The sequence below is a fragment of the Anolis carolinensis genome, chromosome 1 (genome assembly GCF_035594765.1).
Source record: "Anolis carolinensis isolate JA03-04 chromosome 1, rAnoCar3.1.pri, whole genome shotgun sequence".
In the NCBI taxonomy this organism is placed as follows: Eukaryota; Metazoa; Chordata; class Lepidosauria; order Squamata; family Dactyloidae; genus Anolis; species Anolis carolinensis.
In genome coordinates this window covers 83,778,492-83,850,580 of record NC_085841.1, presented here as the reverse complement: position 1 = coordinate 83,850,580, position 72,089 = coordinate 83,778,492, and the positions used below count along the sequence as shown (strand labels likewise).

Here is a 72,089-nt window from a genome sequence, read left to right as displayed (position 1 = left end):
GATAACAACTTTGAACTCTAATATAATATACTGGACAATATATTTCTGGACTATATTTGACCTTTCCTGAAAGGTCTTTCGCTGGACTATATTCTCTGCTTGTTTTTATTCTACTATATTAATTCCTTAATAAAGATATTAGATTGTTATTGGCCTCTGTGTGTTGGTTCTTAGTGCTCCGCTGCCAGGGCGTGACAAAAGTCTGTCACTGCCTCCACATTTTCTCCCTCTATTTGCCAATTATCAATCGGTCTGGTTGCCATGATCTTGGTTTTCTTGATGTTTAACTGCAGTCCGGCTTTTGCACTTTCTTCTTTCTCCTTTGTGAGAAGGCTCCTCAGCTCCTCCTCACTTTCGGCCATCAGAGTGGTATCATCTGCATATCTAAGGTTGTTAATGTTTCTTCCAGCAATTTTAACTCCGGCCTTGGATTCCTCAAGCCCTGCATGTCGCACGATGTGTTCTGCATACAAGTTGAATGGCAAGGTGAAAGTATGCAGCCCTGCCAAACTCCTTTCCCAATCTTGAACCAGTCTGTTGTTCCATGATCTGTTCTTACTGTGGCTACTTGGTCTTTATACAGATTTCTCAGGAGACAGACAAGGTGACTTGGTATCCCCATACCACCAAGAACATGCCACAGTTTATTATGATCCACACAGTCAAAGGCTTTAGAATAGTCAATAAAGCAGAAATAGTGAGTTTTCCTAGCCAAATCCTATCAGCCTGTGTCCTGCTTCATTTTGTTGTCCTAGACCATGCTTGCCTGTGATCCCGGTTGTCATTTGACTGCCCACCTTAGCATTCCAGTCTCCTGTAATGAAAATAATGTCTCTTTTTGGTGTATTATCCAGTAGGTGCTGCAGATCCTCATAGAACTGAACTAATTCTGCTTCTTCAGCAGCTGTGGTTGGGGCATATATTTGGATCACTGTGATGTTAAACGGCTTGCCTTGAACTCAAATTGAGATCATTCTATCTTTTTTTGGGTTGTGTCCAAGCACTGCTTTAGCAACTTTGTTATTAATTATGAAGGCTACTCCATTTCTTCGGTGTTCCTCTTGTCCACAGTAGTAGATCTGGTGGTCACCTGTTGTGAAGTGCCCCATTCCAGTCCATTTCAGTTCACTGACTCCCATAATGTCTATCTGACATTTTATTTCAAGTTAATTTTCCAGGCCGAATTGAAATACTATCATCATATTAATGTTAATACTTGAACAAATAAAAATGGCCAATCCACCACTGAAACGAATGAGAGATGCCATCATACCCTTATGAATGTTCCAGTCATTACACTGGGACTTGTGGAAGGCATCCCCTAGCAAATCATCCCAAAAATAGGATCCTGGAAATAATTTCTGTTTTATGACTCAAGGAAAGTTAGAATAAGGGTCATGATTGCATCCTTGGTTCAGCTTCTTCTTATATTTAATTATTACAGTACTTCATTTTTTTACTTACTTCCAGTTTTAGCTCTGTACTGCCATCTCATGGCCAATTTGAGTGCATAACCTCTCATTTTAAAACTTATTCACTGAATATAAGCAATACATTTAGCCCTAGGATTCATCACCTAAACACCCAGGATTGCTAGATGTTGTCAGATCTTGGAAGCTAAGCATTGTCTGGCCTGATTGGTACTTGGATGGGAATGAATACGAGTTGCAATAGGCTATATGGAAGGAATTGGAAAACCACCTTTGAGTGTTCTTTGCCTATGAAAATCTTATGAAATTGAAGAACTCATTGTATTCCACAGGCAACTTGAAAGCACAAACATTAATTGTAACATTACTATTATTTTTGGTGTTCTTGTGTTGATACTAAGAGACTAGATCCTTATCCTAATGAGATTATAATTTGTAATTTAAACAGATGTTGCTGAGTCATGGAATTGTATCTTTGAAGAAATAAATTTTAAAGTGAAAAATAATGAAATAAACACATTTTCAGGATTATCCACAATCATTTTAGGCAGAAACCATTTCCATACTGCCAGAGTAATTTGTCAGAGTGGCTAAAATGGCTGCATGCAATGAAGTTCAGATGCCAAATAATTTAGAAAGGTGTTAAACCAGAATATTTTCTCTAATACGTCATTTTTTGTGCAATTACATTAGTAACTTTGTTTTGTTTTTTTTAAAGTAATGTAACAACATGTTGTTACCATTCTTACCATATTGAAAAAAATTACCAGTTATTTCCAGAATAATATTTCTGACATCATATTGGGGTGCTGAGCTAGTATGGTCAAGGGATTAGGAGTCTGGAAGACAAGAGTTTGAAATCCCCAGTCCATCATGGAAACCCATTGGCTGACCTTGAGCAAGGTACTCTCGGCCTAAGAGGAAGACAACGGCAAACCTCATCTAAGGAAATCTTGTTGAAAAACCTACCATACAATCACTGTACATTGGAGCCACCTTGAAGGTATATAACAAACAGTTTGGAGCACTAGGTACTAGTGTGATCATCTCAGAAAAATACTGATTTGTTTAAAAAGTTTGTACCCCATTAATACCACATATAACAATGAACAATACCTTTTTTTTTTACAAATAATATTCCAAGCACTATGGTGAACAAATACTATAAACTGAGCTAAAAAATTATCTTTGCTTCCCCATGTATTCTACTCACTTCCTCCAGTCTTCATATGCATGGGTTCATCTACTTTTCTTAAAATGAATCACTTGTAGCCACATTTCTCTTAAAGAGGGGGATCTGTGTTCCTAATAGAGAAAGTACTGTACTTTTGTGGTTATGAGGCTTTGCTAAACAAGTAAATCTGGAGACTGAAAAGTGGAGATTGGAATGGCCCAAGGAAGAGAGAGAGACCAAGCCTATTTTCATACTGGAAGAACTGTGGGGGAAATCGTAGAATTTGCTATTTTGGGGTGGGTGTAGAGCTCCGAAAATGGCTGCCAGCCAATAGACTCTCTAGGAAGTGTAGGCCTCCCCCTCTCACTGGCTTCCTCCCAAACCAAACATGGCAGGCGCGTGCAGGATGCCCATAGAGAGGCGAGGAAGGCTCAAAGGGGAGGTACTGAGCGATCCCTTTCCCTGTGAGCTCACTTCCAGTGGAGGAGGGGGAGGCCTTTCGAGGAGAGAGAAGAGGAGGAAGAGGTGAGGTGTGTGTGTGTGTGTGTGTTGGGACCTCCTTTCCCCCTCCCCCCTCCCTCAGGATCCCAGGCTTTGGCACTGAGGGGTTTCCTTCCTCCTCTGTCTTGGCCCGTGCGGCCCCTCTCCCTCTGCCACCCCCGCCGCAGCGGGGGCGCCTCAACGGCACCCCGGGAACAATGCGCCACAGGCCGCCACTTAATTGGCCTCGGTGGTGGACCGCCTCTGATAATAGGGCAGGAAAAAACTCTTGCCTGAGACTGTTGCAAGTTGGTGCCATTCACTGTAGATACTAGTACAGCTGTTTCTGCACATTTGTAGGTTTAACTTTTGTAGATTTGATTATTCATAGATCCAATTAATGTGCTCTTTATGAATCACTAAATTCTCCAGCACACCTCTATGGTAAACTTCTTCCAGAGATCTATTGGAGGACCTTGAGGTTAGAGAGAGAATTTCTCTAGTCATTTGTAGGTCTTTTGATGCAATTTTATGATCAATTTGCAGCAGAAGTTAATCACAGAGTTGTACTTGAGCACCTATCCTAGAGATTCCTAGAAAAAAAGTTTTCTCAGGTTAAAAAATGACACCTTTTAAGGTGTCATACTTTATAATTTTGAATGTACTTGCCTACTAGGGGGTGGTATTTCCAAGATTGCTTTCTTTTTTTTTACTATTGTTATTATTGCAACCACTAGGCGGTAGCACTTCACCAGCTCAAGTTGACTTAGTCCACAAACACTTACACAGCAGTTTGTGTCTGAAAGAGTCTTACCTATGGCGCTTCCACACAGGGGGAAAACCCCTGATTTTAAAAAACTCATTTTGGCAAGAGTTTTTGTCCCCACACCTTCCCCCAAAACCCGGGCGTTCCCAGGGGGGTGTCTAGATGCCATCCCGGTAACTACAGGGAGGGCACTCAGACACCCAGAAGCCCTACAAAATAGCCTTAATTTTTTTTAAAAAAAACTTACCAGGCTGCCATTAAGCTGTTCCAAAGTCCTCCTGGCACATAGAAATGATGTGCCAGGAGGTGGGGGGAGAGGAACCCCCCCCCCCACCTCCTGGGACATCATTTCTAGGAGCCAGGAGGACTTTGGAACAGCTTAATGGAGGCCCAATAAGGTTTTCTGAAATTTCAAGGCTAGTTTGAAGGGGCTTTGGGGTAGGGGTGGGTTCCATTTTGCACCTTTGGACTCCAGGAGCCCAATAGTGCAAGACGACTGTGAGGACTGGCCCCCGGGTTGTCCCGGGATTACCCTGCAGTCTGTCCCCAAAGACCCAATACCCCTTAAACCCGGGCATTTTCAACCCGGAAGATCCGGATCAAATGGGGTATCTAATTAATTTGGGACAAAGCAGTGTTTACCTGCATTGTCCCAAATTAGTTTGCTTTTATCTGAGGTGTCGTTTTGATATTTCAGGTAAATGCCTGACAGGCCCCACATTTTGGGGCCTGTCTGGAAGTGCCTCTAATCTCTTAAATTTGATCTCATCCACCTTCTTGTATAAGAAAGGTTTTTCCTCTCCCTCATTTATTTATTTAATGTTACATACAGATCATATCCTCTTTAGTACTTAATAGGCATGGGCAGTTCATCGTAAAATGTCGTTAATCATAATAAATTTGTTATTCAAAATAGATCCGAAGGGGTTTCTGAGGTAGTTTGGCACTTCAAATTCAACCTTCCAATTCAAAGCGTTGGCACCCATGCCTCAGAATACCTTTGGATAACCTTCAGATATATGAGAAATATCCCTTCCAAAGGGCTCTTAAAGCAGTTGCTGGAGAAAAATCTCCCTTCTTTTCCTGTTTGCAGAAGCGAGCTTTGCAAACTTGCTCGATAGAAATCTCCAAGTGGGCTTAAAACGGTTGCTCTCCCTTTCCTTCCTGCTTGCAGAAGGGAGCTTTGCAAACTTGCTGGCAAGGGCAGTTCACCCGTTAGGCCAACTAGGTGGTTGCCGAAGGCGCCATGCTCTGGGGGACGCAGTTGAGGTGCCTCTTGAGGTGCCTCCAAGTTGAGCAGCTTCTTGTCTTTTTTCTTTTTTCCCCTCCTTGCTGGGAGGGGGCATGCCCCCCCCCGCATGTGTGCATGCATGCATGTGCACACACCCCGCCTCCTCCTCCCAAATTCGCTGCCGGAGGCGAGCAGGCGAGGAGGGAGGCGTGCCCCGAAGGACAATAAGAGAGACCTTCGCCGGCACAGACAATGGTAAGGTAGGGACGCCTCTGGTGCGAGGAGGAGGAGGAGGAGGAGGAGGAGGAGGAGGAGGGGGTGGGGCCAGCTGGGAGTGGGCAGCTCCAGGCCCCTAGGCCCTACGGTGGCCCTGTCCACTCTCAGCCAGCCCTGCCCTCCTCCTCCTCCCTCCATGGCATCCCTACCTTGCCATTGTCCGCACCAGGCTCCATAGGAGAAGGAGGAGGAGGAGGAGGAGGAGGAGGAGGAGTGGGCGGGGGCCGGCTGGGGAGACACCAAAATTCTGTTCACCTACACATGAAAATTACCTAGCGCCGGTCCTGCTTGCTGGATGGCAATGTTGCTGGAGAGAAAGCGAGCTTTGCAAAGGGCTTAAGATGGAGAGAAATCTTCCTTCTCTACCTGGTTGCAGTAGCAAAGGTTTGCAAAATATATATAATATAGTATCATTCTGGGAAGGGAAAAGGTTGCATTTTAAAACTATGTTTTAGCAGTAATCCTTTTAAAATCCTCTCTATATTTGTGTATGTGTAAGTCCCATAGGAAGAGACCCCTCCTGGTTAGAAGCGGGCTAAGCCCCATCGGAAGAAGAAACTCACTCCTAGATTATCTTCTTATCCCAGATTATCTGGCAGTGTGGGCTCACATAATCCAGTTCAAAGCAGATAATCTAGGATCAGATCCTGGGATATAGGGGCAGTATGGATGGGGCCTCATGATCAATCTACACTGCCCTATATCCCAGGATCTGATCCCAGATTATCTGATTTAAACTGGATTATATGAGTCCCCACTGCCATATAATCTGGGATAAGAAGAAAAGTGGGATCTGGACCAAGCTTGGCACACAGCCCAAATATAGCCAGCTGTGAGTCCTGGGGAGGTTTTGGGAGGGTTGATCAAGACCTTTGGGAATTGTAGTTCACCCACATCCTATACATTTTCTCATGGGAGCAATCATAAAAAACAAAAGACTGAGGAAGAAAACTCATAGGAAGAAACAACAGCCCCTTGTTGGGACAGCAGCCCAATGAAACAGGAAATAAGACTTTCAAACCAGGAACAGATTTCTGCAATTATTAAAAAATAGTTTATTATGGGAGCCCAGTGGTGAAGTGCGTTAAAGCACTGAGCTGGAGACCGAAAGGTCCCAGGTTCAATCCCCGGGAGCGGCGTGAGCAGCTGCTGTTAGCTCCAGCTCCTGCCAACCTAACAGTTCGAAAACATGCCAATGTGAGTAAATCAATAGGTACCGCTCCGGCGGGAAGGTAACGGCGCTCCATGCAGTCATGCCAGCCACATGACCTTGGAGGTGTCTACGGACAATGCCGTCTCTTTGGCTTAGAAATGGAGATGAGCACCAACCCCCAGAGTCAGACATGACTGGACTTAACATCAGGGGAAAACCTTTACCTTTACCTTAGTTTATTATAAAAGCTATTTAAATTTGCCAAAAATCAGAGGATAAGGAAAACATTCTGAAATTTGGTGAGCTAACAGGGGTAAACATGTTCTACCACTGTAGCAAATTTCATTAGGATATCTCAAAAAATGAGGGAGAGAGAGGCCCCTCAATTTCCCCCATTGAAGATAATGTTTTCCTTTATGCACATGCACACCCACCATTAACGAAGTACATACAAAGTTTTGGAAGTTTTTGAAAGTTTTGAATTTTTTTGCTTCAAAATTCAGAAATGACTTTAGAAACTAAGTGCCAGCGCCCTCTACTTTAGAAGTGAGTATTGAACCATTTTTTTCATGGATCACACATGCCTAGTATTTAAGTTAAAATTCTTGTAAAACTAGTTTGGAATTTTTGAATTTAAAATGTGTTTCTCTACTCTCAGCCCCTTTTCTGTTATACTCAGCCTTGTTTAACAGAGTCAGGGAACCTACTCAATCTCTCCTCCATGAACCTCAAAGTCATAGGTGGGTTTTCCATCCAGGTACAACAGCTTTGTTTAGCAGTTGCATGTTTAGTACATCACATGGCATGACAGCAGGCCTGTAGCGAGGGGGCGGTTTTAGGGGTTCAACCCCAACCCCCCCCCCCCAAATTTTTCAGGTTATAAAAAAAAACCTGGTTTACCCATGAATTTTAACTGGTTAACCAAATCCCCATGCTAAGTCTATGAGATGCAAAACATTAAGAGTCCCTCCAGGCACTATTTCAAGCAGATATTGACAGGTTTGTAGCGGTGAGAGGTGTGTGCTAGGGGTTCAACCCCCCCCCCCCCAAATTTCAAAACCCCTCCCGAAATTTTTTTCTGGCTACGTCCCTGCATGACAGTACAAGGTTGCATCTATATTCCTGTGCTAGAGCTTGCAGATACTACTCTTTTGACTAAATTTCCCAGAATTCTCTAGTTTCCAAGACCATTGCTATGGTGGCTGAAGAAATCTTGGAGAAATAATCTAAACCAGAAACATTTTCAAGCTCATAAACAGTAACTAGATTCTTTTTTAACTACCAACATGATGTCATCATAAAGGATCTTGTGACAAGAAAAATGCCAAAGCATTAACCAGTTCTGTCATATGCTGTTCTGTTATCTTTGATGAGGGATAGATTCATATCATCACGTCTCATTGATATTGTTTACTGTTTCTTCCTAGTGGAAGCTACATGACAAAGCAGTTTATTAAGATGTCCTATACACGCTGGGCTCCTCTCTCATAATGTCTATACAATAGGCCCATGTGTTATGTAGGGGATCTCTTCCAAAATCCATCATTTAGTACAATTTTTGCATATCACTGGGAACCCCATTTTCTTTCCCACTAAAGCATACCATAGAATCGTACTGGAAAAGTAGCAATGCCTAGAGAAGTGTTCTCTCTAGGTGTCCGATGTGATTCTATAATCAATTCCCTAGGAATCGGTAGGTTCTCCAGGATAATTCTGTGGACAACTTCTGGAGGAAACCGGAGGTCTGGGCATCTCTAGGTTCTCCAGCATATACTTATATATAAATGAAACTTCATCCAACAAACTTGCATAGTAAAGATACTTCTAGAGCCTCTTCACACGGGGCTAAATAACCCTATTTTGCCACTTTTCTTCGCAGCCTGGATGGGGACTGCATAGTGTCATCAGACAATGTTCAGTAGGCCCCACCCACAGTCCTTCCAAAGTAGAGAGGAAGTGTGGGAAGGTGCTTCCTCTTTCACCACAGGGAGGAAAGTGTGTTTTGGGTAGCTCCAGCAGAGCTACCTGCACTTTCCTCCCCTTTACCCCATATGATGGAGAAAAGGGTTGCAGGGCAATGCGCATTGTCACCCATTTTCACATGTGACGGTGACAGTGTGCCAACGCGCCCTGTCCCATATCCATTATATGATGGAGGAAGGAGGAAGAACACATAGGGCAACACGAAGCACCCCATGAGCCTCCCCTTTTGCTGGTGACTGATGGCGCAATGGCACGGCCACATGAAGAGGTCCCTACTGTGTTTGGGGAATAAGAAGAGAACAGTTAGTTTATTATATGACCTGGTTTAATTTCCCACAATTCTGCAAACCCTCTTAAACAGAACCTGCCAAATATATCAAAGTTTAAGTGCCACTGCATAAGCTGTTTATAAAGTTATTAGAATATAGAACAGCAACAGTGCATTAAGCTTAGCAATGTTCTGTTTTATGAGGTCCTGTTAGTAATTTCTTCTGCCAAGTTTGCTCTTAGTATTTTCATGATAAAATCTTTGTGTAAAGACTCATAAGAAAAGCCAAGCTGGATAAGACCAAATACTCAGTCCATTCATCATTCGGTTTCATCATTAGCTAACCAGATGACAGTGGGAAACCACAAACAGATTATGAACACAGTATCTTTCTCCCTGCAACTAGCATTCAGAGATATGTTGGCAGCTTAAGATACATAAAGGTTTTTTTTAATAAAAAAAACCAACAACATTAAAGTGCATTTGGTGTGGTTTCCATTTCACCTTGAGGAAAAAAAATGTTCTCATAAAGTGTTTCACTACTCCCACCTTACCCTTCCAGACTTAAGAGGACCCAGTAGAGATTGTACTATCTGAGACTTCTAAGGAACCAACAACTGAATGAAAAACTGCTGGTGACTTTCTACCACTGTGCTATAGAGAGTGTCCTAACCTACTGCATCTGTGCATAGTCAGATAACTGCACAGTGACAGATAGGAAGGCACACCAAAGAGTCACCACTACTGCACAGAGAATCATTTCTTGCCCTCTTCTCTCGTTAGAATTTTATAGGTCCCTCAGCCTTAAGAAAGTTCAGAGCATTCTTAAGAATTCATCTTATCCCACATTTTTTTAAAATTATTACCATCTGGCAGACGGCACAGCGTGACAAAGACAAGGACAAACAGACAGAGAGATAGCTTTTATCCTAGAGCTGTACCTATATTGAACTCCATGGTTTCACATTGGTGTGGCATTTGGAGCTGTGTGGTGGTGGTGGTTGAAGTGTGGAGGATTTGATGTATTGTTTTTATGATGTGTGCTGGAGAAAGCATTTAATTTCATTGTACAATTACAATGAAGTTATTCCATTCTATTCTATGGTAAAATCACAGGAGGCAGAAGAAACACCAATGCATGTATTTCCTTCCTTCCATGGGACAATAAACAGTTTGGAAGAGTTTTTTTCTGATTTAGACCATGGAGTTGGGAACAAGGCAGGCTTTCTCTTCCAACATAGCCAAAAAATCAGCAGACCACCTAGCTAAAAAAGAAAGCTAAAAGGGTTAATCATGGCTCTTCTGCAATTTTCATGTCATAGAATGAACTGTGAATGTGTGTCCATTGTATAATGCAGTGTTTAATGTGACGAGCAATCCTGTGATGTTCTGTCTGCACTGAACCTGTTCATGCATGCAAGTCATTACTTGATGAAACAACCTTAAAATAAGCAATGTGCATATACCAGTTAAATCTACATATGTAAATAGATAAGATGTGTTAATGGTGCGAGAACTTGGCATAGACTTGGATTCCCAGTGTGAACAGGGACCATGTATGATTCTAGATCTGGCTAAGCAAACATGCTTATTCTGTATATACTGGTCTATTCCTTTTAAGGTAAGCAAGCATATCCTCGGTTCCGGTATTCATTTCATCTTACACCTGTTGCACCAAAGATCAAAGTACCTGGCTCGCATTTCTCTGTAATAATACGAAATGCAAATGTGTAATGCCAAAACCTTCTGATAGCATCAAAGAACTGTCCATATATTAGTTAATTAGAGACTTGTAGGCATTTGCAGCTTGCATGTACTTTTTCTTCGGTGGGTTTTTGTTTTCCATTCTTCCTTGCCCTAATGTATATTTTCATGGAGGACAATTATACCTTTTGTTCAGCTATATAAAGCACAGGATTGTCATTGCTGTAGCAGCTCATCCAATCTGTACTGGGAATCTATAAAAACAGCCATTCTGGAGATACGAATCTCTACACATTGCCTGTGAGGTGTAGAAGCTGAGTCTCAAAGGGAATTAGACAGATAGTGAACAATGAGAGTTAAGGAAGGGCTGGGTGGACTCTTAGCACACCGTTTACAAGTTAAAACAGAAATAATTGTCTTGCAGTTAGAAGAAAAAATATTTAATAAGGAGAACGGTAGTAACATTATATGGGATTTTTTACAGTATGTGGAAATGCTACATTTTGTGTAACTAGCATGGTGTAGTGGTTTCAGTATTTGACTAGGAGTATATCTATATTGTAGAATTAATGCAGTTTGACACCACTAACTACTGTGGCTCCATGCCATGGAATCCTGGGCATTGTAGTTTTACAAGGTTTTTAGCCTTCTCTGCCAAAGAGTGCTGGCGCCTCACCAAACTGCAATTCCTTCAATTCCATAGCATTGAGCCATGGCAGTTAAAGCTATGTCCAACAGCATTAATTCTACAGGGTAGGTGCACCTTAGGACTCTGGGAGACCAGGATTCGAATCTTTGTTCAGCCATGGAAACCTACTGTTTGACTTCTGGCAAATCACTCTCTCTTTAACCCCAGTTGTGCAATGGGTTAAATCCTTGTGCCAGCAGGACTGCTGACCGACAGGTCGGCAGTTTGAATCAGGAAGAGCAGGTGAGCTCCTTCTGTCAGCTCCAGCTCCCCATGCGGGGACATGAGAGAAGCCTCCCAGAAGGATGGTAAAACATCAAACATCCAGGTGTTGCCTGGACAATGTCCTTGCAGACGGACAATTCTCTCACATCAGAAGTGACTTGCAATTTCTCAATTTGCTCCTGACACAAAAAAGAGAGAAACAAAGGCAAACTCCCCCTGAACAAATCCATCCACCCCCCCCAAAAAAAAAAACCTGTGATAGGTTCATATTAGGTTTGCCATAAGCCAGAAAAGACTTGAAGGCACACAACAGCAAAGCATCATAGTTACAGAGCCATGAAGTGAATCCTGTTGAATCTCTCTAATCCCGATTTACTGGGAAGCAGCCTTGCGTGCTCTAGGTTATACATTTGTAATTGCCATAGAAGATTCTAACTTATATCTCTGCCATGTTGGCATTAGATCTGTCCCATCATCCTCTCAAGCTTGTTTGGTGGGAACAAGGTGTTTGTGCTGGGGGGTGGGGGTGGGGGTGGGGTCTCAGTGGCTGCTCCCAGACTCTGGAACTTACTTCTTAGAAAGACCAGAATAGACCCATCCCTGCTTGCCTTTCATAGGTGAAAATATTCTTCAGCCATTGAGCAATGGTATATATATATATACACACACACATAAACACACACACATTTACCTTGTTTTAATTTGCATTGTGTCATATTTATTGTTAGCTGCCTTGTGTCCTTATACAGAGAGAAGGGCAGGATGAAAATAATGTGTGTGTGTGTGTGCCGGCCCAATACGGAGGCCACTGAAGCGCCCGCCTCGGGCGCACGGTCCCCGGGGGCGCTGTGGAGGCCAGCCGGGACAGGGCGTGTGGGGCGGGAGGCGGGGCCCCGTCTGGGCGGTGCCCCGACTCCCGCACCATGCTCCCTGGCTCCGCCTCCCACACTGTGCGAGAGGTGGGGTCAGGGCAAGCAGCGTGGGAGGCGGGGCCTGGGCGCGGGAGGCAGGGCCAGGTCTGGCCATGCCCCGCTTCCTGCGGTGCATGGCCACGCCTCCGGCGGCGCAGCGGGGGGGCGCAATTTTCCCTCCTTGCTTAACATTTAAATTTTTCTCGGGCCGGCCCTGCACACACACACATATATTATATCTAGCTAGCTAGAGGTCACACTGAGATTGCCTTCCTTTCCATACTGAGTTTGGAAAAGTTATTTTCTGGACTCCAACTACCTAAAAACCCCAGTCAGTGATCATGTTGACTTGGAGGTTCTGAAACTCGGATCCTAAGCTTTCCCAAGCTATCCTCTGGAATAATTAACATACATTTGTAACTGATTTTTGCCTTCAGCCTGCAATCATACTTAAATCCCTTGGAGTCAGTAGGAGTTAAGCAGCTTAGCCAGGTGCAGGACTGCAGCCATTGTAGCTTAATCAGAGCAATTAAAACATCTATGAGCCACATTCCGGATTCATCTGTACCCAAGCTAGACTAATCTGAAGTACAGCTGACTCTTAATTACCACAGAATGTGTAGTCAGTGCACAGCATCTCAGAGCTTTCTATGGAGATGCTGTCAATGAATGGAGGTCATAAATTGAGGAAGACTGGGAAAGGATATGAGGTTGTCTGAGTGCTGCATCTCATGGCCATATCTTTTATTCAGTACACAAAAGCTGCCTTTTAAAAGCAACCCTTGCTATATGTTTAAAGAAACCGTTCTGACCACAAGGCAGACAGATTACATCTTCCTTGCTCTGCAGTCTCAGCTAAGACTGTCTGCTCAGTAAGGTGAGGGATAAATGAGGGCCATCTTGAAGATCAGCCTTTGCGTTTTTTGTAATATGCAATAGGTGTTAGAACTGGGTAGAACCATTTATAAATCATAGGCACTTTAATTACTTTTTGCATTCAAATAAGCCCAGAAAATGAGGAAATATACAATATAATTGTGCTAGGATCATTTGTAAATTTGATATTAAGAATATGTTTTGGGAAGTATTGCTTGATATCCACCTGTAATATATATACTGCAGTTTGCTAGTATTGAATACTATAGATCCAGTGAAACAGTATGAATTCATTGTTATTAGTCCACATAGATGTAAATACCTCCATGCAGGCCTGTAGCGAGGGGGGGGGGGGTTAGGGGTTCAAAGCCCCCCCCTCCCCCCGAAATTGTTCAGGTTAAAAAAAAAACCTGGTTTACTCATGAATTTTAACTGGTTAACCAAATCCCCATGCTAAGTCTATGAGATGTAAAACATTAAGAGTCCCTCCAGGCACTATCTCAAGCAGATATTGACAGGTCTGAACCCGGGGGGTGGGTGAGTCAGGGGTTCAACCCCCCCCCCTCCCGCCGAAATTTTCAAAACCCCTCCCGATATTTTTTTCTGGCTACGGCCCTGCCCCCTTGGCCTATTCAGTCACATGCATACTCTTCAACTGTCCCAATTTGTGGTTTGACTGTTTAAGCTACTTTAAAAAAAATACTTTTTCACAGTTTTTCAATGAATATCTCAGAGAGTCTCAACCAACTCATAGCTTGTGGCAGCCACAAAAACAAAATTTCTGGAGTATAACAACTACTTTCAAAGTAAGTATTGCACAATTAAACAGGAAATAATCCTTTCAAACCAGGAACAGAACTTTTTCCAAATGTTGTTACCTAGTGTAATAGAAGCTCTTCACTTCAGACCTCTTGCTATCCATATCTGGAGAGCAACAGAAAGGACAGAAATTGAGAAGGAAGAAGGCTGATGTACTCCTTCTCTTTGTACACTGAACAATAATAAAATAATAAAACTTTATTTATAGACTGCTATCTCCCCAAAAGAACTCAGGGCGGTTTCCAACACATATAGCAAATATTCAATTCCAGGAAAATGACATAATAACAAATTGCATCAAGACAATGCACATCAAAGAAAATAGAACAGCCATTACTATAAACTTAATACCAAATAGAAATTAACCAAAAATAGAACTTGAGAACCATAGCAAACATAATCACATAATATGAATTTAAACAGGATAAAATTTAAAACAACTAGAACCATGATTGGAGGTAAAATGGTTCTCAACAGTTAACAGGCTGAGATTAATTCCAGTAGCTAGAAAGATTTAATATATCTAAGTGATGTTATATACCGAGGCATACCGGTATTAGTTGTCCTCCTATCCATTTGCCAAACTGCATAGGTGTGTTTTTAGTAGCTTTTTAAAGGCGAGGAGAGAGGGGGAAGTTTTTAGTTCTTTAGGGAGGGAGTTCCAGAAGCGGAGAAAGACCATGGAGAAGGCCCCCTCTCTCATTCCCATCAGCCGTGCTTGAGACGGAGGTGGGACCGAGAGGAGGGCTTCCTTCACGGATCACATCACTTGTGCTGGTTTGTAAACAGAGATGCGATTCTGTAAGTAGTCTGGACCTGAACCATTTAGGGCTTTATAGGTAATGACCAGCACTTTATATTTTGCATGGAAGCAGATTGGCAACCAGTGGAGGTGCTGCAGCATGGTAGTCATCCTCTCACATGTTTGACTAACAACTGAAAAGGGAGCTAAATGTTTGCTGTGGAGTTTTTTTTTATCAGCACTTCATTGTGAGCTTGTTATACACTATAATATTCTCATTACAGCAAGTTCTTCTTTATTTCTGCTTTCAGACACTTTTGTGTTACCTCCTGCCAGAGGGAAGAATACTTAATGTAATAAACAGCTGCCTGTCTGACATCTAAAATGCACATTGTTCACTTTCATACCTTGCCTACAGGAGCCATATAATAACTGCCATAAGATATTGAGTTGAAGGGCTATCAAAGGAGAAGGCAGTCAATATTGATATCACTGCAGGAATGTCAGAAGTCTCAGTATTGCATCTCAAAATGCATGGCCCAAACAAATGTCAACAGTAGAATGTAACTTTTTCTTCTAGAGGGGTGTAGAAGTGCCCTCAGATGCTTTTTGAGAGTCATCTTCTGAACTCAGACAGGAAAAGGTATTTCTTGTCATATGAGTTTCCTTCTGAAATTAAGCATTTTCTACTTTTTGTTCCAGCCATCTTGGGAGTTCCTCAGCCAACACCCAGTGCCTCACCTTTTGTCATTTTGACAGCAAAGACATTGTTGTGCTCACTTACCTCTTCTATATATTGCACGTGACTCTAACTCCCACTCAGGAGCCAATATCAACTGTGTAATGGAGGAATAGTCTCTTTAATCAAACTTATTCATTAGGAGTATTTCCCTCAGCAGGTCATATCTCACAGTCTCAGATTATTCCATAGATTTCTAGAACTGTACAAGGATGATTATTTATTTATTTATTTACAGTATTTATATTCTGCCCTTCTCACCCCGAAGGGGACTCAGGGCGGATCACATTGTACACATATAAGGCAAACATTCAATGCCATATAACATAGAACAGAGACAGAGACAGACGCAACCTGCTCAATAATCTTTGCAGGTTGTCTCCAAGGCTGTGTTAAATATTAATATTAAAGGCATTAAATGTATGCTTGGAATCAAGACAGTCATACTTAGAACAAACACATTTTCAAAAACTGTTTCAAAATAGTACTCTCTAAAAAAAAAAAAAAAGTGGGGGGCGGGGTCTCCTGGAAAACTATCCAGAGGTTATTTCATGCACAAGATCCCAGAGAAGACATTTGCTATATTTTTCAGTCTTCTTCCTACTGAAAAAAGAAAACTCATAAAATATAAGCCCCAATCCCTCCCCATCTTTCTTTCCTGACAATTATAAAGTGATATGATATCTTTCCTGGAGTCCATGTGTCCAAATTGTTTATGACTTCCTGTTCAGTGTCATGGGTGTTGTTCTTTGTCAAGCTAATACATGACTTTGGACTCATTGGCAGTTTCATCTTAGGCAATCAGATGCTTCTCAATAAGATAGGTGTGGTTGTGTCAAGAAAAACATCAGCTTTAGTGATCAAACACCATCATTAACCATTTAATACTGACCTGAATGGGCATCTTCAAAGTTCTTTTGTATAGTCAATTATAGACAGCAACAAATGCTTAATATTTTTAATTTAAAGGTCAGAGGACAGAGAGTTTCCTAATACCCATGCAATGAATCATTGAAGAAGATCAATAGATAACACTAGAGCTAAAAAGCTTTAAGTTCTGCCTTCTGTCTTTCTCTTTGCATTCTCAAACAATACACAGTTTGAATATCAGTTGGGGTATATATGTGGACAGATTTTGCCAGAGTCTCAAAAAGCTACTTTTTGGACTATAAATACCAGAATGATCCAGCCTGCATAGACACTGGCTATCAAAGACCTTGTGATTTGGATTATGTGAGATCTGCAAAAGGCTGAATGAAAGTCTAGAGTCCATGAAAGCACTCCACCACATATTCCAAAGTATTTAGAAATGTCCCTGCTTTTCCTATTTTATGACTATATTGTTGGAAACACAAATATAACATTATGATTGAATTTTTCTCTTCATCTGATCACGTTTTTCCACTTATATTTTGATCAGGTTTAAAACAACTTTAGAGAGAAGCTGACTAGGACTGAAAAACATATTCGTGATGAATTTTATTGTATTGTGACTTCTACAAAAAGTATGTCTCAAGTTACTTGAAGTGTTTAAGTAACACTTAGCCTTGTAATAAACTGTTGGGAAAATGTGCCTGGTGACTGAAAATCACAACAAGAGGGTGGGGGTTTTGACTGCAAATACAAGGCTTCCTAACACATGATCCCAGTTGAGCCATGGGAAAGAGTCTTGTAACTTTTATTTCCATGCTGGAATAGCATCCTGAGTAATTGCCTAAGTGCCTTTCAGCAATTTCAAGTGAACAGCTTTTTGGTATGCAATTTATAGGCGTTGCTTATTGGAAGACTTAGCCAGTAAGGTGTTGCTTCATCCAGCCCTTGCTTAAGGCGAAGACACAAAACAAGTTTCAACAGAAGTCTCAAATGCAGTCATCATCTCTTCAAAGAGCTGCTGATTCAGCTCTATGGAGTGCCATTTTAAACATGCAGGTTTTCCCTGACTATTTTCTCAAAAAAAATGTACAGAAAAACTTGGGTTTTAAAAAAATCTTCAGGCACTTGATCCCTCCCAGTCAATGATCTCCTAGGTTTTTGTTCAGCAGCACCCTCCTTTTCGTTCACTATGGCCAGGTTTTCCACTTATTCCGTTTCTCTGGGCATCACTATTAACACTGTTTAACAACTAAACATGACTTGAGTTTTAGGTTTTATGCCTGAAACTAACAAGATCTGTTGTCACTATGTGGTTCAGTGGAAGCAGCAATAAAGATAGTCATATTTGTCTCTAGAGCCATCTCTAAACGCACACTCTAAAACGTTAGCCAGAAACAAATTGAAGTAGACACAGTTGTTGGAGAGGAATAATGAGAGAGGCAGGAGCTCCCAGCCAGAGGGGAAAGTGTTGTACTCTGGTCTCATTCTACTCTATCCGTATCCCTCATGCACTAGTTTATTTCCTTACCTTTGACACCTATGTTTAGTGTAAATTTTGAGCCCACTAGTACCACAAAACCCGAGGATGTTACAAATCTTGTAACTTTCTTTATACAAGAAGCCAGCTCACCTCACCCTTCCCCCCACCGATGTTTTGCATTTGATCCTTTTCTTCAGAATACAATTCAGTTTCCAACAAAACTGTTCACACACTCCAAGTTCAGAATGTTTCTGTTTCAGTTGGCGTAGGTTTTAGATGATTAAGAGCCACACCTGAGGTGTGTCTATGGGAGAGCTGATATACATGCCTAAGCATATATATCATGTTGCTTTGATTTTCATCTGTTGACATTACAAAAATAACAAAATTCATATTGGCAGATTCCCTTACTTGTTTTAGTTCCACAAATGAAAAAGTTATCCTTTATTCCTTACTTTCTGCCGATTTCATTTTCAGAACATACCTCTTCTGGAATTTGTGACCTGTTAAGACACTTTAAGCTTCTGATTTCTTTATCCATTTTCCAGGCTTTTATGTTTTTGATACCTTATAGGTAAATAACTGTCTTATGCCATGCCTGGTGTTAACAAGGATAAAGTCACTCTATTCCATCAAAATTAATGCAGAGATTATTGGCAGGGTGAAAAAAATAATTATTGTGTACATCTAACATCTATGAAGCATGTTTTTGCAAAAGGACAGTAAGAGTTTCAACAGGGTTATTGTCCCCACACAGCAGGATACCTAATCCCATTATCAGCCATCACCTCCTCCATTGTTCAGAGACCTGCCAGCCCCTCTTTCATCATTGGACAGAAGGAGAATTTGTATCGAAGGCAGGTGGCACTCTCTCATTGGCCAAGGCATGTCAAGCTCCCACCTCTCCAGGGAGCCCCTGCCAATCACAGCAAGGCTGGGTCCAGCCAGGGGCGGTGAGAATTTTGAAGCTGAAAACTGTATAAAAGTGCGTGCTTTGCTATGTTATGTATCTCAGTCTATTTTTGGCGAATTATCACAGGCTGCCATCACTTTCAGCTAAAATTAAATAAAATACCTCAGTAGCTTGTTTCGACTTGGTGAGTTATATTCTGGAAATTATTGGCTTCTTTTCTCACCAGGGCTAACCCACAGCTTGGATCTCACTATCCAATGCTGCTCTAAATGGCTTGATAACAGAGTGAACACAGGTAGGATAATGGGGTCAAGTGAAGCAGTGCAGAAGTTTGATTGTGGGAATGTGCATCACTGAAGTAGCATCATAACACTATTGGATGTAAGGTGTGAAAGTGATTGTTTCCATACTGGTCTGTTTCCGTTTGCTTGAGCAATGTAATGCCGTGAGATAACAGGCTAGTTGATACAGCCCTAGAATAATCACAACAAGACATGAAACAATTACTTTTGGGATTCACAACTCCATCCACTGTGAAATTCTAGTTTTTGAGGTCCAAAAAGTAATATCTCCAAGCTTGGTCTCACAGATAAAGGGAACCACAAGGAGGCATTCATCACAGTTGGTGCAACAGTTGTTCAGCTGGATTGGCCAAATCTTGAAGAAAACGCTTTTTTCCCAAGCACAGCCCAACCTAACCACTACCATTACAACAGACCTTGCAGCACAGATGAGTCAATGTGTGTTAAAATACAAACACAAGGCTGCAGGGTACTTTGTATTGGTCACTTCCCATATCATCAGCTTTGCAAGTTTGCAAGGCCAACTCTAGAGAGCCGAGGCAGAGACTTCTTTTGTTCCACATGAATGGAAATGTAAGCAAGGAGCTCACCTGGAGGCAAAGACATCTTTGAATGATGTTTCTTCACATTTAAACCAAATTAAATCATTTTAAAGTCCTTTACCCTGCTCATAAAAATACGTGTATTACAGAAAGGCATTTCTTTCTCATACTCATTGTTTTTGATACAGAAAGCTGGTTAATATGAAACTGCAGATTCTGAAATGGTCCACGAAGGCTATGTCATTTGGTGAGCCAGACACAAAGTTAAGAGAGTTGAGTGCCAATGAGCTACCAGTGTTAAAAGAATGCTCAATTCCTTCTTAAAGAAGTAGAAATTGTTTTAGATGTTGTTGTTTTGTTTACATAGTTTTCCAAAGGATTTCAATACAGAAGTCAATTTATGAACTTTAAGCCCAACTTGTCCACATGCTTAAATCATTTTAAAATTCTTCACTATTAAGCTTGTTTTAAAATATCTATTGTACATATTTTAACCATTTAGTGACAGACAACAATATTTTATTAACTGGTTTTAATGAAAAAAATGTCTTCTTTAATATGCGGTGAAGAAACTTTCAGAACAATGTAGTTAGTCTGGAGGAGAACCTTTTGCCACAGCTACCAGTAATTAACACCATTTACATAACACAATAATCATGCATTTCCTGCCAGAGGGCTTACAATTTAAGGCCACAGATTTTTACTTGCAAGGACACATAAAATTATTTGGTAAGATGGTCAGAAGAAAGCCTAAAGGAGGGGAAAAGGCAATACAGTAAAAGCCTTGTATTTGCAGTACCCACAACTTCACTTACCCATGTCTAGAAAACTATGTTATCTCTAGGCATTTTCCAGGTCACCCAGCACAATTCTACGGTATGCTTCTACCTAAAGGTGACCACCGAACTGCATTGGACGACCTAAAAATATCAGAGGGGTGTTCTCTCTAGGCCTTTTCTATGTACTTTGGTGTAATTCTATAATATGTACATGTCAGATATTGTTCATTTCAACAGTTTTCTCTATTATTTACAATGTCATGTTTACATAGCAAGTCCACGAACAGTTCCCTTGTGCATATGAGGGTCATACTGCATTGGTCCAGTGGAATGGCTTGCCTTAGTTCATAGCCTGCTTTCCTAATTCTCAAGACACTAGGGTTTAGCAAAGACATTCTGCTGTCAAATGGCAAGATGGCATCCACATTCTCCTGTCAAAAATCCAACTGGTGGTTGAAATTTGCTGTTAATAAGATAATATCTCTTCATCATAACTAAATAAAGTATATTAGCTTAAGGGCCTTGAGGAGCCTATCTTGGGGATGCCATTCTCCCAAAAGCACTACCTGTGTTAGATATCTCACTGAGTCTGGTAATAGGGCTGGCCCTGCTCAATACATATAGAATGCCATTGTGTGCACCCCTCTATGCTTCCAGTTATTTGATGAAGAAGGATGCTGCTGCTTCTCAATCATTATTGTTATTAAGAGAAAGGCACTTATACACATGGTTATATTAGTAGCCTCTCTGAAAAAGTCATTTCTGGAAAAAATGCATTTTCTTATTCAACAATTTCTTCTTTAACCAAATCAGCAAGATCAGACTCATTTATAAAATCACAACTTTGATGTCATCATTTGATGAGTAACATCATGGCTTGTATCTTATTAATTTTTTCTAGGTAGCAAGGGTCTAATGACATTACATTTCAGAAATAAGATAATAACAAAGAGTGAACTTGGTGTACTGGTGTTGTGAAAAACTATTTTTTACTTTTAAAGTTATATGAACAGTATTATGACAGATTTTTAAAAAATTCTGTACAATTCTGTGATAGATCCTACATGTTTATTCTATGACCTCGTCACACAGGGTTAAAATTGGTGGCATGTGCCGATCTAACTCTGGTCAACCACGAGCCTGCTCCCATCAGATGACATTGTGCCGGCTCCATGGGTGAAAGAGGCTGGAACTGGTGTACTGCTGCCACGGCAACACAGGAAGCTTTCCATATGCCATTTACTTTAATGGCAGGAAGCCGCACACTCCACGCGTGCACCACGCTTCCCCCCATGGGATCAACAGCTGCAGAAGCCGGGTGATATGGGGTGAGGGGTGGCAGCTTTGCCACGCCTTGCGACAAAGCAAGGTGAGCCTTTTTCGGCAGCCGTGTGACGAGACCGAAAAAAATAATGGAATGTAATAAGAAAGTTAGCAGCAGTACCAAAAAAAGACATGCAACGAGTTACACTTTTCAACACTGTATCAAGCAACAAAAACTGTTACTTTTCAACCACTATAATGAGTAATAAGAACAAATTATTTTTAAAAATGAACTTTGCAAGCTCTTAGTAAGACATACCTTTTAATTGGTAATCTATCAGTTGTACAAATAAATCAATAAGGTTTTATTTTTCTGTTATGTCTCAAAAAGGCAAATTATACTATGACTTGTTTATTAAAAATAAAGGTAAAGCTTTCACAAGGGATCCAGAAAAATACTAAAACCAAACTAATTGTGTATGCATACGTTTTAAAGCTGCTTTCTACTGCTTCCTAATTATAAAAATCTACAGCTGGGGGCATGGAAATGGGTTGGCAGGTTTTTTTTCTTTTCTGGGTTCTTTGGAGCCCAACCATTTATGGAAATTATAATTTCTTTGCTGATATTCCCAACAGTTATTTTAAATATCTGGATAGTAATAAGGTTTGACATTTCCCAAAATTTGATCTTCATAGAGGGGGAGGCAGCAAAAGAAGAACCCAAGGCCTATTGACATTAGGCACATGGTCCACCCAAAGCCATAGGCCCAGCCAAACTGATTCACAGTACCGACTGGGAAGATGATATATTTGGAGATCATCACAGGGTAGATGACGAGGGCCATTAGTGAGAACACAGCTGCAAAGAGAGAGAGAGAGAAGTTAATTAAAAACAGTTAGAATGAGTGATTTTCTATTTAACTATCATTATTCCTAATTTATATGCCATCTTTCCTCAAAGCTGGAACTCAGTGGTGACTACAATAATAAAATCATTATCATTTCATTTAGTAATGGAACAGAAAGAGATGCTTTAAAATAGCTTTGCCTTATGTAGTGACCATGGATAACTGATCATAAATCAGCTTGAAAGTAATCAGAACTGCCCCATAATAAAGTGGTGATTTTACATGCCATCAGGGCATACTTGTTAATTAGAAATTTCCAGTAAAATATGCCACAATACTATTTCTGGCATTTATTTTCAGAATTTTGAAATGGAATATTTTTGAATGGAAACTCATGCCATCTGGAGGATTCTGGGAGTTATCATCCAAAAAGAAACTTTTCCAAAGTGTAATTTTAATTCTCACCTTTCTGGGAATGACATTTGGCACTGAAGGGCCTACAAATGCCTTGCATAATGTTATCTGTAGGGATCTCTAGGTCCTCCAGCATGATTCTGTCTAAAGTCAACCTCTGCTGAAAATTGATAATCAAGTCATGTTGGAAGATCTAGAAATTCCTACAGATAATGTATTAATCAAATTTGTGAATAAACAAATTTACAAATGTAAAATCTGCAAATGTGGAGATACAACTACATTTTTTCACAACTCTTACCAACATACCAAAATGAAGGCATTTATATGCTTTTAATTTGGATGCACGGTCTTACCAGCAACGAAAAAGATGCCTCCTATTCCTCTCACAAAGTTGAAGCGAAGTGTGTTGATGGCAAATGCGATGATAGACAAGGCAAAACAGATAACCACAAGGACAAATCCAACCATGAAAGTGCCTGCTGCACCTTGACCCCAGGCTGAAAATCAAAATCAAATCCAATTATCTCAGCTCTTATTACATTGAGATATTGTCGTGCACGTTTATTCATTGGCTGAAATGTTATGCTTCTATGTGTGTATAGATTGATAGAACAACTTCTAGCAATCCAGTGACCCCTTCTATCAACTTGTATTTTCTTCCTAATCAGGTTTTTGGTATTCATGGGGGGGGGGGGCAGAAGTAGTGTTGGAGGTGTGAAAAACAGAAAGTGACCATAAGATCTCGGCCCCAGCTGTGCCCCAACTTAATGGTGCAGGGCTTAATAAATGTCTCTAGACTTCTATCTTTGCACATAATAATATTTTAATGGAAACCTGGATTTTATTTAAACTTGAAAGAGGGATTGCTGTTCTTGTTCATCATGCCTTTCATCTTTGAAATAGGTTTTCAATGTTGCTGAAGTGTTTCAACAGCTTGTTTTGACAGAGGTGCTTATAGTACCATGGAATTGTGGGCATGGCGTGGGAAGTAAAGTCTTCCCAAAATTACTTCCAGTTCCCTTAAAATAATTGTGTGTGTTTTTCCCTATATAACTTATTAAGGCTAAATCCACATGAGAGCTATATTCCAACCCCAGGAAGCATTATGACCCTGTTAACTTCACACTCACCCATTTTAATCCAGTTTCAAATTGGTCTAGAACAGTGGTTCTCAACCTGGGGTCCCCAGATATTTTTGGCCTACAACTCCCAGAAATCCCAGCCAGTTTATCAGCTGTTAGGATTTCTGGGAGTTGAAGATCAAAACATCTGGGGACCCACAGGTTGAGAACCACTGGTTTAGTTTCCAATCTCTGAAGTCACCTCAGTACAAAAGGGGTTTTCTGGCATTATATTATTTTACATTATTTACATTACATTATGTTATGAATATGCAGTGGATGTGAAGAATAGATTTCAGGGACTAGATTTAATAAATAGAGTCCCAGAAGAACTATGGACAGAAGTCCACAACATTGTTCAGGAGGCAGCAACAAAGTACGTCCCAAAGAAAAAGAAAACCAAGAAGGCAAGATGGTTGTCTGTTGAGACACTGGAAGTAGCCCAAGAAAGAAGGAAGGCAAAAGGAAACAGTGATAGGGGGAGATATGCCCAATTAAATGCACAATTCCAGAGGTTATCTAGGAGAGACAAGGAACTATTTTTAAATAAGCAATGCATGGCAGTGGAAGACGACAATAGGATAGGTAGGACAAGAGATCTCTTCCAGAAAATCAGAAACATTGGAGGCAAATTTCAGGTAAAAATGGGCATGATCAAAAACAAAGATGGCAGGGACCTAACAGAAGCTGAAGAGATCAAGAATAGGTGGCGAGAATATACAGAAGATCTGTATAGGAAGGATAATAATATAGAGGATAGCTTTGACAGTGTGGTGAGTGAATTAGAACCAGACATCCTGAGGAGTGAGGTTGAATGGGCCTTAAGAAGCATTGCTAACAACAAGGCAGCAGGAGATGATGGGATCCCAGCTGAGCTGTTTAAAATCTTTGAAGGTGATGCTGTCAAGGTGATGCATGCCATATGCCAGCAAATATGGAAAACACAAGATTGGCCATCAGATTGGAAAAAATCAATTTATATCCCCATACCCAAAAAGGGAATGCTAAAGAATGCTCAAACTTCTGTACAGTGGCACTTATTTCCCATGCCAGTAAGACAATGCTCAAGATCTTGCAAGGAAGACTCCAGCAATACATGGAGCAAGAGTTGCCAGAAGTCCAAGCTGGGTTCAGAATAGGCAGAGGAACGAGAGACCAAATTGCCAATATCCGCTGGATAATGGAGGAAGCCAGGGAGTTTCAGAAAAACATCTATGTCTGCTTTATTGACTATTCTAAAGCCTTTGACTGTGTGGATAATAATAAACTATGGCATGTTCTTGGTGGTATGGGGATACCAAGTCACCTTGTCTGTCTCCTGAAAAATCTGTATAAAGACCAAGTAGCCACAGTCAGAACAGATCACGGAACAACAGACTGGTTCAAGATTGGGAAAGGAGTGCGGCAGGGCTGCATACCTTCACCCTTCCTAGTCAACTTGTGCGCAGAACACATCGTGCGACATGCAGGACTTGAGGAATCCAAGGCCGGAGTGAAAATTGCTGAGAGAAATATGAACAACCTTAGGTATGCAGATGATACCACTCTGATGACCGAAAGCGAGGAGGAGCTGAGGAGCCTTATCACCAAGGTGAAAGAAGAAAGTGCAAAAGCTGGGTTGCAGTTAAACATCAAGAAAACCAAGATCATGGCAACTACACCTATTGGTAACTGGCAAATAGAGGGAGAAAATGTGGAGGCAGTGACAGACTTTATATTTCTAGGCGCAAAGATCACTGCAGATGCAGACTGCAGCCAGGAAATCAGAAGACGTTTACTTCTTGGGAGGAGAGCAATGGCCAATCTTGACAAAATAGTGAAGAGCAGAGACATCACACTGGCAACGAAGGTCCACATAGTCAAAGCAATGGTATTCCCCATAGTAACCTATGGATGCGAGAGCTGGACCATAAGGAAGGCTGAGAGAAGGAAGATAGATGCCTTTGAACTGTGGTGTTGGAGGAAAATCCTGAGAGTGCCTTGGACCGCAAGAAGATCCAACCAGTCCATACTCCAGGAAATAATGCCCGGCTGCTCACTGGAGGGAAGGATATTATAGGCAAAGCTGAAGTATTTTGGCCACATCATGAGGAGACAAGAAAGCTTGGAAAAGATCACGATGCTGGGGAAAATGGAAGGAAAAAGGAAGAGAGGTCGACCAAGGGCAAGATGGATGGACAATATCCTTGAAGTGACTGGATTGACCTTGAAGGAACTGGGGGTGTTGATGGCCGACAGGGAGCTCTGGCGTGGACTGGTCTATGAGGTCACAAAGAGTCGGGGACGACTAAATGACTGAGCAGCAGCAGCATATTATTTTAGGTCACATGAACACAGCAGTGTTCCAGCATGTGCAAACCTATCAACCAACAGCCTTTCTGGTTTTCCTGAGAATCTCACCACCCCATTGGGTGGCTTCTCTGTTCCATCCCCTTCAGCCCTCCTGCCTGAATGAATTAGTCAGTGAGTGCAGGAGTTTTAAATGTGAAAGACACACAAAAACACACACAACAAATAGAAGGTGGGTGGTCCATGGGTCTCCAGGGCAGATGGAGGCATCAGGATTGGAGAGTCAGACAAAGAGAAATCCGTCACTGTAGAAACAGTATTTCAAAATCATGCAAGCCACCAGATGTTCAAATATATGGAGATCTGCCTACATATGTAAACTGAACTTTTAAAAAGTTGCCAGCATGCTTGTCAGACATTGATTCCAAGGAAAACCTTCCCTGCCATAAACTTTGCCCACCGCTCACCCATGTGCACCATCCCAAATGGTCACCTCCGTTTCAAAATCCCCATGAGCCTTTGATTATTCTAATATGCAGTTATCCACATACCTACACTGAATATTTAAAAATGGTGATGCCATGCTTTCCAGACTTAGGTAATCATCCACAAACCTGTCCCACGTTCCGACAACCCCACCCTCAATTGCACCCAATCTCAAGACAGGGAATAGGATATGCATTGAAAAAAAGTTTTTTTTTCTGAAGCTGAGTAATCCTGGGACCAGGTGCGGTTCAACTGCCAGGCAAACTAGGCACTTGCCTGTGGCGCCATCATGTAGGGGACGCCATTAAGGTGCTCCTGGATGTGCGCACATGCATGCGTGCATGCATGTTGAGGTGCATGCGGGAGCACCTCAACTGCGCCTTCGATAACATGGCATCACCTTCTGGCAGGCCTGGGCCTTCCGGGTGGCGTGCGAGCTCTCCAGCCGCTTCAACCGGCAGAAGGAAGCTTCCTTCCGCCAGTTGAAGTGGCTGGTGAGCGCGCATGCCACCCGGAAGGCAGGGGCTGCCATGCGTGCTGGCATGGGCCCTCCCCGCGTGTTGGCGTGGGCCCGCACTGCATGCCGGCGTGGGCCCGCCTTCCGGGCAGCGTGCACACTCTTTAGCTGCTTCAACCAGCGGAAGGAAGCTTCATTCCGCCAGTTTAAGCAACTGAAGAGCGCGCCCGCTACCCGGAAGGCGGGCCCATGCTCGCGTGGGCCCGCCCTGCATGCTGCCGCCGCCGCTGCCTCCTCAGAGGTTGTGAAGTCTGTAGGAAGCAAGGCAAGTGGGGTTATAATGTCCAGAGTGGGAGAAAGAGCTCTTGTCCATTTGAGGCAAGTGTGAATGTTGCAATTGGACAGCTTGATTAGCATTTAATGGCCTTGCAGATTCAAAGCCTGGCTGCTTCCTCCCTGGGGGGCATCCTTGGTTGGGGGGTGTTAGTTGGCCCTGATTGCTTCCTATCTGGATTTCCCCGGTTTTCAGAGTGTTGTTCTTTATTTAGGCTTTTCCTTAATCCCTCCATATTATCCAATATTTTTGCTTATCCAATGTTTTTATTTTTCAGTGATTGGTTTTTTTTGGGGGGGGGGGGACACCAAAATTTCTGTTCGCCTACACTTGAAAATTACCTTGGACCGGCCCTGCCTGGGACTACTAGTAACTTCCAAACTCTGCACCAGGAGAAATTATCTCATGTGTACAAGTCCAACACAATCCAGCTGTGAATACAGAGGGCAGAATTTCTTATTTGTTGCACAAATATCTGGAATTTTATTGCTGGAAGGATAATACTGAATGAGAGTGGGAAATAGTTGTGTGACTCCAGTGGTCTTGAGTGGGGAAAAGAGATCTGTAGTAGTAACCACTTAAAATGCATATTCATGTGGGGTTCAGATCGCATCTGTTCATGCAACGCAGGTTCTTTTTGAAGTTCAGAATGTACTCAGACCTTTTGTGACTGAAAGAAAACCCAGCCTTTGGCTACCATTTCTAGAAAAAACAATTTCCATAAGTTGTTTCCTCTAGAATGGTATCCAAAGGCTGGGTTTGTTTGTTTTTTCAGCAGCAAAGACTGAAAGGTATATTCTGAACTTCAGAAATCCAGTCCAGAGTTTTTATATGCTTCCAAAGGGTCTTGAAGAAGTTAACAAAACAAGAAAGCACAATTAAATAATAAATATTGGGAGAGAATATGGCTAAAATGTAATAAAAGAACAAAAAAGGAAAGTCTACACCAAACTATTCAGCATAATTTGAAAAACATATTTATGAGTAGGCGTGGTTAGTTCTACAGCCCCATTTTACAATTCTGTATCTGTCAGCTATATTTAGGAGTAAAATGTTTTTTGAATTCAGTCAGACTCAAGCATGACTAGGGCATTATATTATCTTCATGTAATTACATGTGAAAGCCATCAAGATGAAATGGTTTGAGTGTTATTCTAGGATCTGAGACTGCAGGTGTCCAATCCCTGCTTGGTCACGGAAACTCACTGGGGAACCATGAACAAATCACACCCTCACAGGAAGATAATGGCACCTCCCCCTCCAGAGAAATCCTGCAAGAATATTCCCTGTTATCATTTTCTGAGTTTTGCCATAAATCAGAAACAATATAAAGATGCACAGCAACATACCATTACATACAAGTGCCAAGAAGGTGAAACATTGACATATGGAACAATTCAAGTTTGTGCAAACTTTCAAAACCAGTATGTAGTCTTCCAAGCAGGCGGTGCATATGTTAAGATAAAGGGAATTAAAGGGGGCAAATCTGGGGCTTTCCAGTAGATGGTTAAATAATGTGCCACACTTTCCCCCTATTTCACAAGCATAATGTTACATAAAGATTTTATGGATATTTTGTGTATCTTGAACTGTTGGGTAACAGGAGAGGATTAAAGGATACAATATCCTAATGTCAGCTCAGACATCCTATTATACATCTTCTGTTTGATTTAATGCTGACATTTTAATATTTTGATCAAGATTTATGAAGCACGAGTGGAAGAATTTTAAAAGGAATGATCACTCAAAATTTGTACAATTATTTTAGATTTTTAAGCAGTATATTTACACTAACAAACCCTCAATGACAGGCTCCATGTGGTCCCAGAAACATACTTGGACCATCACAGATATAGAACCATTAGGGTTTGAACTATCATCAGCTTTATTCTTCATGAACATTTCTAATTCCCTTTTGAAGAGTCATCTAGGTTGGTTTCCATTAGCATGGGCCAAAAAAAGGCGGATAGTCATTCTGGTTATTTCATTCTTTTATTTGTATATATATCAAGACTGATTTGAAGTCTGTCATTTCAGTCCACACTATTCAGAACTTAATCATGTAATTTAGGCTTATAATTTTTTCAGAAACATTGCATGTTTCCTAAGAAGCAGTTTTTTAAATCCCTCCTTTTGTCCCTAAAAATATAAGCCCTACTTATGATGAGATTTGGTGATGTATGCATTCAACTACACAAGTTTTTCTGAACATGCAGCTTTCAGTTCTGCACAACTGTTTCACAATTTGCTTTGTTTCAGATATCCCTGCTTGTCATGGTTGCCATTTTTTTTAGTCCTAACTCAATCTATTTTTAGTCAGGTTGGAAATTCTTGCAGAGATTCCAGAATACAGATGTTATGTAAACTGGATACAGACTTGCTCTGTCTTTGAAAACTTAGGCTCCTTCCACACAGCTGAATAAAATCCCACATTTTCTGCTTTGAACTGGAATATATGGTAGTGTGGACTCAGATAACCCAGTTCAAAGCAGATATTGTGGGATTGTCTGCCTTGATTTTCTGGGTTATATGGCTGTGTGGAAGGGCTCTTAGATACACACATCTAGCATAAATACAGCAAAAACACATACTCACATAGCAGCTATATACAAATACAAGAAAAGTATTATTGAGCAAAATACTATCCATATTCAGTAACCTCATTCTGGAAATGACTCTTTCCCTTTCAAATGGTTTAGATTCAAACCTGGAAGTCATATTTATCAGTAGAATACAGATTTCATCACTGGGAGGCTTACCATAATCCAAGAGCGACCTGCATTGCCATCCGTTTTGTAAGGAGCATATTCTCCATAAGGAGGCATGTTGTGAAAATGGCAGGGTTTGCGAGCTAATCCAGTCCCAACCAGCCAGTGCTATGATGCCAAACAGCATGGCTAAGCCCGCAAGAAGAGGCAAAATCCATCTGCAGCGGGTATAGTCCAGCCCTTGCCTCACCATCTTGTTTAAGTCTGCTTCACTTTGTTGACTGGTAAGCCAAAAAGTCTTCCCACTATAGCTTCGGGAGTTTGCGGAAAACTGAAGTTTAATACAAGCGTATTGAGAGCATGTGAAAGGGAGAAGTAGAAAAGAGAAGGTAAAGTAGAGAGCAGCTCTGTGGTCCAAATAGGCACTGAAGAAGAAAACTCCACCTAAATTTCAAAGAACAAGTTACAGCAATAACCTGTTAGACTGGAAAGAAAATTCAGGGTTGGGACTGTGCTCGTTTTGGAACATCTCCTCCTCTTCTCGCTCTCTTTTTTGATCTGCTATTAATCAAGTCAAATATAGACTACGCCCCATCTTATTAATATCGCACCATTTCAAGGTGCTAACATTTTACAGTGAGGAGCAACACAGCATTTTGTGGGGGGGGGGGGGGCAAAGGAAGATGAAATTAAATCTTCATTAATTTAAGTAATGCACTTGTGGAATTATGAAACAATGTTCTGAGGTTTTCTGGGGGTTTCTCAAGTGCAGGATGATTAAAAAGAAGGCAGCACTAAGGCAGCAACAAGGGATTATTACTAAGAGATTATCTCTGTTTCAAAGACATTTTAATTTTATATCAATTTCATTTTTATAGTTTTTCCCAAGGGAACTTGGGAATTGTAATGGGCCGAAACCTATAGTTCCCTGATCTCAGTGCTTGGCTCAGAATCTCAGTGCTTGGGGCTTCCTCTTCAGTTCTCGTAGTGGGTGGGAAAATAACAGAGGAAGAGCAATGACTTGAAATGTGTGAAGTATAATACTATATTTTCCTCATTTGTTAGACTATTTGCTTTTTAATAGTCAGCACTTCACAGCAGTGCTTGACTCTTAATCATAGAATCGCAGAGTTGAAAGAGACCTCACGGGCCATCCAGTCCAACCCCCTGCAAGAAGCAGGAAATGTATTGTGCTTAATGACATCACTTGGGGCTTCCAGAAATGACCAAAGTTTAGCACTGAAAGTCAAAACATATGAAATCCCATAGATAAAAACATCCAAAATTAAAGTATTTTAGGCAGGTACAAGACCCAGTCAGAGAGAATGTCTAAATTTGAATCTGTTTGGGAAATTTCTTCAAACCTTTTAACTTGGCTGGATCCAAATCTTCCTGAACCTATGCAATACATTTTTTTCTGTGTCGCAATTTATTTTTCCATTATAGTTCTTTAATGTAGAAGGAAAAGACATGAGAAGTTTTGCTGGAATCTTCTCTTGAAAGATTGTCAGAACCAGGGACTCAGTTTAGGTTTTTATTTCCTATTTTGTGGTGGAGTTGCTTGCTTCAAATATTGAATATATTTCTTCCTTATCAGATATCTGCCATCAACATGTAGGGCCACACATTTGCCCCTGTTTTCATCCCTCATGTCCTGAACATAGGACCTTATTCAGAAGTAAGAAAGGAACAAAATCAAGACTATGCCACAATAGATTGAATGATCTCCATATCTCATGTCAGTTCAGACCACCAATATAGTCTTTCTTTCTTTTTTATATTATGTTTATTTATTTTCAGTATATTGCTCTATTTACAAAAAATTAGGAATAAAAAAAGATAGGGAACTTGATGTTCCCTCTTTTCCACATGTATTCCCTTGTACTCATTATGTCCAATCTTTTGTGCCCAATCAATCATGTAGACTTGTACTTGATCTTCTGTGTGGTTTTTAGTAATACTTTGTAGATTCGCGCAATCGTTTTTTTCTTTGCAGTTGTACATCTAATTCTGTATCTGCTGCTTGAATACTCACTTTTTGAACATCTTGCCATCTCTGACGGATTTGAAAGTATTGGAATCAGGAGATTGAGTGCCTGTTGCTTTGGAGTTTGGTTAGAGATTTCAATAGTTTCTTATTTCCTGTTTTCAGTAAGTTTTTATATGTCGGCCAGGATATATATTTATATTGTAATTTGTGGAATTATTCCTATATACTGTAATTTGGAATTTTCAAAATGTATATGAACTTTGCTGAATCCATATTCTAAAAAGATTATATCTTATATGTTTTTTAAACATTACTGTCCACTTTTTTCTTTTCTGTATAGGTGTGCCACCCAAATTTCAGATCATATCTTTCCAGCATTAGTAATTTTTTTCCTTAGGTGATCCACTCTTTAACCCAGTATAGTGCTGCTGCTTCGTAATATAGATTCAAATTTGGGAACGCCAATCCCTCTCTTTTTTACATCCTGTAGATCCTTTAATTTTATTCATTTTTTCCCCATTCCATATAAAATTTACGATAACTTTGTTCAAATTTTAAAGTAGTTATAATTTAGTAAAATTGATATATTTTGAAATTAATACAGTAGAGTCTCACTTATCCAACATAAACGCGTCGGTAGAATGTTGGATAAGCAAAAATGTTGGATAATAAGGAGGGATTACGTTCAAACATCAAATTACGTTATGATTTTACAAATTAAGCAACAAAACATCCTGTTTTGCAACAAATTGACAGAAAAAAGCAGTTCAGTACATGGTAACATTATGTTGTAATTACTGTATTTATGAATTTAGCACCAAAACATCACAATGTATTGAGAACATTGACTACAAAAACATTGACCACTAAAAGGCAAACTGTGTTGGATAATCCAGAACGTTGGATGAGCAAATGTTGGATAAGTGAAACTCTACTGTATCCATGCCTCACAACCTCTGAGGATGCCTGCCATAGATGTGGGCGAAACGTCAGGAGAGAATACTTCTGGAACATGGCCACACAGCCCGAAAGACATACAACAACCCTGTGATCCCGGCCATGAAAGCCTTCGACAACACATTGTACTGTATATTATTTTAGGGAGGACATTCATTTTATTGACATTATAATAATTATTATTAACTTTATTTATACCCCGCCTTTCTCCCCATGAGGACTCAAGGCAGCTAACAATCCCACACTTAGTCAAATTTAAAAAACTCAATAAAAAAGTTTAAATTTTTTTTAATAGTAACCATGTGGTAAAAACAGATTAAAATACAGTAAATTTGTGTGGAATTGCTGTTCATTTTGTGTTGTTTCATTCATGTCATCTCATTTTTGTATTTGTATCCTGCTAATGAAAATTGGCCACCTATACAACAGAAATTTTCATCTGGCTAATGAAAAAAATGAAAAATTTTGGACCATTGGCTGCAATGGGAGGGCTTCTGAGGCTCACCCCCCCCCCCTCCCCTGCACTCACTTTTTGGGCTAGAGGGATGAAAAACGCCACACGTGGAGGGCATTTCGCCCCAAGCCAAGGGAAAGTGGGGTGATATAAGGCCTGGAGAAACAAAGCCCTGAGCCAGTAGTCGCCAAAGCAGACCTCAGGGCAAGAGCCCTAACCAGGGCCAGGTGTAGCCCTCCTGCCAGGAAAGGGCGGAGGCCTGGGCCGGAGGCCCCGAATAGGCCTCAAAAGAAAAGCAAGGCTTATTTATTATTTACATATATATTAATATTTATTTATTTATTTATTTATTTATTTAAAATGTCCCATAAGACCAAAGCAGCCCTCTCAAAGTAGCCGGGGGGCAGGGCTGGGGGTGGGAGGAAACCAGCCAAAGCGGCCTAAAGAAAGCAAAAGGGGGGAGAAACCTGAGCAAAGCCCCAGAAGGCCAAAGCATCCTCCTGGAGCCACAGAAATACAGAGCCGGAGCTGCCGCCGCTTGGTTGACTGCTGCTTGGGTCCACAGCTGCTGTTGTCCTTGCCGCTACTGTCCTAACAACGAAAAGCAGGCCCAATGCCTGCTCTGGCCATCCAGGTGGCCTTAAACAGGGCCACCAGGGCTGGCCCACCACCGATTGGCCAGGCGGCCAGGCGGCTGGAGAATTTCCCACCACACAGGGGGCTTCTGAGAAGTGGGTGCTCCATGCTGAACGGCCCTTGCCTGGTAAGTCGGGCAATGCATATTATTAAGACCCATTGGTACACATCAGCTAGTGTGGGTAAATAGCCCTTTGTCATTACGAAAGGAAAACAAAAGCAAGCACAATGACTGCAGCTTTCATTTTCGTGTCACCTATGTGTTTCCTATGAAAATGTTGCCTTTCGTTTTGTGTAGACAACGGTCGCAACAAAACGATAGCATGAAGGAAACAAAGGAAAATGTTTCGAGCGCATCTCTAATAAATATACTTAAAATAGCCTTTTAGACTTTAAAACACACTGTGTAATTCCATTCTTGCTAATGCTTTTTACTTAGTTTGAGGGCAAGGTAATATTAAGACTAAAATACATTATTGTTGTGTGTCTTCTGACTTATGGTGATGCCACAAGAACATAACATGGGGTTTCCGGCAGCAGAGAGGTCATGACATGCCCACGTCATCCAGTGGCTTTTCATGACCATGTGGGGAATTGAACCCTGGTATCCTGACTCATAATCCAGTGCTCAAACCTCTACACCACATTGGCTATCCCTATTTATTTTGGGATACAGCATAAAATTGTGACAACTGAGCAAAGTTAATTATAATTAGCATATAAGACTCAGCGGTTGCTCAAGCAAAATATCATTAGTAGGGTCTCTTGAGGAGCCCTGGTGGCGAAGTGCCAGGTTTCCAGGTTCAAACCCCGGGAGTGGCATGAGCGGCCGCTGTTAGCTCCCGCTCCTGCCAACCTAGCAGTTTGAAAACATGCCAATGTGAGTAGATCAATAGGTACCGCTCCAGTGGGAAGGTAACGGCACTCCATGCAGTCATGCTGGCCACATGACCTTGGAGGTGTCTATGGACAACGCCGGCTCTTCAGCTTAGAAATGGAGATGAGCACCAACCCCCAGAGTCAGACATGACTGACTTAACGTCAGGGGAAACCTTTACCTTACCTAGGGTCTCTTGAAATGTGAAGGATGAAATAAAGATTTCTATTTCCCAGAAGCAGGAGCTGCAAAATCTGCTCCAATTATTCCTCCATACAGCAACAGTTAAGGAGCCCCAGTGGCGAAGTGTGTTAAAGCACTGAGCTGCTGAACTTGCAGACCGAAAGGTCCCAGGTTCAAATCCCGGGAGCGGCGTGAGCGCCCACTGTAGCTCCAGCTTCTGCCAACCTAGCAGTTTGAAAACATGCCAATGTGAGTAGATCAATAAGTACCGCTCCGATGGGATGGTAACGGCGCTCCATGCAGTCATGCCGGCCACATGACCTTGGAGGTGTCTACAGACAACGCCAGCTCTTCAGCTTAGAAATGGAGATGAGCACCAATCCCCAGAGTCAGACATGACTGGACTTAACGTCAGGGGAAACCTTTACCTTTACTTACAGCAACAGTTAAGGGACAAGGCATGGGAGGGCTGTGGCTGTGAAGAGAACCCAATGCTCAACTAACTTTCTTCTAGAATCACCAGCTTTCAGTTTGCCCAGAATCGTAGTCACATTCACAGTCATGAATGTGAAACAAATTGCTACATGTGAAGAGAAGTGCTTGCTGGATTGTCTGCCTTCTGGGCGGACCTGTCTGGTTTCAGATACTATGCACTATAATTTGTATGGGTCCTGGGGCCTCATCTGCTAAGGCAACAAAATGTCTTAAGATGGTGTGTCCAAAACAAATCATACCAATTTACTTTCCATCATAAATATAGGTTAGTTTAGAGCTGTCTTTTCAGGCCTCTGGGGTGAAGTCTTTTGAACTGCAAGAAGGCTTCTTTCTGATACTGACTGAACTGTTCTGCTACTACAGAACTGCATAAAATGTATACCTGGGTAGACAATTATGAGGAATCTACTGTGCTTTAATGTACATGTGTGTGTTAGGAATGTTTCCAAAAGGAAGAAAATATACCCTAATAAACCCAAAACAAATTCCACTTACTAACCCCTGCTGTAGAATATCTGAATCAATTGCAACAGTAAAACTCTTTTCTTTAGGAATTGATGTAGATCCAGCTAGAAATTATTTTGTGGGAGATCCAGCTAGAAATAGTTTCCCATGAACAAAAAGGTTGATTTGCTGTTTCTTTTGATTATGAGCTTTCTGTATATTTTTTATGGTTGTCAGATACTGTAATTATGCTTTTACTCTTACATCTTCTTTAGTTTCCAAAAAAGGCAAATTTTCCAAATAGAAAGAAACCATTCATGTAAAACAAAAACAAAGAAGATATATTGGAACTATACTTCCCAAAGTAAGAAAGTTTGGACCACAGATCAACCTACATTTCCCATAGTAAATCAGAGGTGGGCAACTCTGAAACCAATGTTTCTTAGATACTCCTCCCACAGACCCCACTGTTTCATTTTAGTGCACTAGAAGTGAAGTTTTATCAAATCTGGCCAACATTTTGACAGATTTTGTATTTTGGGGGGGTGGGGGGAGAAAAGCACAGCATCTGTAGCAAGGTTTAAGCTAGTTTAGATAGTTTGGTGACCAAAAAAACTGCCTAAAAGTCAGATCAGGACACTTTGAGGAGGATTCATGCCTATGGGTTACTCATTGCTCATGCCTATTCTAAGTAAATGCAAGAGATGTAGTCCATTTTTTAATAGAAAAAAGTACACCTTTTATTTAAAGCCATGATTCTCAGCCTTTTCTTTACCACATACCCCTTTTTAAATATCTTTTGTAGTCATGGACCCACAAGACTTAACTCATGATTTAAGGCACTAGACTGCATCAAGTAATAATTATTTATATTTTCTTATAAAAGTCCTTCAAATTTAGAGAAAGGGATATAAGTTAATATGTTAATGCACACACTCCAAATTATAATATAATATTTTGATTATAATGATCACATGAACATTGAAAAAATAGTATCAACACAAATAATTGTTAATAATTTAATAATTAATAATTAAATATCACAGACCTCCAGGGGTCCTGTGACCCCAGGTTGAGAACCACTGATTTAAAGTCTAAGTTAAGATTTCCAAAATCAAGAAAATTCAGATCACATATCAACCTTCCAAAGGCTAACCATAGTTACATTGGCAGCTTCTGCTTCTATCTAATTGATCCTAGGACCAAACAAGAAGTACAACTCAGTTTATGATATTGTGGCTCATTACAACTTGATGTCAAACAACTGCCTCTGTTTCAGAACTTGAGGAAACGTTATTGTTTTCAAAGATGGGTGCTTGCACGGGGAAGAGCACAATATTAACACAAATCACATAAGCATTACTGAATGAATCACTGAAACATTCATTTTGAGAGGAGAACTGAATAAAAAGGGAACAAGTTATGGTTAGAAAAGGTAGAACAAACAATAGAATAGAGCTAGTATCACTTGGAGAGGCATTAATACTTTAAGGCACCAGATCTGCTGTGATCTTGGAAGCTAAGCAAAGTCACCCCAATTCATATTTGGATAGCTGACTGCCAATGAATAGAAAGGGCTGTAAACCATTTTTCAGGGCCCTTTCAGACATCTGATTAATCCGGAGTAAGGATTAAATTTTATTTATTTATTTATTTATTTATTTACCATATTTATATTCTGCCATTCTCAATCCCTGGGGGGACTCAAGGAGGCTTACAACTGGCACTACATAGTGCCTACAGCAGGGGTCCTCAAATTTTTTAAGCCGAGGGCCGGTCCACAATCCTTCTGACTGTTGAGGGGCCGGATTATCATTTGAAAAAAAAAACACAATCAAATTCCGATGCACACTGGATATGTCTTATTTGTAGTGCAAAAACAACAACAACAACAACAACAACAACAACAACGAAAGAACAATACAATATTTAAAAATAAAAACAATTTTACCAACATACATTTATCAAGATTTCAATGGGAAGTGTGGTTCTGCTTCTGGCCAATGAAATAGTCAAGTTAATTAGGGTTGTTGTTGTTGTTGTTGTTGTGTGCCTTCAAGTCATTTCAGACTTTGGGCGAGCCTAAGTCTAAAATTTATTTATTTATTTATTTATTATTTACTGCATTTATGTACTACATTTGTATCACACCCTTCTCACCCCAAAGGGGACTCAGAATGGCTTACAAATTATACGTACATACAATATATTATATTATTAGCATACCACAATATTAGCATTATATATTACTATATTGAACTATACCACTATACTGTAATATTATTAGTATTATATGTAATATAGAATATATAATTAATATTATTATATGGTATTATAATTAGTGTTATATTGTATTACATTATAATAGTCTTATCAATATTATATGTATATACAATATATTATATTATAAAACTGAGGGCGGGGGCCAGGTAAATGACCTCGGAGGGCCGCATCCGGCCCCCGGGCCTTAGTTTGGGGACCCCTGGCCTACAGCATAAACATAAGAAGTTACATTAAAATTAAAATAAGTATACATAAAAACATGTTTAAATACAATCCAATGTTAAGATATAGCATCCAAAAAGCAAAGTCTAAGGCCGGTCCATAGTCAATTACACGATTTCAAGTAAACTTATTGCACACACTACTTCTCAAAGGCCTAATATCTCAAGGAGAGCCCACACATGGAGTTCTCAGTTCTGGGAAATGTTCCCATGGCATCCAGAAAGCGTAGATTAATGCGGATTGAAGGGAACTGCAAAAGGTATGGTGGGGCATCCCCCAGAAGTTTTCTTTTATTTTTTTCTCCCTGAGATGAACTGTACCTCATAAGCATTTTGCCAAACTTACAGTGCTTTTAAAAAAATCATGTCAGAAATGAATTAAGAACATATTGCAAGTCACTTCTGGTGTAAGAGAACAGCTGTCTACAAAGACATTGCCCAGGGGACGCCCGGATGTGTTACCATCCAGCTCGGAGGCTTCTCTCATGTCCCTGCATGGGAAATTAGGGCTGACAGACGGGAGCTCACTCTGTCTTACAGATTCAAACTGGCAACCTTCAGGTCAGCAGTTCAGCTGGCACAAGGGTTAGTCTATTGCGCCAAGCAGATTTTCTGTTGTTTCTCCTCAGCGTCACTCCTGGTGCCTCCCAGTTTTCCCCCGGTTTCACTTTGGGGTCTTTGCCTGCAATACGCTGCTCCCTACTCCATTTCCTTTCAGTAATACACAGGAAATGAGAGCAAAGAAATGATTGGAGAGAGTTCTCATGGGAATTGCTTTGCCCTTGTGCTTCCATTTAGCCACCTGTGTGTCCGTAGCTCCATATGTTTAGGTCCTTCATCAGCTGTTTGGAGATTTTAAAATGATAAGCAATGGAGCAGTCTATGCCAGCATACTGCAAGGAAATCTAATTTTTGGGGAGTGCTGGGACATACAGTGCTCCGTAGTAGTGCATTTTAAGCCCAAGATTGGATTTTATGCAAACCTTTTTATTATGTGTTTTCTATGCCATCTTGCAATCAAGTGCACATTTTCACTCTGCACTTTATAGCGCCCCTTCCCTTTGTCCCACTTTCTAACAGGTTTTCAGGTATGTGTAGACAGGCTCTCAGAAGGAGGAATTGGCAAAACCACCTCTGAATATTCCTTTCCTATGAAATTCATTGAGTCTTCATAAGATGACCAACCACGATCAATTGAAAAAGACTACTAAGGATGATCTAACAATACGTAGCAGTACTGTAAATGTGTTTGTATTTTGGTTGTTGATGCTACTAGAGCTCATGATTCCTTTTAGTTCCTATATAGCAGTAGACACATGGTTTGACTGTTAAACTAGGATTCTTAACTCTTCAGGGCTCAGCATTGTTGCACTTCTAACAAAAAGATCAAAACCTTAAGGGATAGTTTAGCCATTTAAGTGTGTTGCTGCTAAGAGAGAAAGCCTGTGATGTGCTTATACTTTCAACCTGTGCCAAATTACTAGAATATACAGACTCGTGAGCACTGGATTTAGCATTAGATATTGTAGTAGCCTGGAACAAAGACTGAATTTGGTCCTTATGCTGCCAGCTTGCCACTAACTGAAGTTAGCTGAACTCTACCTGCATTTATCACATGCCAGAATGATTGTGTGAATTCTTCAAGGTCAGGTTTGCAGCCTAAAGTAAGGATTACCAGCAAATTATATTTTATGAACTCTCCAATTAGTCCCACAAAAATATATTTCTAGGCAGAGTTTCTTCCATTTACGTCTGCCTTCTACTTCACCCTTTCCCTAGCACATGTGTGAGCTGTTCTATCCTCTAGATACTATTCAACTACAAAGCCCAGCAACCCCAGCCAGAACCATATATATTTACTGAATGTATGCAGGCTCTGTTACATTGTGTGTTGCTGCATTTTGTGATTTAATCTCCAGCCAGCCCATAATCAGTAGTTAAAAACAGATTTAAGACAAATGAAACGCATGCAAATGTATATGACAAGAACTTATATGGCTTGACCAATCTTTATTAGTAGGTTTATTCAACCATGGATGGATTATTTAGAACAAAAATAAACACATACAAAAGCCATCTCTGAGATTAGAAATTTCTCTATACAACATTTCAGCAAATATAAAAGATTTCCCATTACAAGGTATATAACAAAAACACATATTTGACATGCCAATCCTCTTTTTGACGTGTTTTATTCAAATGATTATCATTGTAAATGTATGTTTTGAATCTTATGTTTTCGACAACACTTATGTTTTCTGTTTTAATATAAACGAAACTACTCCAGGCCCTCCATTTCATGAGGATTAAAGGCACTGGAACCCTGTGAAAGTGAAGTACTGTGAACCTCCTTCAAAAATTGGCGATAGAATCATGCTGGAGGGCATGCAAATGCCGACAGGAGATATTCCAGACAAGGTTTCAAGACATACTATGTTGAATGCTGGGTTTAAAAAAAATAAAATCCTATCTGGCACTACTGGTAATATTTAGAATCTGAGACCTAAAAATACTCATATTCTAAATGCAGTATATGGTACATTTCATTAGCCACGAAAAAGGAAATTAGACAGCAAATGCTAGCCAAAGTTGCAGTTTTAAATCCCATCATTTTCAAAATAAAACTTTTAAAAGTAAATACTCAACTCTTCTATTGAATTCAATAAGACTTAAAATTGCAATCCTATACATTCTTACCTGGGAGTAAAGATGAATTTTACTCCTGAGTAGATAAACCTTGAATGACTGTAATGACTGTAAAAGTCATTAATTGGATGGATGGTGCCAGCAGTTAAAAAACTATGCAACTGCTGAATAATTTACTGTACAAAATTGCATCATGTACTTAAGCAACTAATATGACTATCTTGTAAAATCATTTTATAGATAAATTCGATGATTAGATACATGGGAAATACAGTGTTCTCATACCAGAGAGGAACTCAAATTATATTATGATTTTTCTGCTACATGGAAGAAGGGGCATGGGAAATATTTTTTTACACACGTTACTCCTTTGGTGTCAAAGAAAAACAGATTGCTTGAAAAGGGTTTCTTCCAAAATGTTTTCCTGCTGACATCAATCAGGTAAGGATACAATTATGCCACATATTGGGGAAAGTGTAATAGCAGTGCTTCCCCAGATGTTTTTGCCTTCAAGTCCCAGAAGCCCTAACAGCTGGCAAACTGGATGGGATTGTAGGTCAAAACACCTGGGGACTCACGGGTTGAGAACCACTGTGTTATAGGAACATCAATGAGGTTATTTCCAGCCACAATTTAAAATCTCTTACCTTTGAAACATGTTGGATAGATGCACTATTTAGAAATATATGGCTGCTACCCAATTATAAGTAAAATTAATTTGTGTCAAAGACATATAGGAAGCCAATTTGTATTGTACAGTACTTTTCCTGCACAGTAAATACTGTAATCCTCATTTTTAAATTTACTTGAGAACTATCAGTAACTCATTGAGTGTAGTATTTATTTTGACTATATTGCTACAAGCAGTACTTTAGCAGAAGCCACACTTTTGAAAAAGGCAGACAGTATATGTGCATGGATAGAAAGCAAATTGCATGTTACATGTATATACATTTATTCTGAGCTTTTTCTGAAGCCTTTTCATATTCGTTATTTTGTTATAGCTAGAATCAATCATCTTAAAATCCTACTTCAGATTGATGTTACTGTACAAGCTTCCTGAGCTATAGATCTAAAACAGGGGTCCCCAAATTTTTTAAGCCGAGGGCCGGTCCACAATCCTTCAGACTATTGAGGGGCCGGATTATCATTTGAAAAAAACAAACAAATAAATTCCGATGCACACTGCACATGTCTTATTTGTAGTGCAAAAACAACAACAACAACAACAACAACAACAACAACAACAACAACAATAAGAAAAATGAAAGAACAATACAATATTTAAAAATAAAAACAATTTTAACCAACATACATTGATCAGGATTTCAATGGGAAGTGTGGGCCTGCTTTTGGCCAATGAGATAGTCAAGTTAATTAGGATTGTTGTTGTTGTGTGTGTGCCTTGTTTGATGAGCTGGAATACAAAGGAATAGGCTTGCTGCTTGGAAGGCTGGATTATATGGCAGTGTGGAGTCAAGATAATCCAGTTCAAAGCAGATAATATAAGATTCTAAATGGGTTATATAGCTGTGTGGAAAGACCTTGAGTCTACACTGCCATATAATCCAGTGCAAATTAGATAATCTGTGGAAAAGGCCTAAGTGAAGCCTAACTCTGCCTGTCTCCTGGGCCGAGTCGGTTGCTAGGAGACCAAGTGGGCGGAGCTTAGCCTTCTAACTGGCAGCAATGGGATAAAAACAATTATTCCTCTCCCTCTAATTAGGACTTTATTTTTCTTTTCGTTTTGTTGTATCAACCTAGAGGCGCGGATGATGGGTTGTGTTGTCAAATTTCGAGGTTTGGGGGCCTGTAGTTTTGTTGTTTTGTCCGCTGCCCTGATGCCATCACTCTTTTATATATATAGATTATTATTAGTGTTATATTGTATTACATTATAATATTATTATCAATATTATATGTATATACAATATATTATATTATAAAACTGAGGGCGGGGGCCAGGTAAATGACCTCAGAGGGCCCCCCCCCGGGCCTTAGTTTGGGGACCCCTGATCTAAAATGAAATTAAAAGTTGTGCTGGTGTATTGTTAGGGGAAAAGGTTCCAAATTACTCTTTATCAATCAATTAAATCAGTAAGACTACCATTATAAGAATGAACTACACCAGCAATATAATTTCCTAGAAAAAGCCATCTTTATTGAAAGGGAAATACAAAAGAAAGTGTATCATGGTGAAAATACAGAATGCAATTCTTTCCCCTCTAATTGAACTGCTGTGAATCTGAAAATGGGTATGTGTCTAAAACGTGTCTGTGGAATTTGCTATCATTTCCAGGTACATAACTAATATGCTAGTATGTTACAGAAACAACAATGAAGAGCCATGGTAAGGTAAAACCTACAGAATTTTATTCTGGCATACATTTTCAGGGACTGTGAAATAGGCTTTGATCCATGAAAACTAATGCCATAATAATATTTGCTAGCTTTCAAGATGCCACAGAAGCTCTTAGTGTTTTTGTGGTTTGGTTATTAGAACAAAATGAGAAAATGGCAAATACAATCACAGGTTTCCTGCTACAAAGCAGAAATAATATTAAAAACAATGTTCTACCATCCCCAGATCACATACGCTCCACATCATTGTACCCATAGGGTTTTATATTGCCCAGAACTTCGTCTTCCCAGTTAGGCAGGCAGCAGAAGAAGAATGCGCAGCCGATCACCATCACGGTACTTGCCCAGCCAAAGCCATAGGCCCAACTGAACATGTTGCTTCCCGTCAGAGGAATGTCTTCTGTGTACATCACTGGGTAGATGACCAAGCCTAGGATCTGGAAAGCAGCTGGATGGGGAGAAAGAGAATAACAATAACTTAGGTTGCATTATTATGGGAGGATTTAGAGCAGGCTATTTCTATCATATCACAGGTACTAACTGAGGCCTCATCTACACTGCCATATAATCCAGTTTGAACTGCATTATGATGCTCAGTATTGACTTATATAATGCAGACTGAACCACATTGAAGTGGATTATATGAGTCTATACTGCCAGATAATCTAGTTCAATGTAGTTAATCTACATTCTGAAACTGGATTATATGGCAGTGTTGATGGGGCCCAAGAAACAAAATACAGTAGAGTCTCACTTATCCAACATAAACAGGCTGGCAGAATGTTGGATAAGCGAAAATGTTGGCTAATAAGGAGGGATTAAGGAAAAGCCTATTAAACATCAAATTACGTTATGATTATACAAATTAAGCAGCAAAACATCATGTTTTACAGCAAGTCTGCCATTTGTTTGGGAGCGTGGCTGCACTTGTGTTGTTGTTGCATGTTACTGTGTAGAGGAACAGCTGTGGATCTGGGCAGGAGGCAGACTGAGTTGGATAATACAGAATGTTAGATGAGTGAAGGTCGGATAAGCGAGACTCCTAGTTTGTATACATGAACCAGTTTCCAAAGGAGTCCTCCGACCCTTTGGTAGGTGTTTTAAGTGTAATTACCAGGGTTTTTTTCCTGATATTCTGATACTCGGTTTTACTTTTATAGTGATCGATTTTATGTTTTTTAAATAAATTTGTCAGGCTGAAAACATTGATACTTGAGGATGGCAGGAAGATGGATGGAAATTGTGCCCAGAACACGGTTTAAGCAAAGGGGAGGAGAGATTAGTTGAATGGCAACATACAGATCTTTTAAAAATCAAATCCACAAAACTAAAAACCACAAATATGGAGAGATGACTGGAGAGAGGGGGGGGGTAGAGAGGGAATAATCTTTTTGTCTATGACTTAAAAAATAAAATATATGATTCTCCTTCAGACAGCAAAAGAAATTTTGGGATGGTAGCAACAGCCTTACCAACAACAAACAGCAAACCCCCGATTCCTCGAACAAAGTTCCACCGCAGTACTTCAATGGAAAATGCAATGACTGCGAGGCAGAAGCAGATACACAGGATGCAAAAGCCAACTAGGTATGTCGCAGCTGCAGCTTTACCCCAACCTTGGAGGAAGAAGAGTGAGGGGGAAAGAAGAGACAAATTATTTACATAAAGCATTTATTTTAAGGATTATAAATTTTTAACAAAGTATATCTGTTTGGAATAAAATGTGTAAAAAGGTTTACTTTTAGTATAAGGGTCTAAATCTGACTGAGAGTTCCCCTAGTAAAGGTAAAAGTTTCCCCTTAACATTAAGTCTAGCCGAGTTGATTCTGGGAGGTGGTACCCATCTACATTTCTAAGCCAAAGAGCCAGCATTGATCATAGACACCTCCTAGGTCATGTGTCCTACATGACTGCATGAAGCACCGTACCTTCCTGCCGGAGCATTACCTATTGATCTACTCATATTTGCATGTTTTTGAACTACTAGGTTGCAGACGATGAGGCTAACAATGGGAGCTCACCCAGATTCAAACAGCCAACCTTCCAGTCAGCAACTTTTGCATCTTAGCAGTTTAACCAGCTGTGCTGGTTAAAAGTAATAAATTAAAAAAATTAAAAATAACCAGCTGCACCACCTAGACAACCAGTAAAATGTGGTGCTTTGAGTATTCATCTACAACTCTGGAAACCAGGGTTCAAATACCACCTTGACCATAATAACCCACTGGGTGACCTTAGGCCAGTCACCCTCAAAAAAAGCAAAGGAAAACATTCTCTGAATAAAACCCTATGGTATGTTTACCTTAGGGTCGTCATAAGTTGGAAAGGACTTGAACACACTCAACAAGAACAACAAGTGATAACTAGAGAAGACCCAGGCCCCTTCTGCACAGCTGTATAAAATCCAGATTATCTGCTTTGAACTGGATTATATGGCCGTGTGGACTCAGATAATCCAGTTCAAAGCAGATCATGTGGATTATCTGCCTTGATAGTCTGGATTACATGGCAGTGTAGAAGGGCCCCCACTGAAACAATGGGATTCATAAAGTTATTGACATGTCATTCAGTCATTTAATGGGTTTTACTATTAACAGGTCAAGCAACTAGATTTGGGGCCAAACTGAATAAATTTCGCAAAAAACATTTGAAAACATAATATATAACATAAATTTACAATTAAAGCATTTCAGGTATTCGAACTATTTAGCTGAGAAATCTAAATATCCCTCCGAAAACTACAAATGTCAGAATTCCACAGGATACAGACATGATAGTTAAACAGGAATCATTATGTAAAGTAAAAGGGATCCTGGTCAGAAAAGAAAATCCCAGTCTTAGCTATTTGGGATTGCAACTTTGAAATGAGACATTTCTTTGAGTTGACAATCCTGTGTGCACTTAAACTTAATTGAAGAATTTGGCTCATATCCTAGTTGTTCTATTGCCCCTTCTACACTGCCATATAAAATCCAGATTATCTGCTTTGAACCAGATAATATGGCAGTGTAGACTCATACAATCCTGTTCAAATCAGAATAATATGGCAATGTAGAAGGGGCCTAAGAATTCTTGGCTCTGAAGGATGCACATCTCCAACTTCATGAGAAAATCTTATCCTGGGATTTACATTTTGGGGGGGGGGGGTGATATTTAGAATTCTCAGTCAGGTAACGCCAGTGCCTCAATCAAACTACAGACCCCAGGATTTCTAAGGCCCCTTCTACACTGCCATATAATCCAGATTATCAAAGCAGATAATCCACATAATTTGCTTTGAACTGGATTATATGAGACTACACTGCCATATAATCCAGTCTGAAACAGATAATGTGGATTTATATGGCAGTGTAGAAGGGGCCTAAGTGGCCAGATTGAAAAAGGGAGCAATTTTGCACAGGCTGAACAGAGTTGGAAAAGCAACGTGAATAAAGCCAGTCATGGACTTCAGGAGTAAATTAAATACCGTATATACACATGTATAAAGTCAACCTCATGTGTAAGTCAAAGGCAGGCTTTGGGGACAGAATTATGAATTTTGATACGACCTGTGGATGTCAATGGTTATTCCATGGAGTAGGGAAAGCACTACTGCAGTGGTTCTCAACCTGGGGTTCCCGGATGTTTTTGGCCTTCAACTCCCAGATATCTTAACAGGTGGTAAAGTGGCCGGGATTTCTGGGAGTTGTAGGCCAAAAACATCTGGGGACCCTATGTTGAGAACCACTGCACGAATGCAACCTCAGGGGACCAGCTGCCCATCCACTGCTACCATTTCCCCAGCCAGGTGTTCACAAAGCCAGAAGCAGGTCCACAACAGAGAGAGTAGAAAGGATTTGGTGCCTCATTTAGGTTCTCCTAGGATTGACTAAATTTTGTTTTTCCCACTCTATTAAGAAGAGAGGTTGCTCTCTTTTTCTGATAAGAATACAATACTGGCATTTTATTTACTGTCTAGTACTTACATTGTCTTTTGAATACATTGACCCTGGGATTTTGAGTTTATTTTTGACTACAATCTCTAGACTTATACATGAATAGGGTAACTCTTTCTTTTCTCAACTGAGTTTCTTTCTACTAGCGCAAGGGTTGGGGAAATGTGACTTGGGGGCTTCATGCAGCTCCTAGTGCCATTTTAACAAGATCTCTGCCACCCCCATTTTTCCCACATCAATATTTGTAATTGAGACTTCTCTAACAACAAATGGGAGTGTGGAGCCTATCTCAGGACAGTATTAGAGGGCAACTTGCACAATTCTTCATCATTGGCTAATCTGTCTAGATCTGATGGGAGTTGCTACCCAGCAAATTCTGGAGGCCACACCTTCCCTACCTCTGTTTCACAACCATAAGCTTTAGAAACAGACAATAAAAAATTAGAGAGCAAGACTAGAGCAAACTATATAAACATGCACTGAATTGCTAATTAGGACAGTTGATGAAGATGATTTCCATGTAACAATTTAAGCAGTTCTTAATTAGAAAGCTAATGATAGTACTAGAAAGTACTCTAGTTTGGAGACTTAATGAATGAATGTGTTTTAAAAAACAAAAACAAATACACATGAAGTGCTGAGAGTGCTAAGATGTCATTCAGATCTTTTTTCTTTTTTTTCTTCTTTTTTTTGTAATACTCATAGTATTATCATCATTAACAGCATGGCAAGGGAGCCACTCCGAAACTCTCTGTACATGGCTATCTCCTACTGTCTGCAAGATTCATACTTAACAAGTACAAACTTGAATAAGAATCACTGGCCAATTATAGGTTCCATGAACAAGACAATAATTTTCACATTAGCTGTCTTATGCCTGGGTAGGATGGAATAAAAGTTTACAGCTTTTAATCAGAACTTGGTTCACATCTATTATTTGGGCAGCGATGAATGCATTACTCCACACTTCATCCATTGTCCTATCATACAAGCAAAAAACACATGCAAACTGCTGGCAATTGGTATAGTGGTTTGAGCACTGGGCTGTGATTGTGTGAGATTAGAGTTCAAGTCCCCACTCGGCCTTGAAAACACACTTGGTGGCTTTGGATGAGTCACGTTGTCTCAGCTTCAGAGATATGGAAAAGCAACTCCCCTCTGAACAAACCTTGCCAAGAAATGCCTTAGGGTCACCTTAGTCCCCATCTACACTACCATAAAAAAATCCAGATTATGTGCATTGAATTGGATTATATGGCAGTATAGACTCAGGCTCCTTTGGGGGCCCTTCTATATAGGACCAAAACTGGCAAGCCATCACATGTTAACCAAACGACATCTCAAGCTAACCCGGATTAATCCAAAGTAAACTGGATTGCTTCAGATTAATAAAACACCTCAACAGACCCAGACCTTACTGAAAAGTCTGTGTTCCATCATCCGAGGATCAATCCCCACAACCATCCTGGTTCTTTAGACTCCTGAAGCCCGAACAATGCCAGTCAGATAATCCAGATACTTTATAGCAAGTGTTTTATTTTTATGCATCTACGCCACCTGGCAGAATCATTTTCCAGATATAAAACTACCAAGGAGGTACAAAAACATTCCTTCTTACATCCCAAACCCAAAGCACTTTGATCATGTCACCCTTTGAAAAAAGGCATCTCAATGCATGATGTGTGGGGGAGCACAGGAACCAATCTATTTAACATGTGTACCCCAAATGCTGTCTAGCTCCCTCTTTTAAGGCTCTCTATTGCTCACATTTCAGTATCCTCCGTGAACATATATAGGAATTGTCTTTGAAAATTTGTTTACCTGGAGTTAGGTTGCAATCTCACAAAGCCTGCAACTTTTACTTGCCGCTAAACACAATAATATCCCATTGATGTATGGGTTGATCATAACTCTGCCTCTAGACATTAGTTCTCCTTCTCTTGTTCCATAGAACTCATTCCTTGCGTTACCTATAGACCAACATGCCTGGACCCTGAAAGAAGTTTAAGATTTTATCATTGAGTGGGAGAAAAAATATTTATTGTATGCCACCCATGTTTAAAAGCTCCTCTCTCAAATATTTTCATTTCCACAGGACCGGCCCAAGGAAATTCGAAGGGGTACGCAACTTTTTTTTTGCGCCCCCTCCCCTGCGCCGCAGGAGGCGTGGCCAGGACTGGCCCCGCCCCCCGCGCCCTAAGCCCGCCTCCAACGCCGGGCGGCCACGCCTCCCGCGGCGCGGGCGGCATGGGAGGCGGGGCCAGGGTGCGCGGCGCGGGAGGCGGGGCCAAACGTGGCCCCGCCTCCTGCGGGGCGCGCCCTGGCGCAGCCAAGCTGCGGCAGGAGTTCTTCCAGGCCGCAGCCTGAAAGGACTCCTGCTGCAGTGGGCGCGCGCCGTGGGAGGCATGGCTGGTCCTGCCTCCCGCGGGGTGCGCCCTGGCGTAGCCAAGCTGCAGCAGGATTTCTTCCAGGCCGCAGCCTGAAAGGACTCCCGCTGCAGCGGGCGCGCACCATGGGAGGCGTGGCCGGTCCCGCCTCCCGCGGGGTGCGGCCTGGCCTGGCTGCACCATGGCGCGCCCCGCGGGAGGCGGGGCCAGAGCTGGCCACGCCTCCACATCACATGGCCCCGCCTCCGCCAGGTGTGGCCCCGCCTCCCAGGGGTTCAATAGCGCCCCTGGGAAGGTGGTGCCCAACGCGGGGGCGTGGCCAGCGTGCCGTGTTGGGCCGGGCCTGCATTTCCAGTACTAATGAATTTCTTGATTTGAAATCTAGCGCTGACCAAGATATTCCACATTCCAAGGACAAACCCTGCCTGGTTTATGCTAAATTACAGACTTCAAGCAACAAAACAATGGATCAGAGAAAGGTTGCCTTGCAGTGAAAAGGATTTCAATTTGCTCTTGGCCTAAACTGAAATTTGCCTAAGGCTTTGCCATTCTTCTTGCCCAAGACTTAAGAGTTATGAGAGTAATGGAAACAAATGGAAGTTCTGTGCATTCTTCATAGATGCTCGTAAGAACACATATGCTACTATGATATTTATGAATTAAAAGAAAAGCAAATTTATTTGATGTGTCCAAACTTTTCTGTCATATATTCTAACCCAATATGATTCTTTAACCCAAGTAAAAACTACTGTAAAATATGATTACATAAAAATTACTGAAGTAAATAATAAAACAGATGAAATTCTATCACAAAAGATAATTGCAGCATAAAAATATAATAATAATAATAATAATAATAATAATAATAATAATAATAATAACAACAACAACTTTATTTTTATACCCCGCCTCTATCTCCCCAAAGGGGACACAGGGCGGCTTACATGGGGCCAAGCCCGAATAAAAACAATAGCAATATAAAACACAACAATAGACAAAAAACATGCACAATTATAAAAATGTAAACATTAGCCAATAAAAACAAATGACAAGAACGAATAAAAACATGGATTAAAACGGAGAGGTTGTAAAAGTAGACTGGGTAAGGTGCACCATATAAATATTGTAAACACGAGGTGACTGATAAAGTGCTGCAAATTCTTGGAAGTGCAAATTGGGATGGGAATAGACCCTGTGTCTATATCAAGTTGATAAAGGTAAAAAGTGCAAACAAGAATGGTCACAAAATGAGGTTTTCTCACGGTTAAACTGCTGCCACTATTTTTGCAGCAACTTTACTTGCCCAAATTAGCTGTAGCTCAGGGATCATAAACCTTTGCATGAACAATATTGTATGTGTGTACTAAACCTTCTTCCTTCTATAAACAAAGCTCTTTTGTTTGTAAGCAAATCCTGCCATATATTGTCTACAGACAACTGAAAACTGATACATGCCTTCTTTGTATTAGCTTCTGGCCACTTCAACTGAATGTGCTTAGATCAGGTTAAAGCTTGCCACTACGTTCCCAGACACCCTTTTGAACATATTCAGTGCAGCCATATCAGGAATGGGAATGATGTGGTCCTCAAGATGTTGTCGGACTTGCATCTCCCAGTATTCCTAGTTATTGGCTGTGGTGGGAGCAATCCAACAACATCTGGAAAGGTGCACAGTTCCCACTCCTGATATTAAGAGGTCTTTTGAGAGTTGCTTTAAGCCTACGGGTGGAAAAAATACAATGGACTTTTGGTATTCACTGAGCCCCCTTCCACACAGCTGAATAAAATCCCACATTTTCTGCTTTGAACTGGAATATATGGCAATTCAAAGCAGATATTGTGAGATTTTCTGCTCTGATATTCTGGGTTATATGGCTGTGTGGAAGGGCCCTAAGGTTTGGTTCCAGGACTGCTCAGATCTCATTATATACGGTGGTGTAGTAAAATGGTGTCCCTTACATAAATGGCAAGATCAAGGTTTGCCTTTGTGTAGGCCCGGCCCAACATGGAGGCCATTGAAGCCCCCGCTTCGGGCGCACGGTCCCTGGGGGTGCCGTCGAGGTCCCCCCCCCCGGCGGGGACCATGGGCTCGCTTGCCACTGAACAGGAAGGCCTGTTCGGTAGCAAGCAAGCTCTCCAAGAAGGCCTACCTCTTCTTCCGGCCCGCGCTGGACCCGTCTTTAGCGCGAGAGGCGTGGTCAGGGCACGTGACGTGGGAGGCAGGGCCAGGGTGCGCGGCCACACCCCACCTCCTGCTGCGCCGGGGGGGGGGGGGCAAAAATTTTTTTGCTTAACAGTTGAAATTACCTCGGGCCAGTTCTGCCTTTGTGAATTTATTTTTGAGGTGGAGGGCTGGGGATATTTTCAAACCATGGATGCAGGATCTGCGGATATGGAGGACTGGCTGTATTTCCCATGGTCAAAACTTGTGAATTTCGTTTTTGCTTGGCCTTAATTTGCTTTCAGAGACAGGAAATTTGAATAATGATTATGGTGGAGGTGATGGGAAGGAGATATTTGGATCACACTTCTACACATCCCTCCCTCAATTTACTCATGGCACAGATGCATATGTCTCTCTATACAGTGAGCCCATGGTATCCGCTGAGGTTTTGTTCCAGTCCTCAAGTCTCATTGTATACAAGGACATAGTAAAATGGCATCCCTTCTAAAAATGGCAAGATGTTAGCTTTTGAGATTTTTTGTAGGAGGATATTTTGCAGCTGTGGATGTTTGAATTGCTGAATGCAGAATTCATGGATGCGAAAGTCCAACTTCAAAGGACAACGATAGTCTTCATTTTTCTGGCTAGCCTAATCTCTTTTGAGTGTCTGGCAGGCAGTTAAAAATACTGTTGTGCATTGCCTTTAATATTTAAAAATAATCAGTTTTAAAATTGATTTTAGAATTGTATTTTAGAAATGTTTTAAAATTATAAAACAGTATTTTATTGTGTTATTATTATATATTTTTTTAAATGGTTGTACTGTTTTGTGTTGATTTCTTCATCTCTCAGGGAGCCTGTGTGGGCTGTGAGGCAATACATTTCTAACATAAATAAATGAGAAAAATTTGCATGAATCCGCTTTGCTGGGCTTGGATATTTTAGCAGAAGTCTGTTTCTAATGATTCATTGTAACACACATTGTAACACACCTTGTTAACACCAAGCCACCCTGAGTCCCCTGTTGGGTGAGAAGGGCGGGATATAAATATTGTAATAAATAAATTAATACTAGTAATAACTGGTAAGTGTTATTAGGAGTTTAAGACTTAGAAATGCAAGACTTCCACACCTTACCTTTCATAGGAGAAGCAATAACATTGGCAAAGAAAGTGTGGGATTTTAACTCCAAGACATTACTTTTGAGGTTATGTGTGGGGAGGGAATTACAATTAAGAATCCAAAAACAGCTGGGGTTTTTTTACATGTTCTACTGAACTAAAATGAAGTTTGTCTGTACTTAAACTGCAGGTATACTCTATCATTATGTTAAATTTTAGAGGACACTATGGTCTGAAGTGGTTCCCAAACTTTGGTCCTCCACTTGTTTAGGACTTCAGCTCCCAGAAATCCCAGCCAGTTTACCAGCTATTTGGAATTGTGGGAACTGAAGTCCCAAAAACCTGGAGGACGAAAGGTTGGGAACCACTGATCTAGAAGGAAGATTATTTGTTTATTTATTTACAGTATTTATATTGTGCCCTTCTCACCCCAAAAGGGACTCAGGGTGTATCACAGAACATAAATATGTGCCAAACATTCAGTGCCGTTTTATACACAAACAAGACAGACAATTGTACATGGATAGAGGTATATATAGGCCTTTCCCATCTTTAGCATCTTAGAGGCTTGTGCTCAGTTCCGGCCAAGGTGGGGTACTGTCACTCCATCTCCCTGCCGGAGAGCTTTGTTTATAAACTTCCTCCTTGATTGAATAGCTGGCATTTTTCTGGCATTTCTTTATGGGTGCCTTAAAATACTTATCTACTCACATTTTGTTTTTGAACCACTGGAAAGGCGTAAGCTGGGCTAAAGGCCAGGAGCTCACCCTGATCCTGGCTTCGAACTGTCAGCCTTTTGATTAACAAGATTTACTGCAGCTGGTGGTTTAACCTGCTGCGCTAAAGCCCAGCATTAAAGATTCTTTGCTGCTCTTGTTTTTGCATGCAGAAGCATGGTAAACACTACATATCTTTTTCTGGGATAGAGGCAATTCTAGGCTCAAGTTCATTGAAGCATGGTAATGCATTATTGAAAAAGCTTGTAACTCTTATCTAAAAATGATTTTAATCACAAACTTCCATGGTCAAAAGCATATACAGTATAATCTCACTTATCCAACATAAATGGGCCGGCAGAACGTTGGATAAGTGAAAATGTTGGATAATAAGGAGGGACTAAGGAAAAGCCTATTAAAATCAAATTACATTATGATTTTACAAATTAAGTAGCAAAACATCATGTTTTACAACAAATCAACAGAAAAAGCAGTTCAGTACATGGTAACGTAATGTAGTAATTACTGTATTTATGAATTTAGCACCAAAATATCGCAATGTATTGAAAACATTGACTACAAAAGCACTGACTACGAAAAGGCTGACTGCGTTGGATAATACAGAATGCTGGATAAGTGGAGGTTGGATAAGCAAGACTCTATTGTACTCGTTCTAAAAGAAAGTATTCATTTATTTATTTGTAGCCATCTGGCCTGATGAACAGTTCTCAAAGGCTTACATATTATTTTGGAATTCAGATGGCCCTGATAAAGGCATTGCCCACCTATGGGTTTCTGAATTTTGTTTCATTATTTAAGCTTGTTGTTTCCAGCTTATGGTGACCTTAAGACAAACTTATCACAGGGTTTTCTTGGCAAGATTTCTGCTCCGGTTTGTCATTCCTCTGAGGCTGAAAGAATGTGAGACATGCTTAAAGTCTTTGAGAAATAGTACAGTGCAACAAATTTACTTGAAATCGTGCAATTGATCATGGAACGGCCTTAGACCTCGCCTTTGGATGATGTGTCTCAGCATTGGATTGTATTTTAACTATGTTTTTATGTATGTTCAATTTTAATCTAATCTTATTTTATGTTCATGTTTTAGGCACTATGTAGTGCCATTTGTAAGTCACCTTGAGTCCCCCCAGGGGTAGAGAAAGGAGGATATAAATATGGTAAATAAATAAATAAATAAATAAGGTCACCCTGTAGGTTTCCATGGCCAAGAGGTGGTTTGAAACCTCATCTCCCGAGTCCTAGTCCAGTGCTCAAACCTCTCAATTATACTGGCTCCCTGCTGAAGCTTAAATTATTACAGAAAATAACACTTTATTAAATCATATGGTGCTCAAAAAGTAACAGAAAAAATGATTCCACAAGGTATATGTAAAACCTCAGTTGCATGTAAATAGCTCTCTGGATAGCAATTTGTGCCGAATGATTGTGGATATGGATGTATATTCAATGCAGGGCAGGGGAGGGGGGAAATGGAAAAAGGATGGATATAAGAGTGAGAAGAGTTTGATATTAATAAGGTGTAGACAATAGGCGACACTGGAAGTGGGAGAGTATATATGGAACATGTGTGTGTGTGTGTGTGTGTGTGTGTGTGTGTGTGTGTGTATGCCACTTTTGCCGTTTTCTAAAAAATTTTGTGAGGAAATGTAGATATGTTATATTCCACTTGTATGATCCAAATACATTTTTGTTTCAAAAGATGTATATTCACTGCTGAAGTTTACTTTCAGCTCTTTTAATGAACAGGAGGGCAAGAAACATGTCTTTTTATAATGTAATTAGCTTTCCCCCATCCATGCTATTCGCATGTACAGCATCAATTTACAACATTTTCTAGCAAGACCATATGGCAACAAAAAGTGTTTAGAATTTAGTAATGAAATATTGCGCAAAAATTGCACTATGAAACATAAAAACAATCTGTATTTCATTGACAGGTAAGGCTCCAAGAATACTTGGAAATTCTTCCTTCACACAACTACACTTGTCAGGCAACAGACCTTTTAGTGCTGTTTCTCAAATTGTGCTCTGCAGAGCATATGGTGCTCTGCAAAACAGTTCTAAGTGCTCTGCAAAAAGGTAAGGATTTTTTTCATTATTATTATTATTAATAATAATAAATGGGGGGGGTCTCAATATGGTAATTTTTTGCACCCATAAATAGCGTGTAGAAAAGTATAATAGCCTGTTGCATGCATGTAACAAATTGTGGATCTGCAATATTTGCTCTGAATTCATTCTCAAATATTTTGTCTTACAGTTTTGTCACGATTTTTCTCCTCCCTCTCCCCTTTTGTGCATGTAATGTGAAATTGGTGGAGAAAATAAAAATTTTGAATTATAAAACTTAAATGTCTTGCATGCTTAAATTGTGAAACTACCTTGCTTCATCAATATTATTGCCATTTTATTTATCAAATACAATATGTATCTGCAAGATGAAATGTAGTGCTCCACCTTGAATTTCATATTTCAAAGGTGCTCTGTGACTGAAAAGGTTTGGGAGCATTTGCATTTAAAATAAACAACTAATCAAAAGCTGGGAGCTGAAAATAAAAGGCAAGTTGAGTCAGGTAAAGGGAGTGGCAGCCCATAGTCTCATCCTGGGCCTTTAAAGCAAAAGGGGGATTACTTGTCCAAGTGACTCATGTTCCCTTCTATTGTTGCTGTTGCATTTAGAAGAGTTCACATTACAGAATGCTTAAACTGCATTCTTGCGGTTTTACTCCTCTCCCAATGGTTTTGATATACTTTCCTCTCCTCACATATCTTTTGTTCTTTTTGTGTGTGTGTCTTAATAGTGACCCCATGAATTTCATAGGATTTTCATAAGTGGGATATATTCAAATGTAGTTTTGCCAATTCCTTCCTTCTGAAATATAATCAATGGTATCTGGTATTAATTGATGGTCCCCGTACAAATACTAACCTGGGTTCATCCTGCTTTGCTTCCTAGATCAGAGTTGATCTGGTGCATTTAGGGTATTGCCTGGCCTTTAAATGGCAGATCTGTTTAATTTCTCTTTGTTCCAAGATGTCCATCCAGTCACAAACTTTATTTTTCTGCGCTGAAGGGTGACATTTTTTGCAAATAGTAATGGTTCAGCCTTTTATTTAATGCACAATGTAAGTAACTGCACTCAGAGATCCAGGCCTAGACCCAGAATGTAATTTTTCTGTCATTCCAAATGACTTTATTGCAAAGTCGCCCTTTGGACAATGTACTGCTTTAAAGATATGCCATGAGACATAGTAAACACTGATTAACCGGCTTAAACCATGTGTTTCTCTACACAAGCACAACTCTTATTTTCAATCTTCCCCAGTTAATTATTTCAATCCATTCAGTGCCCACTTAATCCACAACCACATCTTTTCTGGGAACATTTCACATTATGCAATTGTAGTGCTCTGAATCCCCTTTGGCTGCTTTGGTTGCCTCCTGTGAGGTCTTGGGGATTGTAATCTGGTGAAGCACTAGTGCTTTCTCGCTGAGAATTCTGAACACAAATCCTAAACCCTAAAGTGCATATATTTGCAGCCGTGTCAGTTAAAGTGGCATCACAACACTACAGAGTGTCCCAAAAGTCTGCATACATAGGTAAAATTAATAAACTCATACATTATATTAAATATTTTTGCATTTATGTGTATTTTTATTTCATATATACAACATATAGATAATGTTTTGTAAATATTTTGTAAATAAAAGTACATTTAGCTACAATTTCTTATTCTCCCTTTTGGAACATCCTGCATTATCATGTAGTGTGCATTGATTGAAACATTTTCAATCCAGAATCTTTGCCTGGAAATTATTTATGCACGCACACAAATCCCCACATGCCTGCCAAGTGTCAGCACTTACTGTAATCCATGAGGGAGTTGCATGCCCAGTTGAGGTCACCAGGATTTGCTTTGAAGCAGTCCCACCATAGCGATGCTTGGCGCACATAAGGCGCTTCGGCCGACTCCAGCCACCCCCTACCAGCCAAGGCAATGATGCCCAAGATGATGGCTAAACCCAAGAGAAGGGGCAGGAGCCATCGGCACCTCCAGCAGGCCAGACCGCACCGGACCATTTTGTGCAGGCAGACCTTTCTGGAGAAGTTGGGTGAAGGAGCCTGATGAGAGAGGCACAAAAGGTTCCTTCCAAGAGATTCCCTCTAGGCTGCCCTGGGCCAGTGAGTAAGCCTGGCACTTTGTAGTCAGCAAACTCCTAGGGAGGAGAAGGCCGCACCTAGATTCCAGGCGCTGAGAACAGCAGGGCAGCAGTAACCTGTTGAGCCAGAAAGAAACTGGCTGATAAACAAACCTGGATTCCGAGGACACTCCCAGGCTCTTAACCCCTTCCTGGCAAGTACAATAGCAATGCTGTGCGGCACTCATAAGCTGAGTTTAAACCACAGTAGTTGCATTCCTTTCTGTGTGAGAGCAATAGATTAGAAGTCACTACAAAGAAGGCACAAGGAGCCACCAATCTTTGGTAGTTTGAAGTAAATGCACAACCTAGAAAAGTCACGTTCGCCCATTTTGACAGTCTCCCAACATGCATGTAAATGCTGGGAGTTTATCCAACACAGGGTGCATCTACACTGTAGAATTAAAGCAGATTCATACCACTTTAACTTCAATAGCTTAATGCCATAGGATCATGGGACTAGCGCTCTTTGGCTGAGAAGGCTAAGGGTAAAGGTAAAGGTCTAGTTGTGCCTGACTCCGGGTGTTGGTGCACATCTCCATTTCTAAGCCGAAGAGCCAGCGTTGTCCGTAGACACCTCTAAGGTAATGTAGCTGGTAAGACTGCATGGAGCGCCGTTACCTTCCTGCCAGAACAGTACCTATTGATCTACTCACATTTACATGTTTTCGAACTGCTAGGTTGGCAGAAGCAGGGGCTAACAGTGGAAGCTCACCCCACTCCCCGGATTCGAACCGCTGACCTTTTGGTCAGCAAGTTCAGCAGCTCAGTGGTTTAATCCGCTGCATCACCAGGGACCTTGTAAAAGTACAACTTCCAAGATTCCATAGCATTGAGCCATGGCAGTTAATGTCATGTCATACTGAATTAATTCTACAGTGGAGATGCACCCACAGTAACACTTCCAAGTTTTGGGTAAATGACTTTTATTACTGATACATATTAGCAGTGAAGGCCTGAAAGTAAGTCCCACAATCACATATGCACAAAGAGACTTTCTGGAAATTAAATTCCATTGAAATCAATGGGATATTGCTTCTGAGTAAAGGTGTTTAAGAGCAAGCTGCTAATCATGTTTCGCTTAAGAAGCATTCCACATACCGTTTATCTTTTTTGGGCTACTAACACTTCAGCTACCTTGATTTAGCAGTAACAGTACCAATTAATCTGTCTTCTCACTTTTTCAGCTTCTTTTAAAGTCTGTTTCTTTCTTCGCCTCCCACATTCCCCTTCTGTTTCAACTGTTACATACTGAGTTCAGGATGCAAAAGTCGATTATAGTCAATTAAGTCAGTGGGAGAAGAGAAGAGGAAAAGGGGGAATTGAGGCAAAACCAAACTGCTCTCCAAGCTTGTTTATTTTTCCTCACTAAAATCATTTTGCCATCTTATTCACACTCTTATATTGCCTGACCACACATGATTCCTTTTTCATATATGAAATGTTGGGAGGGTATGTTGCTAAGGAGGCAACTGAAATCTTGAATTGTTGTCTGGACACAGTGCTAGGAGGAGAGACCATATGTTCTAATGAGATGGCACTCCCAGGGAATGAGATCACTTTAGTATTATAGACATAAGCTTATATCTCCTTATTGCCTGGTTTGCTGCTGCAGAATTCTGGGAAATGTAGTTTTGGAAAGCCAGGACCTATCTAGCTGAGAATATCAAAAGCCCCACCCGAAACTATGTAATTGCAGATATAGTAAAGGTAAAGGTTTTCCCCTGACATTATGTCCAGTTATGTCCAGAGCGGAACCTATTGATCTACTCACATTTGCATGTTTTTGAACTGCTAGCTTGGCAGAAGCTATGGCTAACAGCGAAAGCTCACCCCACTCCCAAGATTCCTGCCCACCTTTCAGTCAGCAGCTCCATGGTTTAACCAACTGCACCATCAAGGGCATTCAATTGCAGGTATATTCAGTTAATATACTTGGTTAATAAAAAACAAGATGTGTTTCTGGACATTACTTCTTTAACAGGAAATTTAGTACAGGAAATTTGGAACTACAGGCAGACAAAAATAGAAAGAACATGTGTACATCACAAAAAGGAGAACAGGTTCAGTAGGCACCAGCAGACTCTTTATTCAGAAATAACATTACACATACATCCGTACATTAAAACTAAGTGTCCTGTTCAGGTAAGCTTTGAATCAGTAAAGACAAACATGCTACAACTTCTAGAAGATATGAAGATTTTTTTCCAAAATTCAGCCAGGAATGACATTTTCATTCTCCCCTTCTCTGATTTCCATTTTAGTGGCCAAATTCTTAGGTCATGCTACAGCTCTTACACCATCTCACCATGACTACCACTACCAGCACCAACACCATCATCATCATCATCATCATCATCATTATCATCATCATCATCATCATCACCATTTTGACATGCTGGGAGTAATTGGTGAGGTACGCTAATGTCCTCTCCTGATTTTTCTTTTTTTGCTGTTCATGCCTACTCAGAAAAGGGTTCTGGAGGCAGCCGCTGTTTGCCTTGTCCGTGGCAGGCAGGCACCCAGAGCTAGAGTCTGATCAGCTGGCACAAAATTATATTCTTTATTGCTATGTTTCTTGAAGCCATCCTGCTGCAACTGTATATTAAAAATCTGTTATTTTTTCTATATCATCCTCACAATAATATTGCTACTTGAAATAAACCATTCCAGCTAGACAGAGGGCAAGGAGGATATGGGAGCTTGGTATTGTCAGGACCCAGGCTACAGAACACCAATAACCATGCGCAGAGGCCAGATTCTATCTAATATCTTTATTAAAGAAATATATAAAGTCAATAAAAACAAGTGAAGAATATAGTTCAGAAGTAGACCTTTCAGGAAAGGTCAAATATAGTCCAGGAAAATAATGTCCAATATGTGATATTAGAGTCCAAAGTTATAATCCATTAACCGAAACACACACTTTGCCAAGCAATAGTGTGGGGAGATGACAAGGTCTTTTAGTCCATTGAAGCTTGACAACAAGGCTGGAAAACAAACTTGATTCTTGGCTAGAACAAAGACTTGAAACGAGGCAAACAAGAAGCAAGAACAAGGTCCGTGGCGAGGTCCGTGGCAAACGTGAAACAAGGCAGGCTTGGAACTTGGTCCGGGAAACAAGGAACTGGGGTTACGAAGTCCACACACGATCTCACTCCCCAAGCTGACAAATTGACTCCGCAAGGTTCCCTTTGCGGCAAAACTCCTATATAGGGTCTCGTTTCCCGCCAGAAGAACACTTTCCCTGGAGAACGAGAAGCGAAACCCAACTCTGTCCAGATGCATGACTCCTTAGAATTTCCCAAGGGAAGCAGACCTAATCAGCTAGTTGTTTGGCTGCGATTCTGAGGCTCCGGCGATTAGCCTCCCTGGCTCCTCTATCTCTATTATAATTGTCCTTTCGGGAAAACGGGGGAGAATTCTGCCCAAGGCTTGTTTGGCTAACTTCTTGAGGGCAAACATCCTCCAGGTGCAGGGGCTCCGATTCTGGCTGAACCGGTGGAAATCCCATGTTTTCCTCCTCGTCTGCCACAATAGTACTAGGAACGGGACTACAAGGCCCATGAGACATCACACTATCCCCCCCCTCAAGGCCCCTCTCCAACATGGGCCCTCTCCTCGGGGCGCGGGGCCACGGCTTGGCAGGGTAGGCCTGATGGAAGCGGCGGACTAAGTCGGGGGCATGGACTGTGGAAGCGTCTTCCCAAGAGCGTTCTTCGGGGCCAAAACCCACCCAGTCAATGAGATACTGAAGGCAGCGGCGATGAAAGCGAGAATCCAAAATGTCCTGAACCTTGAATTCCTCCTCCCCGTCCACCAAAACAGGGGTGGGGGCCGGCTGGCTCGCATCAGGGCGTACACCATCCGCCGGAAGGAGCAGGGAACGATGAAACACTGGATGAATGCGCATGGAGCGCGGAAGTTGGAGTTTGAAAGTCACGGGGTTAAGTTGCGCCACCACTGGGTAGGGACCAATGAAACGGGCATCTAGCTTCCGGCAGGGACGGTGGGAGGGCAAAAAGCGAGTGGACAATAGAACCCAATCTCCTACCTTGATCTCGGGGCCCGGCTGGCGATGACCATCAACGTGGCGTTTATAGTCCTCCTTGGCTTGATCCAGTTGCTGGTGCAAGAGTTGTTGCACCGCTGTGAGTTCTTGCAGCCAGTCCTCCGCTGCGGGGACTTCTGAGGTTTCAATGACAGAAGGAAAGAAACGTGGATGGAAACCGTAGTTTGCAAAGAACGGGGTTTCTTTAGTTGAAGCCTGGACACCGTTGTTGTAGGCAAACTCTGACAGAGATAATAGGGACGCCCAATTGTCCTGTTGATAGTTTACATAACAGCTAAGGTATTGTTCCAAAGTGGCATTGGTGCGCTCCGTTTGCCTATCCGTTTGGGGATGGTGAGCTGAAGATAAACGAGAGTCTATGCCCAATAGTTGTTGCAGTGCCTTCCAGAAACGAGAGGTGAATTGAGATCCACGGTCAGTGACTAAACTCTTGGGCAAACCATGCAGGCGGAAGATATGTTGAAGGAATAAATCTGCAGTCTCTTTGGCCGTGGGAAGGCCATCACAGGGAATGAAATGGGCCAACTTGGTAAAAAGATCCACCACTACTAGAATCGTGGTGAATCCAAGGGAGGGTGGTAAGTCAGTGATAAAATCCGCGGAAATTATCTCCCATGGACGAGAAGGAGTGGGAAGGGGATGAAGTAGCCCTGAGGGCTTCTCCCTTTGTGTCTTGGAGCGCTGACATACAGGACAGGTATTGACATATTTCTCCACATCCTTGCGGATCTTGGGCCACCAGAAGTCTCGCAGGATCAAGTGCATGGTTTTAAATAGCCCGAAATGCCCTGCTGCCTTGCTGTCATGACACAGACGAAGTGCCTTTTCTCTGCCGGGGCCTGGAGGGATGTAAACATGGTTCCTGTAGCATAGCAGGCCATCTTTAAGTGAGAATGGGAAACGTAGTCCTTGGCGAATCTGTTCTTGAGCCCAGGCATCTGTCTGTTGACTGGCTCTAATTTCTTGAGAGCAAAGGGATTCTGGGTTAGAGGGAGTTGGTTCAGTTGGAGTGGATTTGGTGTTTCCCACTGTGAGCGTGGCAAAGTTTTCGGGTTGCAGCAATCGAGATTCTGAGGTCTCTCTGCGCCCTGCAGCATACTCCGGTTTCCGTGATAGAGCATCTGCTTGCTTGGTCTGAGCCGGGGTCACATAATGGATCTGGAAGTCAAAACGTTCAAAGAACAAAGCCCAGCGCTGCTGCCTTTGATTTAGCTTTTGTGCAGTTCTTAGATGCTCCAAATTACGATGATCAGTATGAACCTCAATGGGAAATTTGGCCCCTTCCAACCAATGTCTCCAATTTTCAAAAGCTGCCTTTATGGCCAAAAGTTCTTTCTCCCAAATAGTGTAATTTCTCTCTGGGGCTGTTAGTTGACGGGAGTAATAGGCACAAGGATGAAGATGCTCTCCCACTGGTTGCATGAGTACAGCCCCAATTGCCACATCAGAGGCGTCAGCCTGTACAACAAAAGGGGTTTTAGGATCAGGGTGCTGTAGAATTGGCTGGGTCGTGAATAACTTCTTTAGCTGCTGGAACCCTTTCTCTGCTTGCTCCGTCCAGCGGAAAGGCTGTTTCCCACGGATGCAGCTGGTGATTGGGTCAGACCAGCGAGCGAAGTCTGGGATGAATTTGCGGTAGTAGTTTGCAAACCCCAAGAAGCGCTGCACTTCCTTCTTGTTGGTTGGCGCCCGCCATTCCAATACTGCCGAAACCTTTGCCGGGTCCATGGAGAGCCCTAGTGGCGAGACGCGGTATCCCAGGAAGTCTACCTCATGTAGATCAAAGGCGCATTTTTCTAACTTGGCATATAGTCCATGATCCCGCAATCGTTGTAGCACCATTCTGACGTGTTGCTCGTGCTCCGATTGTGATCTAGAAAACACCAAAAAATTGTCCAAGTATATGATCAAGAGCCGATCTAGATAATCCTGGAAGATATCGTTGACAAAATGCTGGAATGTTGCGGGAGCTCCGGATAATCCGTAATTCATGACTAGGGACTCAAATAATCCGAATTTGGTCTGGAAGGCGGTTTTCCATTCGTCCCCTTCTCTGATGCGAACTAGATTGTAAGCCCCCCAGAGATCCAGCTTGGTGTAAACCTTGGCCCCTCGAAGCCGGTCTAATAGGTCCGAGATCAAAGGCAGGGGGTAGCGATTCCGCTTCGTGATATTGTTCAAAGCTCTATAGTCCACAACCAAGCGTAGGTCCCCTGACTTCTTTTTCACAAACATCACTGGGGAAGCAGCTGGGGATTGAGAGGGTCTGATGAATCCCTTGCGAAGGTTTGACTCTAAACTCCCTGAGAGCTTCTTGCTCTGGTTCAGTCAGGGAGTAGAGGTGTCCTCGCGGAATCGGGGCCCCCTCCTCCAAGTCAATGGCACAGTCGTAGGGTCTATGTGGGGGTAGTTTCTCGGCTTCCTTTTCATTGAAAACATCCCAAAAGTCCGAATATTTCTTGGGCAAGGTGATGACGGGCTCAGCGTCTGTGGCATGGCATACCTTGGCTACTAGACAATGGTTTTGGCAATATCTTGAGGCAAACTGTAGTTCTCTGTTGGACCAGGAGATGTTTGGGTCGTGGAGCGTCAGCCATGGAATCCCCAAAATCACAGGGAAGTGGGGAACCTCGGTAACGAAGAAGGAAATTTCTTCCATGTGTTCCTTTATTCACATCCTGGTGGGTTCAGTCCATTGGCTTACTGGACCCGGCTTTAGGGGACGACCATCTATGGCCTGCACCATCCGGGCATTCTTGAAATCGTGATATTGTAATCCCAGAGAGTCGGCATACTCTCTATCGATGAAATAGTTTGTTGCCCCTGAGTCTATCATGGCATGGATCATGACGGGTCCCTTTTTCACCGACCACAGCGTAATCACCAGGAGAAATAGGACCCCGGTTTGCGGCTCTTGAGCGGGGTTTTTGACCGGGTTGTCAAGCCTCTCTACGCCCGGTCGCTGGCTTCCCCCGCCGGCTTGATTCCAGTCGCCGCGGCCGCTTACGGCTCCGCGGAGGACACCTCCACCAGGCGGGCGGTGGGCTTTCCCTTGGCTGGGCATCCTTTGGCGAAGTGCCCCCCATTCCCGCAGTACCAACAGAGGTTTAAACGTTGGCGGCGGGCCTTTTCGGCAACATCTAGTCTCGGGCGCACATTGCCCAACTACATCGGCTCCTCCTCGCTTCCCCTGGGGTTTGGGGCTGGTGGTGGGGATCTCCACACTGGACGTGGCTGAATACTGGCGGAAGCGGGGGGTTTCACTCCGGCTCTTCCACTCTGGCCTCGGAGCCACTGTTTTTTGTTGGCAAGCAGGACTTCGGCTCGTAAACAATGATTGATAAGTCTCTCAAGAGAATCTGGAGGATCCACCTTAGAGATTTCTTCCTGCATCTCGATGTTGAGACCCTCACGAAACTGTCCTCTGAGGGCTATATCGTTCCAGCCGGTGTTCTGAGCCAGCACCCGGAACTCGGCTATGTACTGGGACAACGGCCTGTCCCCTTGGAAGAGACGCCGGAGTTTATGGCCGGCCGCCTCCTTGTTGTCCTCGATCCCCCATGTCGCCTTAAGGTGGTTCAGGAAGTTTTGCGCGGAACTTAGGTGCATGGAGCCCGCATCAAATAGCGCCGTCGCCCAATTGGCCGCAGGCCCATCTAGGAGGCTGTAAATCCACGCCACCTTGACTTCTTCTTGGGGAAGGCTTGGCGGGCTTCTATGTACGCCTGGCACTGGCGACGGAAAACATGAACCTTGGAGGCTTCTCCAGAAAACTTGGTTGGAAGCGCTAGGGCAGGGAGCCGGACACCGCGTTCTTTCAAGCCCCGTATTTCTCCCTCCTGCGTACGGAGTGTATCTCGGATCCTGTCGAATTCTTCCTTGGAAATGGTGTAGCTGAGTGGTTGGGCTTCCGCCCCGGTTCCTGTAGACATTCTGGCCTAGGTTAATTGGTGCTTAGGGTGGCGGAGTCAAACTGTCAGGACCCAGGCTACAGAACACCAATAACCATGCGCAGAGGCCAGATTCTATCTAACATCTTTATTAAAGAAATATATAAAGTCAATAAAAACAAGTGAAGAATATAGTTCAGAAGTAGACCTTTCAGGAAAGGTCAAATATAGTCCAGGAAAATAATGTCCAATATGTGATATTAGAGTCCAAAGTTATAATCCATTAACCGAAACACACACTTTGCCAAGCAATAGTGTGGGGAGATGACAAGGTCTTTTAGTCCATTGAAGCTTGACAACAAGGCTGGAAAACAAACTTGATTCTTGGCTAGAACAAAGACTTGAAACGAGGCAAACAAGAAGCAAGAACAAGGTCCGTGGCGAGGTCCGCAGCAAACGTGAAACAAGGCAGGCTTGGAACTTGGTCCGGGAAACAAGGAACTGGGGTTACGAAGTCCACACACGATCTCACTCCTCAAGCTGACAAATTGACTCCGCAAGGTTCCCTTTGCGGCAAAACTCCTATATAGGGTCTCGTTTCCCGCCAGAAGAACACTTTCCCTGGAGAACGAGAAGCGAAACCCAACTCTGTCCAGATGCATGACTCCTTAGAATTTCCCAAGGGAAGCAGACCTAATCAGCTAGTTGTTTGGCTGCGATTCTGAGGCTCCGGCGATTAGCCTCCCTGGCTCCTCTATCTCTATTATAATTGTCCTTTCGGGAAAACGGGGGAGAATTCTGCCCAAGGCTTGTTTGGCTAACTTCTTGAGGGCAAACATCCTCCAGGTGCAGGGGCTCCGATTCTGGCTGAACCGGTGGAAATCCCATGTTTTCCTCCTCGTCTGCCACAATAGTACTAGGAACGGGACTACAAGGCCCATGAGACATCACAGGTATGCATAAAAGATTATATGAAAATAGCATCACTCCTGATGGATTTGTTAACTGAGGGTGCATCTTGATGGCAGATTCCACAAAGCTGATCCAGAGTTGGCTTCCCTGAATCAGCATTACTGGAGGCTACACTGTCCATCTGAGCAGGCTCAGGAACTGCATGGAGACTACATGTGGATTATGTTATGTATTGTTTTATTTAAGTTGTTTTATAATTTATTGAGTTGTTTTTGATTTGTTTACATATTATTGTCAGCATTGAATGTTTGCCTCTGTGTAATTTGTTGTAAGTCACCCTGAATTCCTTTGGGGAAATAGGGCGGGTTATAAATAAAGTTTCATTATTTCATTTCATACACTCCATGCTCCCACAAAGCCCCAACAGTTGGATGGTAGCTGGCTACATGGTGTCCAAAACAGTTCAGCACCATTCACTCTTAATTCCCCCCCCCCCCCCGATCTTCCGTTAACAGTGCCCACTAGGCACAAAAATGGTGACAGACGCAGCTTAGCCTCTAGAGTGGGGATATTCAGAGTGCTGAAGTAACAGAGGAGGGGGAGTGGAGGAGCAGTTCTCCTCTCCAATCTCATTGGTACTCTGGATATCATCACTCCACATGTCAAGGATTGTCCGCCACCCTTTTCATCCCCGGTGGGCACTGCTAAGTTAAGATTAAAGGAAGCAAAGGAGGTACCATCTGCTGTCTCTGAGCTTCTTGAGCCTGGAGAAAGTGGGATGGCAAGTAATCACCTGTGCAATGAACAATTGAATACACATGTCCAAAGTAGTTGGATACTCTGGAATTTTGGTAACGTTCTAGAGTATCTCCCTTCTGTAACATGGGTCAAAACTGCTTTATACTGAATCATGTAATAACCATGGAGCTGATTCAGCCCTCCTGCACCTTGAAGTGCAAGGCAAGGCACACCTTGAGATATGCCTGTATAGCAGTATAGATTCACTTCAACCACCCTGGCTGCATCTTGTCGAATACTGAATATGTAATTTAGAGGCATTAGAGGAACCCTTTGACAGAATTCTAAATGAAATCACAAATCCTATGATTCCATAAGCCTGAACCATGGCAGTTACAGTGGAATCATGGCACTGTAACTGTATGGAGTGCAGGTGTCTGGGAAATCTAGGCAGCTTTTCCATTTATGCAGTTGTGACCTTATCTAGAAATGTTAACTTTTGTGTACTCATATGGGCATGTGAAGATTAGAAGAGAATTAGCAAAAGGTACATTTTCCAGACTAAACCATCAAATCTGCCAGAAAGCTTTCTGCAATCTCCCTGTCAGTCATACATTCCCAGCTCACAGAGTCATCTCCATGCTGTCCAGATTCCTTGCTTTTTTAAAAATAAATAATCTTTATTAAAGTTTTATTATTAAAAACAAAAGATGAAAAGAGTATAAAATCATGAAAAAATTAGAGAAAAAGAAGTACGACATAAAAGGGGGGGAAAGGTTAGGGAAAAAGATTGAAAAGGGACGGTGGATGGGATGGGAAAAAGGGGGGAAAGTGCACAAAGATGTTCAAGATAAAGGTAAAAAAGAGTGAGAAAGATCTAGTTTTATTTGCTGCTGACTTCCCAGAATTCTTCTGGGGGGTTTTGATCCTTTTCCTTGATCCATTATTGTTTCTTGGCGTTTTCTTCTCCTGTCTTCTTCCTATGTTCCTGGTTCCTTGAGTTGTATCATCGTATTTTTACTCCTTGTTTTTTGTTTTGTGTGTGTGTGTGTGTGTTTCTTGCTGTATCTAACTAATTTTCCTCATGTTTACACCTTATTTGTTTTATATATTTATTTTTATATCAGTGTCTTGTAGTTTTGTTGTTTTAAATATTCTGTAACTCTACTCCAATCCGTCTCCTTTATTGATATGCCTTTGCTCTTCGAAAGTAAGAAGGTAAGCCTATCCATGTTTCTTATGTCTTGAATTTTATTTAGCCATTCCCTTTCATTCCTTGCTTTTTAAAAGCCATGGGCTCAACGGATTTGAGTCAGAAACCCCCTCAATAATTCTTTATCTACAAAAACTTTATTTGCCAAAGATGAATCAAACTAGTTGTGGACCTGTTGCAAAGACCTTGTCAATTATGCATACAATGAAGAAGGAGATGGTAGGCTAAGATGGTAACAGTTGAGACTGTACTACTTTAGACTATGGGTGGGGTATTTACAGTTATCCCTCTTTATCCATGAATTCTACACCCAGAGATTCAACCTTCCACGGCTTGAAAATGAACCCCCCCCCCCCTTGCAAAAAGCAAACCTTGATTTTGCCATGTTATATAAGAGACACTATTTTACTATGAGCATTTTACTTTGAGACTTGAGCATCCAAGGATTTTGGATTCATGGGAGAGTCCTAGAATCAACCCCCAGTGTATACCAATTTTTGAGAGTTGCTGTGTTAAAGAAGGACATCAAAATACACAGTGATGCGCAAAATACCTGGGGTGATGCACAATTTTTCTTCATTTCCAATCACTACTGTGCTAGATTTCTTCCTGCAATAAGCTTTACATATAGGAGAGGTTTTTAGAACTGTGATTCCAGTTCATTCGGTCACTTAGTCCAATATGCTGTGATCATACCTGCTTCAGGAACTAGATTGGAGATCATTTTTTACGTATGCTCAGCCCTCCCAAAAGACCGATAGCCTCTGGGCAACAGAATTCATAGTAGGGCACAGCAGTATGGTAAAAAATGGGAATGCTTTGCTTCTCAGAGCATGTGGAAATTCCAGAAAGGGTGTGTGTGTGAATCTGAAAACCAGCACTGAGGTTTGCAGAATTGTATAGCCTCCCAGCAACACTGCTCTGGCCCTAAATGGAGAGTATTTTAGAGGTTTCCCGGAGGTCATAAAAACAGGCCTGAGCACTGCATTTGTCCAATGGAATGTACTTTGCCTAGCCCTGATATACAAACTCCTTCCTTTTTTCCTTTATCCAGCCTGTCTGCTTGCCTTTCTTCCAATCCTACCTTCATCTTTTTCCTTTATTTATACAGAGCTATCATTGGAATTATCCAGCTTCTGTTTGAAAGCCTTCAGAAAGGACTCCACCACGCTCTGAGGCAGCATATTCCACTGTCAAACTGCTCTTTGGAAGCTTTTCCTAATGTTTATGAGAGACAGTATTGAGTACTGAACTCAGACTATTGAGAACAGGATTTGAATCTCCACTCAGACCTGGAAATCCATTTGGTGACCTTTGGCAAGTCACACTCTCTGACCTAGAGGCAAACATCTGAACAAATCTCATGAAGAGTGTTCTGTGATGTCAAGGAATGTAGAATAAAATGGGCCGAAAATGTTGGCCGTTCAATCAGCTTAGATGAGTGGGAACACCTCTGGAAAGTAAAAAATAAAATATTCAGAAACTATTCACTTCTGGAAAATTTCTATAAAATGTTTTATCAATCCTAAATGACACCTGTCAAAATAGCCAAAATGCAGCCACAATTAAAAATACTTGTTGGAAATGCAAATAAGCAATGGGATCATTTTTCCATATATGGTGGTCCTGCAAGAAAACAAAAAACTTTTGGATTGAGATCCATTAAACCATTGAAAAAATGCTAAAGCTTAAAATACCCATGAACCCAGAGACATTCCTACTAAGAATAACAGACAGATCACTTTTGAAGACACCTGACAAACTCTTCACCCAGATGACAACTGCTGTGAGAATCGTTTATGCATAGACTTGGAAATTGGAGGAAACACCGGAAGTGGAGGAATGGATTGTGAAAGTGGCAGATGTGGCTGAGATGGACATTCTGACAGGATACCTTCAGTCAAAAGATCCTTCAGAGTTCGGGAAGGACTGGGAATGCTTTTAAATGGAAAGTTTGACTATTATAAAATCTAAATTTCCAACATATTGTTCAATTTCCCCTTGAAAAAAAGACTTGATGAAGAATTCCTTGGGATTATTTGGTGTGCCTTTCTTTTCAATAGTATATGTATTTCTGTGTTTCTCAGGGAAAGTAGAAAATAATGTTTTAAAATTAGGATGAATATTAAGAAATAATGTCTGAGACTTTATGTATGAGAATAATAATAATAATAAAACTTTATTTATACCCCACCACCATCTCCCTGCGAGGACTCGGGGCGGCTTACATGGGGCAGAGGCCCAAACAACATAGAACAAAACATAGGCAACATAATACAAATCATACTATAAAAAGATAAAACAGTAATACAATATATCAATTAAAACAAAAATACATGATAAAAAATTGCATTTAAAACACATAAATGGTAAAATCGTAATAAAAACGGGATAGGTTATTAAAAACCCTCTGGGGATGATTAATCAATGACTGTATCTCCAAAGGCCTGCCGAAACATCCAAGTCTTCAGTTGTTTCCTGAAGGAAGGTAGTGAGGTAGCCAACCTAATCTCCCTGGGGAGGGAGTTCCAGAGTTGGGGAGCCACAGCCAAGAAGGCCCTCTCTCTCGTCCCCACCAAACGCAGTTGTGAGAAGGGTGGAAGTGAGAGAAGGGCCTTCCCGGAAGATCTCAGCGATCGGGTGGGTTCATAGGGGCCAACGCGGTGACGAAGATAGGCAGGTCCCGACCCTTTTAGAGCTTTATAGGTAATAACCTGCACCTTAAATTGGGCCAGGAATATAATCGGCAGCCAGTGGAGCTGCTTGAACAGGGGGGTTGAGCGCTCCCTATAAGCAGCTCCAGTTAGTAACCTGGCTGCTGACCATTGTACCAACTGCAATTTCCAGACCGTCTTCAAGGGCAGCCCCACGTAGAGTGCCAAGAAGGCCCTCTGA

At 41.4% G+C, this 72,089-nt stretch overlaps 2 protein-coding genes and 1 long non-coding RNA gene across 3 annotated transcripts; 1 reads left to right on the top strand and 2 right to left on the bottom strand.

The window, feature by feature from the left end:
- Positions 1-20,092: 20,092 nt before the first annotated feature.
- Positions 20,093-30,751, bottom strand: LOC100564136 (p53 apoptosis effector related to PMP-22). Its single transcript, XM_003223283.4, has 3 exons — positions 30,329-30,751; positions 23,236-23,379; positions 20,093-22,476 (listed from the first exon to the last, which is right to left on the bottom strand). The coding sequence occupies exons 1-3, from the start codon at positions 30,528-30,530 to the stop codon at positions 22,259-22,261; spliced, it is 564 nt and encodes a 187-aa protein (XP_003223331.1). The 5' UTR covers positions 30,531-30,751; the 3' UTR covers positions 20,093-22,258.
- Positions 30,752-40,795: 10,044 nt separating this feature from the next.
- Positions 40,796-58,456, bottom strand: perp (p53 apoptosis effector related to PMP22). Its single transcript, XM_003223282.4, has 3 exons — positions 58,037-58,456; positions 45,297-45,440; positions 40,796-44,272 (listed from the first exon to the last, which is right to left on the bottom strand). The coding sequence occupies exons 1-3, from the start codon at positions 58,248-58,250 to the stop codon at positions 44,052-44,054; spliced, it is 579 nt and encodes a 192-aa protein (XP_003223330.1). The 5' UTR covers positions 58,251-58,456; the 3' UTR covers positions 40,796-44,051.
- Positions 55,375-71,387, top strand: LOC107983078 (uncharacterized). Its single transcript, XR_010005403.1, has 3 exons — positions 55,375-56,247; positions 60,634-60,785; positions 70,306-71,387. It is a non-coding gene; the product is annotated as an uncharacterized LOC107983078 (long non-coding RNA).
- Positions 71,388-72,089: the final 702 nt, after the last annotated feature.

Coding starts and splice junctions, on each gene's coding strand:
- LOC100564136 (XM_003223283.4), bottom strand. CDS start 30,530: ATGGTGAGGCAAGGGCTGGACTATACCCGCTGCAGATGGATTTTGCCT. Junction 23,380..30,328: donor CAGGTCGCTCTTGGATTATG/GTAAGCCTCCCA, acceptor TTTGATTTTCAG/CCTGGGGTCAAGGTGCAGCA. Junction 22,477..23,235: donor AGGCATCTTTTTCGTTGCTG/GTAAGACCGTGC, acceptor CTCTCTTTGCAG/CTGTGTTCTCACTAATGGCC.
- perp (XM_003223282.4), bottom strand. CDS start 58,250: ATGGTCCGGTGCGGTCTGGCCTGCTGGAGGTGCCGATGGCTCCTGCCC. Junction 45,441..58,036: donor CAACTCCCTCATGGATTACA/GTAAGTGCTGAC, acceptor TCTTCCTCCAAG/GTTGGGGTAAAGCTGCAGCT. Junction 44,273..45,296: donor GGGTTTGCTGTTTGTTGTTG/GTAAGGCTGTTG, acceptor CTCCCCATCCAG/CTGCTTTCCAGATCCTAGGC.